Source organism: Tamandua tetradactyla, chromosome 12 (genome assembly GCF_023851605.1).
Source record: "Tamandua tetradactyla isolate mTamTet1 chromosome 12, mTamTet1.pri, whole genome shotgun sequence".
Taxonomy (NCBI): Eukaryota; Metazoa; Chordata; class Mammalia; order Pilosa; family Myrmecophagidae; genus Tamandua; species Tamandua tetradactyla.
In genome coordinates, this window is record NC_135338.1 from 45,215,815 (window position 1) to 45,287,903 (window position 72,089).

The window sequence follows — 72,089 nt, forward strand, 5'->3', positions numbered from 1 at the left end:
AGAGGGGTTATTGAGTGGGCTCGCCTCAGGATGCCTTTGTACCATACAGATGGGTTTATTTGTTTCAGGATCTCCTTTGGGATGCCAAACAGCCTCACTCTAGTAGAGACCTCAAACCAAACAAGGCGGAACCCTAACTGGGTCTACTAGTCTAAAGGTGACCCCCAGGGATTGAAGAAGATCCCTTCCAACAAGGAGAGTGGGGCATTCAGGGATGATGAGAAATTGATGGAACATTAGAATATCCTCACCCTACACAGGATAGGGATAGTGAAAGTCTTAGTTTTGACTTTACTGTCAACTCCCATAACTAGGCAAGTCTGAGTGAAGGTATGTCCAAAGTGGCAGTTCAGAATAGAGTAGTGGCTCTATTATTTAGTTAAGAAATCAATAATTTTACCCGCCACATCAAGTGTCAGTCGAGGCTTCTCTAGGTTGATGGTTAGATGTGAAGTCACCAGAGCCAGGTATGGCCTTGGGCACCTTCAGTCTTCCTCATTTACCACAAGTAGGGTTTAAGGGTCTGTCCTGTACCCACTTCAGGAGATAGTGCAGACCCTGGGCCCAATTGCCTTGTTGGTGGAAATGGGGCCAGGACCCCGGTGGGTCCCAAGGTTGAGGGTTGTCTTGAGGTTCCAGGAACTCTCTCTGCCAGTAGCCCTCTGGTCCACAGTTGAAGCAAGACCTTTGAAGCTTGGAGCTGTGATTCAGGTGACTTTGAGAGTGTAGGGCACTTTTAACTGCAATAAGCTGAGCCTGTTTTCTGGTTATCTGCTTACCTCTCATTGCGTTCTTCTCTTCCTTGGCCATGTCCAATTGTTAAAGACAGAAAAGACAGTTTCTAACTGGTCATTAGTGGGAGTTTAAGGGCCCCATGGATAGCTTTTGCAGCTTTCTCCAAATTCCAGGGACAAACTGGCTGATGAAATCAGTGTCCAACAAAATTTGTTCTTCCTGGAAATCTGGGTTTACATTAGTATATATATATATATATATATATATATATATATAAATGCTTCTAATAACCTACCCTAGAACAGGACTGGGTTTTCCTCTTTCTTCTGAGTGATCTCCCTGAGCTTATGACAATTAACTAGCTTGGTAGTACAGTTTCTCATGCCTTTTATCAAACAAATTCTAAAAGGTTATCGTTCAAAAGGTTTTTTTTCTCTAATGGGAATTGAGACATGGACGTAACACAGATGTCAAGTCCTTCTCAGGTACTTGTGTTGATAGGGAGCCATAAACATCCAGACATGGGGAATTTCTGATTATTTTCACTGTCTTTTAGAGATTGTAAATGAGAGTCCCATTGGAGAGCCATACTTTCCCATCTTTTAGCTTAAATTAAGGCCATGCGACCTTCTGTTTGCATTTCCTATTTTCTCTGGAAAAGAAATAGAGGAGCCTCACTAGTGCCAGTGTGATCACATGGTATACTAATGTGCATCAAAGCTGGGTATTTCCCTCTCTGACAGCCTAATCTCTTTGTAACACAAGGAATAGAGTTTCTGGGTGCCTCCAGGACACCTTTGCTGAGAAATGTCTAGACATACAGTTCCAGGGATTTCCCAGGCCTTGCCCAGAAGAATTCTAGTACAAAGTTCTTGAGGAGTTCTTCTTTTCCACTGGCCCAATCTCTTGGTAACAATTGGAGTAAAGTCACTGAGTGACCCCAGGACATGTTGCAGGGTGCTTCCAGGGTGTTCCTCCCTGGGAGATGTTTGGACCTACTTTTCAAAAGGATGGGGGCCCACCTTACTTGAAATAAGTCTAAGACAATGCTCCTAGGAATAGCTTTGTCCCCTGGTTTCCTGAGGGCTAAAAAGTGAGCAGAATCTGGAAAAAGAGAAGTTTTATATTCAGATGCAATGGGCCTCAATAGTGATAAAATGATCAAGGCCTGTAGGAAGGGCACTCCCATTGGAAAATACCCAATTCCCATGAGCGTAGATCAGAGGTGATTCCCTAGAATGTTAAAGAGGACACCTTATTTGGTAACAAGAATCCCTACAAAAGATGGAAGATTTCAGAAGGCTTTGAAAATCAGACGAGAGGAAACTCTCATGGAGGTAGGGGAGAGGACCTCTGTTAAAGAGGTGAAAAAAGGAACAGATTCAGCAAGAGGAAGAGTTTGAAGGGCAAGGAAATCTTCTTAGGCAGGTGAGGATCAAGAGGTCGTCCCCAGAAGGGAGGAAAGGAGAGTATCTAGGGAAGACTCAGAGAATTGAGGATAGAGAGAGAGAGAGGAAGATGCAGGACTTATTAGGTTCCCATTAGACTCCTGCTCATCATGGAGAGAAGCCCCCAATCAGGTCTCGTGGGAAGTATCACCCACCATTCTGAGTCTCCTTAGAGCTACACTGTGTGGAGATGGGCTCCTGCCACTTCTAAGGAGGGATCCCGAGACTCAGAATAGACTGAGTTTATGTCCTGGGGAAGGCAGATAAAAGCCTCTAGATTCCTAGAAACACAAAATTGCATGAGAACATCGAAGAGGATAACGATGACCCAAGTGAGAAGAAAAAGTGAAAGCATGTGCCCAAGCCTTCCTGTCAATAGCCATGACTTACCAGTCCAGGGGTTCAGAGAGAAGTATCTCCTGGCTGACTCACCAAATTTCTTGCTAGATTTAACTTCTTAGGCACTTGGACATGTCATGAGAAATAATTCAAGGGCCCAGCACACCATAGAGTATGCAGGTAGAAAGTTTACTAAGAACATATGTGAAAGAACATGCAAACGCTCTCACAAGAAAAGATGGGTGAGAGGTGAGAGGGCTCTCAATTATTTTTAAGATGCTCAAACATTGTCTTTCTTTCCTTTACTGTGATTTGGGTAAAAAAAATACTGTTTTGTAACCATTTCATCTAGAAAGACCACTATCTTTATTCCAGATTATCAATGGTCTTTGCTTATAAAAAGGCCAATTCTATTGATATCCAATGTTCCTACGTTGCTCACAGAACACTGAATAAACAGAGTGTCTATCAGACTAGAGGGTTGGTTAGTTTTAAAATTCCAATAAAATGAAACTCTAACCTCTAAAGTGGTCTTTGTGAGGCAAACAACTTCTTCATATGGAATGGTTAGCTTTTTATTTGTTTTGTTTCAACAAGATAGACTACAGAGTCTTTAAAATGCTCCATCAAGTGAAATAAATATATGATGTTCTGTTCATAATATGTTTGTTTCTTTTAGTTTTTCATTTTAGAAAACAGTGTTTTTTGTTTTGTTTTGTTTTGTTTTTAAAGTACATTGGGGGAAACTTGGAAAGAGGAAGATTTAGCTTCCAAGGTTCTTGGCCATGCCATGAGAAAGAATTCAAGGGCCCAGCACAGCAAATTTATTGAGAAACGCAGCCTGCCTTGGTAGAAGGAACAGCAGATCCTCTTCTCACCAGCTTCACTATTCTGGGCCTGAGGAAAGTCACTTGACTCTCTTTTCTTTCCTTCTCCAGGTAGGAAGAACTCTAGCATCAGAACACAAGACTGCACAATAGGGGCATGAAGAATAACTTCTGCCAAGAACACTCGACTTTTGGAATTGTATTTCATTCAACAAGTTATTAGACATGATCTACAACCCAGGCATGGAGATAGGTCTTGGGCATGTGGAGGTGTATACTAGCCAGTCCCTGTCCCTAATGAGATCAGTTAGTAAATATGCACACACACACACACACATACACACACAAACCGAGATCTTTAACAATGAAAGACTAATGAATCAAATATTTCAGAGTGGATGATTTTTAATATCAATTATAACTTGTTTCCTTATTTGACCTGTGTGATTATAAAAATACATTTATTGAAGTACATTTTGTAGGGCTGAAAACAAGTAGGCTGGAGACTTAAAAGACCCTAGAAGGAGATTTTGATCTAGCTGATGATTCGTCTTATTTTAATTAGATTAACCAGATGATTACAAAGCCTGTCATTCCCTAACTGCTATAATTAAGTGTGCACACTCTTGTCTTTCCATGGGTGAATAGTTAAACAAATTGTGGCACAATCATACTATGCAATGCTACTCAGCAATGCAGAGTGATGAACCATTGGTATACTCAACAACTTGGATGAACCCTAAGGAACTTATTCTGAGTGAAAATAGTCAATCTCAAAAGAATGCAAACTGAACGATCCCATTTACATAACAGTCATGAAGTAACATACATATGGGGATGGAGAATGAACTAGTAGTTAGTTGCCAAGGCTTGAGGATGATGAGGGAGATTTGGATATTGCTTTAAAAGGGTAGTGCAAGGGAACCTTGTTTGATAATGTTAAATGTCCTGATTGTGGAGGGGTTACATGAAATAACATGTGTGACAAAATCACATAGAGCCAAGCACACACACACACACATGCACACATGCAGACAAATGTAACTGGAGAAATCTGAATAGGCTTTGTGAATTGTATACAGTGTCAATTTCCTGTTGTTGTTTTTTTATGTTATATTATCAAGATTTGAACATCAGGATGCCAAATGAAGGGTGTTTGAGTTTGCAAAAGCTCCTGGAATGTGATAAACCAGAAACTGAATGGCTTTTGAAAAGGGGAATTTATTAAGTTGCAAGTTTACAGTTCTAAGGCTGTGAAAATGTCCAGATTAAGGCACCAATAAAAAAGTTACCTTCACTCAAAAAAGACTGACAAAGTTTGGGGTTTCTCTCTCAGCTGGGAGGGCATATGGGATGTCTGCAAGCTTTCTCTTCTCACTTTATAAGACTTCCCTGGGGTAATTTTCCTTCTGTTCCAAACGTCTTTGGCTGCCTGGACTTTGTTGGTTCTAACGGCTCTACAGATTTTTCCAAAATGGTTCCCTCTTAAGGGGCTCCAGTAAACAACCCCACTTTGAATGGGTGGAGACACATCTCCATGGAACTCTCTAATCAAAAGTTACTACCCACAATTGGGTGAGTCACATCTCCATGGAAGCAATCAGAAAGCTCCCACCCAGCAATATTGAATGAAGATTAAAGAATTTGGCTTTTCTGGGATAAAAACAAATTCAAATCTACACAAAGGGTATATGGGTCTTCCTTGCACATTTCTTTGCAACTTCCTGTACATCTATACTTATTTCAAAATAAAAGTTAAAAGTAGAAATAATGCTCCTTCTTTGTTAACAAGGCATTGGTCTTCACTCACCACTGACAGAACATGCATTGTCCCTAATGAAGAATCTCCTGTACCACATCAATCAAGATTGTTTGCTTTTGTTTCCTTTGACAACAGTGATATGGATACAAGAGTTGCTGGCAGGGTCCACTCTCATTGTGTTCTTCTGTGGTTCTGAAACTGATAAAACTACTTAACTTAATTAGCATACTTTAGAAATTAGAAACATATATCTCAATTCAAACTCAAACAGTCCTGTGAGATAAACAAGGAAATATATAAAAACCTGAATCCTCCTTTTTGGGAAACTATCTCTATAGAGGAAGATTTATCAAAGTTGACATTTACAGGTAAGACTACTATATAGGTCTTCCAACTCTAAACTGTCTTAGTTAGCCAGGCTGCTATGACAAAGATCCCAAAATGGGTTGGATTAACAATGGAAATGTATTGTTTTACAGTTTCATGGGCTATAGGCCTACTAACTCCTGGGGCCTGTAGCATTCTAGTCCTGGCTTGTGGAAATTCTTGTGGTTCCTGGGTTTTCCAGTAAAATGGTGATGTCCTATCTCTTGAACCTGCATACTTTCACTCTTTTTTTCCCCTCTTCTGATTTTTTCCTAATTTCTGGTTTCTGGCTGTAGTGATCTGAATTAAGGTCCACTCTCATTGAATTGGGCTGCACCTTAACTAAGAATAACATCTTCAAGAGGTGCTATTTTCAGTGGTTTCACACCCGTAGGAATGAGAATTAACAACAATAACAACAACAAAAATATCTAAATTGGGGTGTGTCATTCAATCTACCACAAAACCAATGTTCAGGACCTGAGGTGCTTCTATAGTATGAAGCAATCTTCACCAAGGTGCTATCATATGATCACATTGCACTAAAATAAATAACTTACTTATTTTTAAACTTTTTATCTTATTTCAAAATTATAGGACAGTTGTAGAAATAATACAAAACTGTGCAGAGCATTTATCTACCCCAGCCACTGAAATGCCAGATTCACCAATTTTAACATTTAAACATCTTTGCCCTATCATTCTATCTATTATTTTTGATTTTATGAAAATTTGAGAGCAGGTTACACACATCATATTCCTTGAAAACTATATTTCCATATACATTTCTTATGAAGAAGCATATTAATTTATGTATCCATCTTAAGTGCAGTTATCAAGTTCAAGAAATTTAAAGTTGATATGAAGTATACATTTTATATTCCATATTTTCTCATGTTCCAATAATTTCCTTTTCAGACTTTTATCCTTCATGCTCTGATCTCATCATCATATATTACATTTGTCATTATCTTTTTAGTTTATCATTCTCTCTGTTTTTTAAAACTTGGAAACATATATACAACATAGATCTTCCTATCTTAATGCTTTCCAAGTATAGCATTCAGTGGGATTAATCACATTTACAATGTTGCAGTAGTCCCACCACCATCCATTATTACAAATTTTCTTTCACCCCAAACCCTGCACTCATTCTGCATTAACTCCCCATTGACTTTGTTTCCCATTCCTGGTAAACTGTACTATATTTCTGTGTCTATGAGTTTGTGTATCCTCTGATATTTTCTTTGCAATAATCATTGGCTTAAATTTAGCACCCTAATTCTGTAACAATTCATTTTGCTTTGATACCAATTTAACAAATTCAATAGTATATATACACCATGTTCCTAAACGCTTTGTCCCACACCGTTATGTAGTTCTTGTCACAAAGTACATATTTATACATTATAAGTCCCAAATCATTGATTTATCATTACATGTTATGCATTTGCTTTTCGATCCTATAGAAAGTAAAAAGTGGAGTTACGAATTACAGTACTACTAGTATTTATATTTACCCATGCCACTGTCTCTACTAGAGATACTTATTTTTTCATGTGACTTCAGTCAATATGTAGTGTCCTTTCCTTTCAACCTGAAGAACTCCAACACTTCTTGTAGGGTTGGTCATGGGATGACAATGTTCCTCAACTTTTGTTTATCTGAAAAGTCTTGATTTCTCACATATTTTTGAAAAATAGTTTTAATGGATACAGAATGCTTTATTGGCATATTTTTGTTGTTGCTATCATCATATTAAGTATGTCTTCCCACTATCTTCTTGCTTCCATGGTTTCCAATGAGAAACGAGCATTAATTATATTTAGGCTCCCTAGTGACATGTTTCATCTCTCTTGGAGTTTAGAATTCTCTCTTTTTTTTTAACTTGTTTTATTAATTAAAAAAATATCAAGCAAAACATTAAGATATCACTCCATTCTACATATACAATCAGTAATTCTTAATATCATCACATAGTTGCATATTCATCATTTCTTAGAACATTTGCATCGATTTAGAAAAAGAAATAAAAAGACAACAGAAAAAGAAATAAAACGATAACAGAGAAAAAAAAGATTATACATATCATACCCCTTACCCCTCGCTTTCATTTACCACTAGCATTTCAAACTAAATTTATTTTAACATTTGTTCCCCCTATTATTTATTTTTATTCCATATGTTCTACTCTTCTGTTGATATAGTAGTTAAAAGGAGCATCAGACATAAGGTTTTCACATTCACAGAGTCTCATTGTGAAAGCTATATCATTGTTCAATCATCATCAAGAAACATGGCTACTGGAACACAGCTCTACATTTTCAGGCAGTTCCCTCCAGCCTCTCCACTACATCTTGAACAACAAGGTGATATCTACTCAATGCATAAGAATAACCTCCAGGATAACCTCTCAACTCTGGAATCTCTCAGCCACTGACACTTTGTCTCATTTCACTCTTCCCCCTTTGGTCCAGAAGGTTCTCTCAATCCTTTGATGTTAATTCTCAGCTCATTCTAGGGTTTTTCTCAGTCCCTTGATGCTGAGTCTCAGTTCATTCCAGGATCTCTGTCCCACGTTGCCAGGAAGGTCCACATCCCTGGGAGTCATGTCCCATGCAGCAGGGGGAGGGTGGTGAGACTGCTCGTCATGTTGGCTGGAGTAGAATTCTCTCTTTATCTTTGGCATTTGACAGTTTGATTACACAATTACAATGGTGTAGGTCTGAATTGATCTTCTTTGGAATTAGTTATATCTTGGATGTATGTATTAGTTAAGATGTTCTAGGGAAATAGAAACAACAGGAGATATATCTATATTTGTCTACCTATCATCTATACATATATATATTGTGTGTTTCTAAATAAACATTATGAGAATTTTAATAACAATTTGCTCATGCAATGTGAGAATGGGATAGTTCAAATTCCATGGGGTAGGCCACAAGTTGGGAACTCCAGTGAAGGTTTTTTATGAATTCACCATGAGAAGCTGGCTGGCTAAATTAGAGATGGAAATTCTCCTCTCTAATTGCTGAAATCATTGCTTTTCCTTTTAAAGACTTCAACTCATTGAAGGAGACTTCTCACATTATTGAAGGCAATATATACAGTTGTTTAACAGATATAATCAGTCATAGATACAACCAAATTACTAATGAGTTACTAATGAGTTAAGTCCATGAAATATCCTCACATTAACAATCAGGTCAGTGCTTTCTTGACCAAACAACTTTCTTGACTAACATGACTATTATAGTCCTAATTTCTCTGATTAGTTACATGGTGTCATGGTCAGCTTCATGTGTCAACATGACCAAGTGGTGGTACCTGTTGTCTGATTGGGCAAGTGCTGGCCTATCTGTTGCAATGAGGACATTTCATAGAATTAAATCACGATCATGTCAGCTGCATCCACAGGTGATTCCATTTGTAATTAGCCAAGGGGAGTGTCTTCTGCAATGAGTAATGCTCAATCTAATCATTGGAAGCCTTTTAAAGAGGATTTAGAAGAGACAAGCTCTCTTCCTGCTTCAGCTGGTGAGCCTCTCCTATGGAGTTCATCCAGACCCTCCATCGGAGTTGTCGGCTTCACAGCCTGCCCTAAGGACTTTGAACTCTGTGTTCCTGTGGTCACGTGAGACACTTTTATAAATTTTATATTTGTGAGTGTTCCCTGTTGATTCTGTTTCTATGGAGACCCTAACTACTATAGATGGTCATAGCTTGCATTTCTAAATACCTTCTTCCACTACCCATTCCATATTTCCTTTATCCTCAGCAAGCTTCTCAGTTGGCCATGGTTCTTGGCCTGGTGGGGTGACCCAAACATCCAATATTGAAGGTACCTGGAGAAGGCTGTTGCAGTTTCCATTGACCTTAACCATAGGGTGCTATAGTACTAAGAGATGTCTTAGAGGAATCTCCTGTATTCCAAGCAAACTCTTCTTTATCTCCATTGTTTCATTGCATTCTTACTTCCCATTGGTAGTCAGAATCAGTCACTCCAGCAAGTAGAGTAATTCTTTTCTTTGTCTGTTGATTCAGAGGCATGAGGAGCTCAAAGTGGCCTGGTGGCACTCCTAACTTTCAGTTCAATGGAATCATAGTTGTATCTTCTGGTGGAAGCACTTTTACTTTTGGAACTAAGACTTGTAGATCAGTTGAGCTTAAGGTTGCAGGGACAGAAAGCAAAAATTTTCCTAGTGGTTCACTAGGGGTAACAGTGAGTGGTGCCATTCCCATTTCCATCACTTGATTCTTAAACCCATGAATACTGGCTATGGTAAAAACAGTACCGTATAATGGATGCTGTTTTAAAGCATATACAGTGTCCTGGAGAACACTACACCAGCTCTGCAAGGTTTTGGCACCTAATTGGCACCAGAATTGAGTCTTTAAAAGTCCAATCCACCATTATTTTTATACAGCTTCTTCAAGATGATGGGAAACATGGTAAGACCAGTGAATACAGGAAACATTTATCCACTACCACAGTTCATTTTCTATGAAGCGGGTTCCTTAGCCAGGAGCAATGTTATGTGGAATATCATGATGGTGGATAAGGCAATCTGTAAGTCCATGGGTATAGTGTTGGCAGAAGCACTGTATGTAGGAAAGGCAAACCAATATCCAGAGTATGTGTCTATATCAGTTAAAACAAAATACTGCTCCCTTCATGATGGAAATGATGCAATACAATCAATTTTCCACCAACTAGCAGGATGATCACCTCAGAGAATGGTGCCATATTAGGTTCTGAGTGTTGGTCTCTGCTGCTATAGATTGGACACTCAGCAATGTTATAGCCAGGTCAGCCTTGGAAAGTGAAGTCCGTGTTGCTGAGCCCATGCATAACCTCCATCCTTATCATTATGGCCACATTTTCGTGGACCCTTTGAGCAACTACAGAAATAACTGCATAAAAGTGTCATTTATATACTTGAATATTAAAATCTTCCTCTGCTGAAGTCACCTTCTGGTGAGAATTAACATGGGAAGCAATTATCTTCACATTTTCTTGGCCTCTCAGGAAAGTTTATCTGCATTTATCTTCCCTAGAACTCTTTGTAACCAATTTTCCAATCATGTTCCTTCCAAGTTCCTGGCCATGCAGCCAAACCATTGGTGACAGACCATGGAATCAGATGTACAAATGCACATCTTGCCATTTTTTCACCCAACCAAAATAGCAATCAGGTGCACTGTTTAAGTTCCACCCACTTTTAAGATTTCCCCTCACTACTGTCAGATGCCCTAGAAAAAGGTTGTAGTGCTACATCTGTCTATTTCGGGTGTTACCTGTATATCCTGTAGAAACATCTATAAACCAGGACCAAGTTTCCTCTTTCTTATTCAACTGGTTATAAGGAACACCCCAAAAGGCCATAGCTGGGGGCTAAGAAAGATATGTTAATGTGGCAGCTTTTAGGGCCATGGTATTTGGGACAATTCATGTAACATTCATGCCTTCAGTACCTGCTTGAGCCTTATCTTATATATACTACTTTCATTTTATTATGGAGTTCTGATGCACTTGCACAACTTTATGGCTTGGTGGGTCAGGCAACACATAATAGATATAAGGGCAACTCAGTCTCATGGTAACTGTGTGGCTTGTTGTTGAGCATTTGGTCTCTACTAAGGTCCAGTATCAGGTGAAAAGCTATTTCTAAAAATGAGACTGGTTGTCTGCAGAGGATAATGGCACTTTGCTTCAAAATCCTAAGAGTCTGTGTTGTGCTTCTCCTATAGGGCCCTACCAAAGGCTCCAGACAGCATCTCTATTTGCCACTGACAAATTGAGCATGACTGGAAGACCAGTTTACACATCAGCCTGGACCTGTTTCAGAGTTACCTCTGATTCCAATCCCCACTCAAATCTAGTAACCTTTTGTTACTAGTGACCTTTTGGGTCACTTAGCAAATGGGCCAGAGCAGCACATCCAAGTGAGGAATATGTTGGCTCCAAAATCCAAAAAGGCCAACTAGGGATTGTGCACCTATTTTTGGTTGTAAGAAGGACCACATGCAATGGCTTAACCTTCACCTTAGAAGGCATATAGTGGCATGCCCCAAATCACTGAATACCTAGAAATTTCAATGAGGTGAAAGGACTCCGAATTTTTGTTGGATTTGTTTCCCACCCTCTAACATACAAATAAATGGCTTACCAATATGTCTAGAGTAGTTGCTACTTCTTGCTTACTAGGTCCAATCAACATGGTATCATCAGTATAATGAGCCAGTGTTATATGTGCTGGGAGAAAGAAATAATCAAGTTCCCTGCACACTAGATTATGACATAGGGCAGCAGAGTTGATATATCCCTGAGAGAAGACAATGAAGATATATTGTTTGCCTTGCCAATTGAGAGCAAGCTGCCTCTAATGGTCTTTACTAAAAGAAACTGAGAAAAAAAGCATTTTTCAGATCAAGAGCTGCATACCAGGTACCAGGGGATGTGTTGCTTTGCTCAAGCAATGATACTACATCTGGAACAGCAGCTGCAATTGGAGTCACCACCTGATCGAGTTTATGATAATCCACTGTCATTCACCAAGATCCATCTGTTTTCAGCACAGGCTAAAAAGGATAGTGGAATGGGTTTGCGGTGTGTGAATCATTATGCTTGTATCCTTCAAGTCCTTTATGGTGGCACCAATCTCTGCAATCCCCCAAGAATGGAGTACTGCTTTTGAGATACTATTTTGCTAGGTAGAGGCAGTTCTACTGGCTTCCACTTTGGCCTTTCCTACCATAATACCCATCACTCCACAAATCAGGGAACTAATGAGGGGATTCTGTTAGTTGTTGAGTATGTCTGTTCCAATTATGCATTCTGAAATTTGGGAAATCAGCGCAGAATGCATCTGGGACACACTGTCCCCACCTGGATTCCAATATGAGCCTAAACTCCATTGATCACCTGATCTTCATAAGTCCTACTTCGAAAGGTGGACCATAGTGATGTTTTGAAATTAATGTCACTTCTGAGCTGGAATCTTATAATCCACGGAATACCTCATCATTTCCTTCTCTCCAATGCACTGTTACCCTGTTAAAAGACCATAGGTTCCTTTGAAGAAGGCTGGGAGGAAGATGAACAGTGTAAATTGTTGGCAGTATAACGGGATCCTTCCCAAAGGGGACCAGGCCTTCCCCTTATTCAAAGGGCTCCATTTGAATAAAGGGCTCCATTGAACAAAGGGTCTGTAAATTGTCTCGAATTTGGGAATTGATTAAGGAGTAGTGACTCTCTGATTTTGTAATTCAAGTTAGACTTCTTTTCACTTGACCTAGAACTCATCTGCTTATACAGCTCAAACAAGAATACAGTAAACTGCCCATCTACTGTACCTCATGATCTACTAGGCGATGGCATAAATCTTTGCAAGTCAGATTATTTTGACTGCTGCTTTGAGTCTGCTGTCTATTATGTAGTCACATACACTTTTTCTTTGTCAATAATATCCTGCCACTTGGCTTCTGCCAGCCCAGGATCTGATCATCCCCATTCTATTTAAATACCCAAGTTCAGTGACAACAGTTCCCACAGTAATATCTTACCTATAGAGAAAAGCAAATACAAAGCTCTTCAGGGATGACAGATTCAATCTCACAAATTTATACATTATAGTCCTAGTAAAGGGTGTTACCTCTGGACATTCCTGGGATGTGTGAGCATACCTCATGTGATAAATTCACTCTAACGTTCCAGTCTCTCTGGGCCTTTGAATATCCTCATCTACATTATACCAGAGAAGTTCTGACATTTCAACTTTAGGTGATGTAGGTCAGCTTTTGGTCCATGCTTCAACCAACCATCAGAACAAACTCATAAAGCCCTTTCTAACACTCTGAGTTTCAACCCTGAATCCATAATATCTGCTTAGTGGGCCCATATAAGTAAATTCAACCTGATCCAATTTTTTTGTTTTTTTCAAAATTTACTCTACACTTTTAATATCCATTCCCACACATATGCCCCTGATTTCTGTCTGTATAAATTGAAAAAAATCATGTAATTCTTTTGGAGTATAGCATAACTTCTCATGGGTCATGTTTTATACTTCACCTTTAGGGGCCTTTTGGGGCTCCATTCTAGCTAGAGATCTTGAAGAAAAGAAGGGTGATGGAGGTGGGTCATCAGAAGAGTGATGGACAAACCACTTACCTCAGGGCATTCCATCACAATTTCATTTGGTGAATCAGGATTTATCTCTTTAGACAGAGGTATCAGAGCTGTTTCCTCAGGTGTGATGGTTGCAGGTTTACTAGGAACAGCACAGTTAATCTCTTCAGGTCCAAGTCAGGAGGTCAATTCCTCAAGGCAGGCTGCAGGTGGGGTGGCTGATTCTGCAGAGTAGACTGGAGATTGGGTGGCTGATTTCTCAAGGCATACAATTACAGTTTATCTGACAAAAACTAAGTGGAATCTAGGATTTTGTTGTCCTCATTATTATTTTCAACCCATATGACTCCATTCCAATTTATAGGATCTTATTCCTTTCCAATCATGCCCTCGTTGACAGCAGACACCCTCTATAGGGTTTAAAATTCAATGTATGGTAATTCAGCCTCTCACACAATAAGATCCTGGGTCTGGTTCTCAGAAATCTTCAGTCTGAAATTACATGAAATAAGATTTTCTTTCAAAGAACAGATAGAAACTTTCATGTCCTTCATTCAGTGTTTGCTTTGGGAATTTGTAACTCTGAGCTCATCCCTTTCTTTTAGAGCCGTATAAGCATATTTAGGAGCAAAGAGCCAACATTATACTTTCAACTCCACAAAATTATGTTAAAGAGTCAAAAAACTCCTATCTAGAGCTTTCCTCTTATAAAAATTTGAGTACACATATTCAGCAGTAATATTTTACATATCTCTACTGGCATGCACTATCAGTGTCATCTTGATTGCTGGACATAAAGTTATCAGTGGCTTTAAATCTAATCAGGCCAGAAAACCAATTCCAAAAACCCCAGAACCAGTTCAGAAATTTCACTCATATGATTCTATTCTATTTCTCAGTAACCACTCTCAAAACCAAAATCTGGATTTGTCAGGGTTCTCTAGGGAACCAGAACCAACAAAACATATATAAGTATAAATAGATAGAAGATGATAAATAGATAGATAGATATAGATGATAAATATTATGCAAGTATTTCAACATTTTTAATATATAATGGACTCATGTGATTTGTGAACACGCAAATTCAAATTTGATAGAGTAGGCTGCAAGCTGGAAACTTTGATGAAAGTTTTTGATGAATTCCACAAAAGAAGCTGGCTGGTCCAGATGTAAGTTTAGATGGAAATCCTTCTTTCCCGACTGCTGAAATCATCTTGTTTCTTTTAAAACCTTCCACCAATTGGATGAGGCGTCTCTCATTGTTGAAAGCAATCTCCTCTGTTGAAAATAGATGTAATCAACCATAGATGCAATCAACCTGCTGAAACATCCATGAATATCTTCACAGTAACAATAAGTCCAGTGCTTGCTTGACCAAACAACTGGGCACCATAACTTGGCCAAGTTGACACATGAACTTAACTATCATGGATGTGTATATTTATCTTGTTCATTAAATTTGGGAAAATTTCATCCCTTATTTCTTTGAATATTCCCTCTGCTCCTTTCTCTTTCTCCTCCTGTGGGGCTCCCACAATGCACATATTGGTGTATTTGATGGTATCACACAGTTTACTCAGGCTCTGGTTTATTTTTCTCCATTCTTTCCTCTTTCTTCTCAGTTATATGATTTGAATTGTCTTACCTTCAAGTTCATTGATTCTTTCTTCCTCCAGTTCCAATGTGCTGCATAACCCTTCTAGAGAATTTAAAATTTCTTTTACTGTGATCTTCACATATATTTGTTTCCTTTCACAATTTCCATCTCTGTGTCCAATTGTTTTCAGTATTTTCTTCAGTTTCTTTGCCCATGTTTTCCTTTAGCTCTTTGAACAACATATTTAGGATCATTTTTAAAGTTTTGTCTGAAATGTCCGAGGAAAAATCTTCCTCAAATGATTCTTTTACTGCTTTAATCTTTTCCTTTTTTGGGTCATCACTTCCTGTTTCACTGTACATTTTCTAATTTTTTTTTTTTAAGAAATCTGGACATTTTGAAATGTTAATATATTATCACTGGAATTTAGATTCAAAGTTGTCTGTTCCTTAAACATATATGTAGCTAGTATTATGACAGCTTTCCTTGAGTACCAGGAACTAACAAGCAAACAAACAAACAAACAAAAATATTAAATACCTTTCTCAGGTTTAGCAGATTGACCTGTGAGTGATGTCCTTCAGGGCTTATTCATACAATGTGTTTAGATATTAGCTCTAGGTTAAATGTATGGTCATTGTTAACCCATTCTAAGTATGCTTCTTGTCTTGGGTATGCATATGTGGTCCTAGAATTTCCTCCATTTACCTGGATAAAAATGTCCCTTCTTCCATTGGAAACAGATTCCTAGGAAACTTCTTGCTGCATAAGTGACTTCATCTTTAGAATTTCCATTAACCAGCATTAATGAGGTAGAAAAAGGCTCTGTGTTTCCATTTGGAGAAACTGGGTGAAGATCTGAGGAATGCCACTTAATCAAAATGGGTCCTAGTTTCCTCATCTAAACCAAGTTCTTATACCACAGGGCTATTCTTAAAATTGTAGAAATTAATTTTTGCAAAAACAATCATCAATACATGACATTAGTAGGCATGTACCAAAATTGTTTCCTTCCTATAGCCCTTTTCCTGCTTGCCCATAATATACAAAGCCAGAAATGCAGAGGTAATTTTTTTTTAAATGTACCCAAGTCTATCACCATCGCAAAATGGCAGGCAAAAATATTTATATAAATTATTCAAAGAAAACTCCCAAAGGCCCTTGTTCCCAACTAACTTGCATTTCACTTATTTATTTAACAAATATTAACTGAATACCCATTCTCTGATTGGCAATGGGTATACAATTATAAGTAAGATAATGTCACCAAAACTTTTTGGTGTTCACATTCTAGAAGCAGTATTGTGTGACATGGTGTGCGAGGTACATAAGCCAGGGATGGGAATAGATCTTTGAACAAGACTTGGTTCATGTCCCCATATAACTTTCAATCTAGTAGTGAAAAATGTGTGCCATAAGTTCAAATGCAATTAAGTTCAATGTAGAAGGGTTTAGCATTCAACCCATAGTAGGAGCAACTAACTGTCATGGACAGTGCGGGATGAGTCAAAAAGGCTTTCTGAAAAATGTGATATAAAGCTTGTGATCTGAAGAATATAGAGGAAGAAGAAAGTCAGGAAAAGGGAAAGGAAAGTGGGCGAAGTAGCTAAGGTATGGAGTTAGAGCAATGGAGCATTCCAGCAAAGGGAAGGAATGTCAAAGACCCAGAAGTGGCAAGAGAACAAAGCCGTAGATGAAAGATCTTCAATAAAATGGGATGTGAGAAATGCTGAAAACTAAATCCGGAAATAGAAGCTGGACCCATATCATGAAGGCTTTGTAAGCTATGTGAACAATTATGGATTTGATATTGAGGATAATAGAAAAGTCCTCAACTTGTTGAATAAGAGAATAATATGATTGATTTTGTGTTTTGTGTTTTACTCTTATGTTAGTATCTACTCAGCACTTTTTTTCTGCTATCCAGTTTTAGCATAGAAGAACAAGACCTTAGAATTTAATAGAAACGAAGACTCTAATGCAGGAGACAAAAGACAGAAAAGCTATGAATAAAAGATATGCTATTTCAGAAGCAGAGTAAACCTTTTTTTTTTTCATTTTTGTACTTATCATATCTGTGATTACTAAAACCAATTATTTTTAAATACATTAATCTGCTCCAATATTAGATTATATGATCTATGAGTTCTGAAACCATGTTTTCTTAGATAATTTTTAATAGATAATTTTTGAATGACCTCAGTTGTCCATGAAAACAGCACACAAGGCTTAATAGTCTTTAGGGAAACATTGTGTTATAGCAGTGAACAATGTTAATAAACATAAACCATATGTGGAATTTTAAATTATATCCAGAACTTTCTGTCTGGGAAACAATGGTGTATAATAAATTTTAGAAAATCTTCTCAAAATGTCTGATTTTTTTGTCCGTAAAAGTAGCTAAACTCTAAACTAACTCGAAATGTGGTTTTTCTTTATTTCATATCTAAGAAGTCCAGAGAGCTGAGGTTTTATATATTTTTTATAATTTTCATTATAATTATTTTAAGGTATATTTAATAGGTATATTCCCCTTTAATTATTTTTTGTTTGTTTCCACCTTATAAACTATCTCTATTCTCAATTTTAAGAAATGGTGCAGTATGTTTAAAATATTTTTCACAATTTAAACTTTAAAACAACAGCAATAATTGTACCTTAAACTAAAAAGTCTCAAAATATCTCTGTGTGGTATTATTTCACTTACATTAAACACAGTTATCTCAAAGTGGACATGTTACAGCAGTTCAGAGTACAATGAAGCCAGAAGTCAAAGATTCTATGGTTCTTTCCATGTATCCATTAAACGCAAGAGAAAAACACATTATCAGCTAAAGTACATCCCATTGGGAGTTTAGCCAAGGCCATAAACTCCTGCAGAGAAAATAGTCTACATCAGCCTTATTTCAACACAGAAACCACTTCTTAATAAAGAATGTAGAGCCATTAATCATGATGTAAATTTGGCTTACTGAAAAAAGTATCAAAGTTAAATATCTGGTCTATTTTACATTTAATTGTTTACTTAAGAATATCACATATATATTTTTTCTCCATAAAGAAATTATTCTGGATCTCTAGTGAAGGGTGTGAGATTGCTTGTATTTGAGTGTCTTCCATGCTAACAGGCAGAGTTCTTCTTTGACTTCACATCACTGTGAACTAGCTAAGCACAATCCTTTCATCCTTCCCAGTAGAGATAAAAAACACAGACATCACTTGTTAATGCAATGAAAATTATTCTTCCATTTTAGAGATCGGAGATGGATAGTTTGGTGAAGGATTCTGTTTCTTAGCTTCCTAAATGTTGCAAAGTTAAAGTATCATGCTATCTGCTTTTACACTTCAGGAATGTTGCTTATAAATATTATATGTGGACAGCATTAATTTTATAATTGTATGCACCATTATTATCAGCATAATAATACTTATTTTTACACTGCTATTTACTTTTCAATAAGCTTTAACTCCTAATTTCCTTTGAATGCAAAATCACATGGGAATATCATTGCATTTTGAAGCTGAAACTGAGATGAGTTTAACAAACTTACCCTACTTGACAGTTAGGAGAAAAATAAAATCCATGAATTCTACAAACAAAATAAAATGAACTTAGAAACAGGCAAACAAATTAAAGCAATGAATGAAAGGAAAAACATCTTATGTAGGACAGCTACATAAATGAAAGTCAACATAGTAGGCTAATCTAGCCATTATATATAATATTTAAATTTTCATTTATCCTCAAATAATAGATGATTTTAAAAGGTAATTTCTGAAAATAAGAATTTAAATTCTCTAATATTTTCCAGTTTTCACAGAATCAGGAACTAAAAAACTGTACAACATTCTCTTAGGTATGGCTTTAATAAATAAAGGTATATTTTTATGCCTGAATGGCCCTCAGAAAGTCTGAGATTCTATTTACTCTAATGGAGCAACCCCAACAAATTTAGTGAAGTTTTATGTGTTTCAAAGAAGAAAAGTCCAACAAAAACCAAAGAAGATCTTTCTTTCCTTAAGATATGGAGTTAAACAAGAGCATTTATTCTCAGACCTTTATCACCATTTAAACATCACCATTAATCTGAATCATGTCTACTACCTAATTAGCTTGATGATTTTCATTAACTTGTAGCTAACTGGTACTGTGAAACTTACTCCCTTAATGTTAAACATTGGTTCCGTTTTCTATTTCTGTGCAGTCATAAAATAAACTATGGTATACTTTCCTTTATATCAGTTAAAGAGCCAAGCTGCTATACTATATAGTTATTTAATGTCTAGAGATGGATACGATCTTCTATTCATCATAAAATGTTTCTGAGGACATCACACATGCCCACAAAGAACCGAAAAACAAGAGACCTCATGTCTAGTTCCAGCTCTATAACTCAAGGTGTGTGAGTCTGGAGAACAACTTTGTTCTCTAAAACAGAGATGATGATACCCATATTTCAGAGGTGCTGTATCAAATGTTAGTTTGGGGGACATGAATTTTCAGAATAATTAGAAACCAATTTTCTGCAAAATAACATTGCTCTGAATATAGAGCAATCACTTTTAATGACAAAATTATTGTTATTACTACTATGCTCACTCCCACTTATATCTGCTTATTAAATGCCTAAGCTGGTGAAATAAAAACTTTACATAGTTTATGTTATTTAACCAAGATATCAGCCTAACATTGAAAGCCAAATGAAATTATTTCAAATCTTACCCTATTTCCAGTAGGAGGGATAGCATCTTTCACAATAACTACGGAATTCCTATAGATATTTATTTCTCAAACTCAAATCTATTTAATTTTTTAAAATATATTATCCTCCTTTCCACATACATAAATCCATACTGGACACCCCCTAATCCCTTTATATTCCAAATAGAAAACCTCAATAAAGACAAATGTGTTTATCAGGCTCTCAAGACCAGGATAACAGGAAGGCATTAAATTGCTGGACCATAAACAGTTGAAAATTTAATATTTGACATCCATTTTGGAAATCCTTTAGTCTTACTGCCACCAGGGTATCTCAGGGGCTGCCTTTCTCTGCAGACTCAGAATCTGCCATGCTTCTTACCCTTTATCTTCCTAATCTAAAATCTGCTCCACTTTCTTATCCCTAGCCTTCCCCCCCAATGCCTGCTAAGGTCATTTTCAAAGCCACAGAGCTCTCTTTTGTTTGGCCATCTCATCCCCAATCATTTCCTGAGGACTTCATGAGCTATGGTAAAAGCAGTCTACTAACGACTTCTCTAAAACCAGGTCAGTCTCTCTCTGAGGGGAACTTTTTTAACTGTCAGCAGTTAATATATTTTTATATCACCCTCCTCCCAAGCATACTGACAGCAATCCTAAGAGATGGGCACAACTGTTATCACTGCTATTTTACAAATGAGGAAACTGAGGCTCTGACAGGGTCAGGTAGCTAGTGAGTGCAAGTTAGGGCTGTCTCTTCTTTGAATATGGTTTTGCTTTCAGATCATGCCTCAGATTCTGGTTCTCATGTTAGTCCCTGCTTTGACTGTCTTTCACCTGTAGCTAAGACTGCATGCGTTCCAGAAATTTCCCTGCCAGCTTTTTACATCTCAGTTTCTGAATTCAACGTCGCACCCCATTTTCAGCTTCTCTCTTAAACATAATACCATTTCCACTAAAGGAGCACATTATTGTATAATTAAACTCATGTATATACTATTGTATAATTATAACTCATGTCATTATCAATCCCATGAGTTAATGCACATAAAAATGTCTTATAAGCTGTAAAATTCTCATAAAATATAAGGTATTAGTTGTGTTGAAACATGCTACAATACTTCATTTAATCAATGGACATACACTGAGTTATTTTAAAGTCTAAACTGAATGGCAGTTTATAATACATATCCTTAATAGAAACCCTTATATGATGAAACATCAATCTTAATAAGAATTTATTATCTCAGCCATCTAGAATATCCTGCTAATTATTTTAAATAAATTTTGGGCTGTGTCTAAATGGAGCCAGGAAAATTATCAGAAAGAATAACCGTACGCTTTTTACAATACAAATACAAAGTATATAATGACCACTTATATGAGTAAGGGTGGAACATCCTTAGGAAGTCAAAAAGCTTGGAAGTAAATGCATCACCTTTCTCTGCACCAAACTAGAGAAATGAGATACCACGATTTTTGAGCACCAAACAAAGATCCTTATAAAATAAAGCAAAAGAAAAGAAAAAAAATACAGAGATTTTTTTTATTATTCAGGAAGACTCAATAAAAATATGGAAAAATCTTGTAGCTATTGACTTCTGAGAAGGTGAATAAATTCTTTGTTTGTTCGGTATACAAGAGCATATACATAAGATTTGAAACTTACCTATAGGTGGGCTAGGTCTCTGACCTAGAAATCCATGTCATGCGTGATAGTCAATGCACATGAATATTTCTCAGTATTTATACTGTCCCAAGACAATGTGCCCTCTGTATCCCTTAGACCTTGATCAATCTAATGGGACAGCCAGTAATGGCTAAAAAATCTAGTCCACATTCTGGTTATTGGAATAGAGTAAATTAAATATCTCATTACAGAAATACGAAAATTTGTTTTATCAGACTATTACTCTATAATATGTCAGCATACAAAGTCGGATTATAGTGCAATTAGAAAGTCACAATATTCTGTTTTGTTTTGGTTTAGTTTGAAAGTAGAGGTAGAGTGAGGAGAATAAGCTGTTAATTACAATATAAGGATATGAATGTAAGGCAAAGGTATTTCTAGATTCTTTGAGGATATACATAGATTCAGCTGATTTTATAGTTATATCTCCCCAGAATCCTGAATATCATCCCAATATAAGAACTCAATTTTTGTCACTTCCTAACAAAGAATATTTAGAAATAATAATACAAATTACAATCCTTTAGTTGAGTATATAAGCAAGTGGAGTTATGTGCTTTGGACCAGATAAATATTCGACCATTAGGGCATATGCAGAAATGGGTTGCAGGCATTTAACATTTGAATATAATGAGAATTAGAATATAACAATGAAAAGAGCTGCCCAGAGCAACTGATTCTACTTCATTGTCTGCTACTATCATGTGCTGGTTATTTTACATGCCTTTATGGGACACTAGTAGAACAAAACCCTAAGCAAAGAAATGTATTTGAATGAGTTGCATCTTATAAACCAATGGTCATTTATTTTATTTTTTAATTTTTTTCAGTTCAATGGGCCTAATCTAACAGAAAAAAAAGGACTTTCATCTAAAGTACTGTAAAGTCACTGTTCTGTGACACTTTGTTTCCCAACATATATCTGCACTGAGTTACAAGTACAAGCGGCAGCCAACAGGGATTCCCAGCAGTTCTATGGGCCACAGAAACTATATATAAGGTTTTGTTTTGTGTCCTTCCTCACTCAAAAATGTTCGTTTTGGTAGAATGATGCATACAGTATTAGAGGCACAATGTAGACCTTAGCTTTTTGGGCCTCCCTGATCATTCCTCTTCATTCACATGTAGACAGAATCACAATGGGACTTTTACCCATGTCATGGAGAGGCAGTTAAGAATTTGAGCTCTTAGCAGGAAGGCTTGAAGGCGAAGTCTAATCTCAGGAGGCCTTGACAAGTTACTTACACTCTTGATAGTTTCCTCAACCATAAGAGAGGACATAATGACATCCATAATATATGATTCAAATTAGAACAATGTGTGGCACATAATAATACTCAACTTACTATTCAAAGCAACAAACCTCTTCCTCTGAGACCTACCTTACAAGACTCTCCTTTTAATGATTTGAGGCCACAAACAGAACTCTACCTTTTGTATCTGTCTCACAGTCTGGAAGGATGATTCGATTAGGCAGAAGAAGGGAAGAAGAGGAAAAGTAAAAGACAAAGGAGAAATTTAGTTAAGCTTATTTCCTTCTTTACGTTTTATCCATTCTTCTCTTGATTTTAAACCAAACCAGCATCTCTTTCAAATATCTTATTGACATTGATCTTTCAACTTCACAAGAATTCACAAGAATTCTTTCAGGTCAAAACGTGTTTGTCCACTCAGAACCAATGGGCATTATTTGATGGTTAACCTCTGCTTTCTGAAACTCTTTGGTCATGCCTCTTGTTTTTTTATAATAAAATATTATTCTAATGTTCTTTCCCTCATTTATTGCTTTTTCATTGTTTCCTTCTCCTCCACCTCCTGCTTTCTACCAACAGCCTTGTATTGGTGGTTTCTTAGAACGGGGATGGATAAAGAAATGACTGAATCACACATAAATGAAATAGTATGCAGAGAGAAGATAGAAGGAGAAATATGAAGAAAGGGCAGGCATCTTATAGGTAGTCTATGTGCACTTTCTGGGAATCACCAGATACATTGAGAAAAAAATTCAGCTTACTGAATCTAGTCATGATTGACAGTAATTGGGAGCTTTCTATATTAGTTATTAAGAAAGGATGGTCCTTAAGTCCTGTAACAAGTATATCATTAAGTTCATAATTATTTTAAACTTGTTTTATTTTAGCTTTAATGAAGTTTATTAACACTAATTCAACTTAATAGCTGTTTATAATTATTTCTATAAATTAGAGTGGAGATAAACAATGGGCTCTTACAGGTAATGCTATGTAATCAACAACAAATGAGCAAAAAAATTCCACAAGCCAAATTAAATAGAAGTTTGGCATATTTATGTAAATTCACCATGAGGGAATATATTTATGTGATAACTTGAACCCGTAGCTTTTTTTGATGGGTCAAAAACCCCTACAGCCTACTTATTCTTCCTGTTCTTCCTTATCAGAGGAAATGAAATTCAGCAATGAAAGCGTTGTATCACTGTCTAATTTAAAAAGAGAAAAATGGAGAAACATGCCTCCTATGTACATCTGCTTTGCAATAACTCTGTGTGTGATTCATATTTGAACCACAATGTGCATACATCTTAACATTTGGTTATTGGAAAACTATGGGCACAATATGCATTACAAATATGATTACTGTGTTCTCCAGGGTTAACCAAACTCACAGCAAACTGAATTGATAATAATAAAGGTTAAGTTAGTATTGCATAACTTAAAAAAAGGATCAACAACAATATCATTACAATTACTATTGAAGTTATTAATATATTACTGGTAAATTATAAAAATACCCATTCAATAATACCACTAACTACAACTTTCATCTTGAAGCTCTTCCCTTCTTGGTCTTTTTTGCCTCAAGCAATCTGGTTCTTCTCTTTCTGCCCTTCTATTTTCTCTTTCCATCATCAGATATGTTCCTGTTCTCTGATTGTATTTATGGAATTCTTCTATGCTGGTTTGAAGTTACTATGCTTCTCAGAAAAGCCATGTCCTTTAATCTTAATTTAATATTGCTGAGTGGGGTCTTCCTGAGGTTTCTGTGGAGATGTGACCCACCCAATTGTGGGTGGTAGTTTTTGATTAGATGTTTTCCATGGAGATGTGTCTCCACTCACTTAAGCTTATTGGAGCTTTTAAAGAAGGAACCATTTGGAAATGGTTCAGAGCCAACAGAGCCACCAGAACCAACAGAGCCCACTCAGTCAGAGACCTTTGTAGTAGAAGGAGAATGCCCCAGGGGAAGCCTTATAAAATGAAGAGAGAAAGCTAGCAGATATCACCGTATGCCCTGCTAGCTGAGAGGGAAACTCAGAACTTCATCGACCCTTTCTTTGGAGTTAAGGTATGTTTCTCTGGATGCCTTAATTTGGACATTTTCATGGTCTTAGAACTGTACACTTGCAATTGAATAAATTCCCATTTTAAAAGCCATTCCATTCCTGGTATATCACATTCTGGCAGCTTACAAACTGAAGCACCTACTAAAATTAGTCTTCAACTCTATTCTTTTATCACTTTATAGTCTCTTAGTTTCAAATGTCTCCTTTTAGTGGATGACTACACAATTTGTATATCCAACTTTTTTAACTGTAAGTTTTGACACCACATTTAATTATGGATTTCTATTCAATGTCAAAATCATGACAGCATTGAAAAATCAGCAAATTAGGAAACAAGAAGACACTGGGTGATGTCTTAAATGTCTGAAGGAAAATGACTTTCAATCTAGAATTCTCTATTTAACCAAATGATTAAATATGAATAGACTATGGCACATTCAGAGAGGAATAAAGTAAACATATTTAACTTTCTATGTCTTTCTCACAAGAAGCATTGAGAGTAAATGTTTCAGCAAAATAAGAGGAAAAAAACAATAAAAAAGAAAACATTATCTCTAATATGGATATTTGAGAAAGCAGAAAATGGAAGTGCCAGGAAGATCAATCAGCACGACTTGGAACAGAACAGAGAGTCTAGAGAAAAGGGATCTAATTGATAGAGTATCTGAAATACTGGATTGTAGAAAATATTAGATAAACTTGATATATTTAGTGGGGCATGTGAAAAAAAATAAGAATGGGTACATAGAAAACTAATCAAATGAAAAAAAAAAGATAATTGTTAGCTCTGAAATCCTAAAAGATGGTTGCTAATGAGATAAGCAATGACCTGACTCCTCTGACTAAGGAAATGTCCCCTGTGGACAGGCAGTGAGTATTTATGGGTACTCGTTCACCAAGGAGGCAATGGAACATGTGTCCATTTATTCTTATCCTAATTAGTAAACCCTTTGTCCTGCTTGTATGCTGGTTCATTTAGGTAAGTCTGGTTGACACTATCACTAATTTTCAAATCCTGACCCCACTATAGTTTCATTAATATAATCAATAAGAGAGGAAGTGTAATCATATTTCATTACTTGAACCAGCAATAGTTGGTGTTTATACAACCATAATAATGCACATAATATTCATTGCCTCAACCCCAAATTGTGATATAACTTTGTTGGAATTAGAGAGGTAACTTGGTGTGGGGCAGCTGATTATTCACCTAAACAAATTGGAAGTCAAGAGGTAATGCCCAAATTAATTGAAACAAGAAAGAATAACATAAGTATATTATTTAAACTGCAGAAATAAATATAAAAAGAGACAGTTAAAATATTTGCTATCTCAAGGGAATAAGAGAAGTGAATATTAATTCAAAGGATTAAAACTTATGTTATAATAGCCTTCCATTTGAAATTCAAGCTTCTCCAATTTCCCAAGTTTGCTGTATAAATTTCTTTTTATACCCCAACATATAATGGAAATTTAAATATTTGTTTAAGGAATGCTAAATGGATAGAAGAAGAAATTACCATTTGTTTAATGGCATGCAAAATATCTTTGCTTAAGCTTAAAGTTTTAACACAGAGCAGAGAGAAAATGATCGAGACAAAATTAAAGCAAGAATTCATCCCTGGCAGTTTTAAGACCCATGATTTTAAACTGCATTCAGACTTCTTACATAATTTCTTACTTTTGAATAGTCCTACTTTTCTTCTTTCTCTCAAGGTTTAGCCCACATTTAACAAACTTAGATAAATATTTATATTTACCTTGCTTCTTCCTCAAAAGAGAAGGGTAGAATAAAATGGACTGCTTTAATTGGATTAGTAAAATAAAAATGAAAAATTATTACCACAGAAAAGAGAAGAAAATATATGTTAATGACATACTTTATTAATACGTGACTAAACATTTACTTTGTTTGTTACTTTATACCCATTCTGTCCTAGTTTAAAAAAATGAGGAATTAGAGAAAAGGAAAAGCACAGATAGAAAAAAAGCAAGTTAAGTTAGTAGTGAGATTTTTGTTCAAAATGCATGCGTAACCTCTTAGACACTTGCTTCAAGTGGACCAAAACTTTGCTGAGTTTCAAACAGCTGATAGAGAAAGGGGTGGTTGTAGTAGAATGACTAATGTAATTGTAGTCTGAGCTGCCAGACAGCCAGAGCAAAAACAGAAATATGTTACAGTGATTTTAAATCTCAATTCAGATGCCATTATAATCATTATATGAGGATGAGAGAGGATGCCAGTAAAGAGATCTATTATGAAGATTTTTATATACTTATGGTAATAGGGAATATGGTTGCCAGAAAAAAATACAGATCAACCAGTTAAATTTGAATTTCAGATAATGAATAATTTTAATATAAGGATGTTCAGATATTGCATGGGACATCTTTGTTCTAAAAAAGTATTTTGCATGGGAGTCTTTTCTTTTTATCTAAATCTTACAACCCTAATCTAGAGTCTTGATGGAACTTTGGTAACTGAAACTTTTCAGATAAAATTCAAGATGACCATACCTAATACTCTATTTCCTACGATACTTAGTGTAATATAAATTTCCAAGATAGTGATCGAGTCTTCTTAGAAAATCCAGTTAATTACCTGAGAAGAAGCTACCCAAGCTGTTTTACACGCCTTTTTTTTTTAATTTATCTATTCATTTAATGATTTCTATGGTTCACCTAAGAAATTTAGGCTCTGTCCATGTATGTACCTAATAAATGCTTAATAATGTTTCTGTCTATATTAGGAAAATACCAGAATAAAGAGAAGAAGAATCATTATTTAAATCAATGATTTAACAATTCAAATCATATATACTCCTAATATGAAATCCAAAATGATCTCACAAGGAGATACTTATTGAACTGGCTCTCATTTTCTGGTGGAGAAGTAAATTATTACCTCATTACCTGGTGCAGTAAAAGTAATGTCACTCTGTTTGTGTGGAAGTCCTAGACTAAGTCATACTTTCTGTGTATGCAGGGGAACGAATAAGTCAATGGCAGGTGAACATCAAGTGATGACAATCAGTTAGACTAATTAGTTAGATGGCAATAAGTTCAGTCAAATCAAAAGCACTAAATATTCAAAAACTTTATTTTTACATCATTGAGAGAGAATAGTCAATATTGTTTAAAGGTTTTGTGCTTTGTATTTCCATTCCTAAATTCTTGAAAAGAAAAATAATTAATCTATAGTATTAAATTTCTTTAACTGTCTCATTTTATTCACTTGAGGTAGGATTTCTTTAATAATGTGAAATGAAAAGAGTATGGAATATTTTAAATTCAAAGTCAAAGAAACTTGAAAAGAAGATAATTGTTTAGGGATACCATGCTACCAAATTCTAAATTACAGTATACTACAGGGGATTCTTTCTAGAATTAACAAGGACAAAAGCAATGTTTCATTTTTCCTAAGATATTAAGGACCTAATTTTGACAAATTTTCAAGTACCCTATAATAATTCATAGGGGTGGAATTCAAATCATTAGCCTCCCTCCACTAATAAACTTGAGAATGGGAAATAAAGTAAGAGAAGATAAAGTTTTAAAACTCAATTATTAAGGAAATATCTTGCAATACTATGTTGATGTTTTGGGGGCGATGGGGAAAGCGCACAGGCCAGGAGCTATTATTTTGACTTTTTAACCATTAAAGTCCTAGAGAAAACTGCTCCTACACTTTGGTTTCCAACAGACCAGAGAGTTTATTTAGTATTAATACATTTCTAGTATTTATCTGATTCTTTAACAAGGACAGAAAAATGCGGAAAGAGTAAGAAAACTTGGACAATATACAAAACATTTAAGAGATTAGGTCATATTTTCTCGTTTCTGAGTCACTCAAAAGTAACATAGGCATATCATTGTTTATTAGAATTCTGTAGTAAATCTAGGGAATTCTAGGGAATTGTCAATAGATAACTTCAATAGACTCTTCAGAAACAGTAAATTCTTTCTACTGTATCATAATAAATAAATGATAGACAATAAGGAAGAGATTTGAAGTATTAAATCATGACTTCTTTATTCAAATAAAAAAACATTTATTAAAAACCTATTCTGGGACAGTGCAATGGTGGCCCAGTGGCTGAAGTTTTGCCTGCCATGCCAGAGAATAGTACCAAGTAGTGTTTGGTCTTCTGGGTTTACAGAAATTGACAAATTAAAAGTGGAGAAAGCTCACCTTTCTAAATCATAATTTTTTTCTTTTATGTGATAAGAACAACAACGAAAACATATACTTTGAGCATATCCTTAATATATGTAAAATTAACAGTGTATTATAAATGACACATATATTTATTCCCATACTGAAATAAGTTATAAAACATAAATAAATAAAACATAAACAAATAATGAGATTACAATCATCAAAAAGACAAGTTCAAATGTTTTCTTTCCCTAACCATTTGATTATCTTCTCTTCTCCTGGTGAATATCTTACCCATTCTGGAATGAAGGAAGAAATTATCAAAGAATGGATCTGCTAAGGGAAGATTTCCTGCAGATGGTCACTCATAATCAAAGACTTAAATGTTTAATTTTTTTTTTTTTTAATGACAAGAGTGGAAGTCTATTCCATGCACAGGAATAGTTTGCAAATTGGAATTTCCTGATTTGCTCAGAAAAAGATTAAGCAGTTATATATATAAATAAATAGTTATATGTCGCTAAAGTGTCAAGTTTAAGTATAGGATTGAATGACTCAGGAAGAGATCAGAGAAATGCTAAGTACCCAGTCATGAAAGGACAAGGATCCATGTTAGGGAAGCAGGTCCAGCCACATTAAGGACATAGGTCTTATTTCCAGGACTGTGGTTTGTCAGTAGAGGATTTTCAGCAGGTTAGAAAGATCACTTGGATGGATATAGAGTAGTACTTTTCAAAATAGGGCATGGTCATCAGAGTATGGGGAAAATAATTTAGAACAATTTATATTTGTATTTGGTCCTTTTTAAATGTCTGTTTTTAAATATTTTACATTATATACTTTGAAATATAATTCATTTGTACCTAAAAACATATATAAGGGAGCATTTTTTTTTTTTGAAACTGATGATGTGAAAAAAATTTGAAACTCCTGATGTCAAGCATGGTTCAAAAGAGGTATAAGAGCAGATGAGAGAAAATCATATAAGACACAAATGCATTAATCCAAATGAAGGATGGAGAAGACTTCTGTCAGTGTAGCAGTGGATAAGGAGAAGAGAGGCCTGACTTGGTTGATACTTAGCATGTATACTCCCTCTTTAACAGATATGCATAATCTTATTTCTTACCTCTCCATAGCAGACCTGATTCTCTGAGCTTAGTATAATCTTGAAGGACTATATGATATCCAAGCTCCATTAGACTCTTGGGATTTGGGTTGAGAAATTACACTCCAGCCTGCAAAGTTTTCTAGTCATTATTCTCTTACAGCTCCAAAATGGACTCTAAATTAGAGCACATAAGGAAAAATGTTAGAAGAAGGAAAAAGAGAGGAAGAAGGAGGTTTTGAAGGAGGAGTGGGGAGAGAGAGTGGGCAGGGGGTGAGGGGAAGAAGAAGACTCTCTTCTAAAACAGAATTTCTTTTAGTGAAGTCAAAGTAAAAATTGAAATGTCATTCTCTTCTCCTTACTTATCACCTTCTCCTCTTCATCATTTTTTTTTCTTCAAAAAAAAATGAAGTCCAGAATAGTATTTTGAATTGGGCTAACTTGCTCTTTTTCCAGAGGGGCTCCGTAGTCTAACCTTTCATTACACATGCCTAACAATCTACATTCTGCCATCTTAGAAACTGGATCTGATACAAGAAAACATCAATAACTCACCTGTCTTCAAGAGAAAGGCCATATGCACACGCATACAAATATGTAATAAATGCACAACATGTATATACGTATATAATGCATAATCTTATATGCATGTGTATGTACTAAATATATGTTTGTGCATGGTGTATGATTTTGCACTGTAAGAAGATCGTACTCTAGAGTTAAAAAGCCCTATATTTTAATCTCAATTTCAGTATCTACAAGGTATAAAAAAAATTTGACCTCTTATCTACTTTGAGGTTGCCCTCTTCATCACTAAACTGAACTATCAATGCCAACCTTGTCATATTATTTTGTGGATTAGATGAGATGTAAAGTGCTGGCTTATATAGAAACCCAAGAGACATTAGCCATTATTATATTGCTCAGAAGATATAGTTGCCTCTCTGACTTCAACAATATCCTTACTAAAGCTCAACAATGAAGGAATACAAAGTGGAAATTGAATAGAATTCACATTTATTGAGTTTTAGTTTATACAGCAAATAGAAAGATGAAAAAAAGTGATGAACCCACTGCACTGTGCACACAGACAAAGCAGGCTGTGATGTTTACTGAAATGTGTGTGAAAGTAAAATGAAAGAGAGAAAGAGTGAGAGAAAGGAGTTTGGAAGACAAGTTAAAGAGCTGCAGTACAGGCTCCAGTATAAAACCTCACTTACATAGAAGGCATGTTTGAGAAAACTAAGAAGTAAAGAAGGGAACCTCTGAAAGTATGCAAAAGAATGCAAAACCTTCATGCATTTGTGGCAAAGGAGAAATCCTTTCTCTTGCTTTCACTTGGGATATGCAAATGAACATCACTTGTGATATGCAGTACTAATGCATTTATTTATCAAGTTTCCTACCACATGGAAAATTAGAAGTAGAATTTTCAAGTTGGATAGGTTTTAGCACTAGTTGCCAACATATTGAGAGCAAAGTAAAGTGACAACTAATGATCTGATAGAAAAGGAAAAAAATAGAAAACTCATTACAAACAAGTATTAGAATTCAAAAATGAAAGTGTCTGGGGTGATTTTTTGTGAGAGCAGTTACTCATGAAACTCCCTTTTACCCTGCATGCATCAGCATATCACAAATAATATAACAACTGCTGAAGGAAATGCTGGGCTGAAATGTGTACAATCTCTTAATACAATTTAAGTATATGAGGTATTGTTGAATGATACCATTAAAATAATTAACATCTCTTTCAAAGACATAGTGGTGGATGGCTGTTTAATTGTAGGTTACTTAGCCTTTCTGAGCTAGATTTCCTTTTCTATAACATCTGCATGATAATATCTACCTAAGAGAGTGGGGTGGGTCATAAACAACATAACAATTATAAACATAACTTGTACCTGACCTGATACCTATGATGGTAATCAGTTAATTTCCACTTTCAATTGGTTAATTTATGCTTTAAAGGGATATGCTTTTTGTTATTTCAAAACCCCTTGTCACATGAATATCCTATGGTGAAATCTAAATTAGTAGTTACTTCTTTATTTTCCCCTTGTTAAGCAGACAAATAATTTAAGTGCAAACAGAATAGCCTATGTTTTAGTCTATTACTGAGGTCTGTTATTCTGTCACATGGGTTCTTTCATTACACCCAATTCTTTTAAGAGTTGAAGTATATTAGACGGTGCTAACCTCGAATGAAGGTCATTTGTTTTTCATGAAGATTTATCATCCGTCTGTGGGACCTCAGAAACTCTCCTTGCTGTTTCACTGAGCCTGAATAGAGGGTGTCAACACCCACAAAAAAAAATAATGTGTGTGTGAACACATGTTGGAAAGGAGATAGCTTTGTCTCACTTTCCAGGGTACACCTCAGGAAGTCTAGGATTACTGAAGAGTCGTTGTGTATAATTTTTTGAGGAAGTGTATATTTTATTTCAGATTTAGAGACCTCTAATATGAGTAAAGCTTCATTCATAAACGTTGTCACTCTTTCACTGAGAGCAAATTTTGCTTTTTTGAAAATGAAAAATCCTTCTCACTTTCATAATATCCTTTCAATTCCACTCCGAAGCAATGTTGCTGAAGCACGTCTTTGTTTTGCATATTGCTCTATCAGCATCATATTCCTGCAATATCTTTTGTCCCAAAGGAATGGGAAGTATCTGATGGAGCTTAGCAATGGCACAATTCCCTCGTATCATTCTGGTGAAGATGAGGCAGGAGTATATGTTACTGGTGGTTATAGAAAGTTCAGACTGCAAATTTTCAGTCTCTCTGCCCAGGCACTCAGATGAAGCAGAGGACTGGTTAAAAAATCCATGGCAGCCCCCTATTTCCACACCCTACCAGCAACACACACACAAATGTATATATATATATATATACATACACACACACACACACATGCACATCTACAAACACAATTATGCTACTTTTCCTCAGCATTATGTACCATTATAAAATATTCCTTTCACTTCTATGCTAGCTATCAAATTTTATTTGACTTGTGTCTCATCCTTTTTAATACTCTCAAGATATTATCAAATAACTGTTAAATCTTCTTTCAGATATGGTGATGAAGCGCACATCAGGCACACTAGTTAAACAAGTTAAAGCCAGGCATGTGCTTGGGTGTTTTGTAGAGAGTAGCCTGAAGGAGTCAGAGGAATAGGAAAATAAAGGGCCAAAATTGTTCTGTACTTAACAGGCAACCAAGGATCATTACTAGTAAGACAATGTCTTTGGAATAAAGAGCAAGTGTAAATCCAAGGAAAGGGAAATAAGCCAAGAGGTCAGGAATGAAGGTGAGGTGCAGAAGCAGAAATAGCATGAATGCACAAGGGAGCTGAGACTCCTTTGGTAACCACCTATATGGTTTTGTGGGGTCAGCGGTGGATCCTACGTCAGAATGGCCCCCAGTTTCTCTAGCGAGACGGTGCCCTACAAATGCACGGTTTACTATCAATTTACTGCATGAAGCTCCCTTACTTACAATATTCCCACAGAACTTTGAGTATTTATCTGCTATATTATTTCAATATATATATATTTTTTCATTTTGTTTTCTTTTCATTTGTCTGATACTGTGGTGAAATCCAGGGGAACAAATCTTACATCTCAAGTTCTGGTAGAATATACAGCAGGTTTGCTGAAGTAGCTTATAGTATAACCATCTGGTCACCTGGAACAGACTTACAAAATATTGGCTCTATAATTAGCCAATAATAAAGCTAAGTAACCTGAAGTCACATAGGAATGAAAGGACCAAAATGTACCATTTAAAAATATATATATAGTTGCATTCACTCAACAAATACTTACTGGACACCAAATATTATCTCATATATGAGGAGATGTCATTAGTTGTTGTTTTGTTTTCAGTGGTTGAAAACCTCCTTCCATTTATCCTAAAAGCAGGGATCGAACTAGGCTTAGGAGTTTGAGCATCATTTTGCTGGTTATCATACCTTTTGCATTTCACTCAAATTTTGAAGACAGTGTTATATGGTTTAAAAAAAAGACAGACTTATAGTGAATCATCATCACTATTTTCAGCTACTCTTTTAGAACATATTACATAAGAGAAAAGATTATGGAAGAACCTGAAACACTTGGCATTTTTAAGATGATTGAAATTCAGTAAAACATAAGCTTAAATCATCAAATTAACCAATAGTTAAGGGTAAAATAAGACTTACTTTTCATATGAGTATGAAGTTATTGTAACAATTTCTTTCTTTCTTTCTTTTTATTAACTAGGGGTTGACTAGCTTATAACAGCACAGGTTTGAGAGTTTTGGAACGTGTCGTCAAAACTAGTCGCTCGTTTCTTCATTCATCCTTCTCCAGCCAAAGGCTATTTTTTTGCTTCTTGTCACAGGAAAACTTCTCAAGAGCTGTGTATCATTCTTGTCTCTTTACCTGTTAACACAGAAGCCTTTCCTTGAATGGCAGTTAGGTTATCCAAATGTGCCTGCTTCCCACTCTCTTCAACCCACAGAAAGAAGGCTTTTGTCGGAAAAAGGCCACTGAAAAAGCTTTCATCCAGGTAAGCAGCTGTTTACAACTTGCCAAATACTGATTATATTTTGAGACAGATAACAAAGATCTCAAACCAGACTCTGGCTTTAACATTGAATATCTAAAGATGCATTTTAGAATGTGTTGTTAAGAAAGAAGACTCGTACTCCCTTTTTGATGTGGTTTCTGCAAATATCCAGTGGAAACACTGGTATTACATATTTTGGATTGGATACTGGGGCAAGATGTCCATAACCAAAGCCCAAAGCAGAGTCTAGAGACAAAGGTGGGAGAGCAAATGTGTAAGGTCCCTTCATATTTAAAATGTAAAATATCTACTTGTTGAAACCATACAAAATAAAAACATAAGGACAAAGTAAACTAGATATATAATTGTACCATATAGGCAAAGTGTTAATCTAATAAAAAGAGGTCTTATAAATAGAAAAAAATCAAAGATCAAAATCTCAATAAAAGGTTGACTAAAGCATGCACATAAACAATTTGCAGACAATCAATACAAGTAGTCCTTGGTCAACCTCACTAAAAAAAAAGAAAATAAATAACAATAAGATGGTAAGGCGTACCTATTACAGTGGCAGTGATGTTAAACTTCTAAAACTTTATGTAAAGAAGAGTGGATTGTTAGAGTTCTTTCTTTCACTGCAAGCAGGAGTGGAAAATGGCAGAAACTTTGTGCTTAGAAATGTGTAATATACAGCAAAAATTTAAAGGTGATCGATTTCCTTTATAGCAGTCTTACTGCTAGGGATTTATCCTATGGAAATGTACTCTAAATTCTCATAAGTAAGAATTGGCTGGAGGTTTGTGGTGGTCTATTTTGACATAGTCGTCAGCCTTCTGAAACTTGTGCTAATAAGACCCAGGCCACCAAGTCAAGGCTGAGGTCTGAGCAAAGCCACAGAGGATCATTCACTCTTTGGAACTGAAGTCTTATCCTGCATGAACTTGATTGCTTCCTGTCCACCAGCACCATGGCCATCACATATGATGGAGAACTGCCACCTTCCTCTACAGAACAAGAGGAAAGAAATGCCTAGCCCAAAATACAGCCATCAGAATTCCGTCTCATTCAGGTCACAGCTAAATTCTGTGAAGGCTAAATACTACCCTATATTTCCAGAGATTAATGAGACTAAATTCTTCCTCACAGTCCTTGATAAGACTTTAAACCCATGCCATCATCCAACTTTACCTGACTTGCAGCCCATGATGCACTGAGCTTCCTCTAATCTGACACAGCTTCCCACACCTCCAAATTCTCTTTCTTCCAAATTCTTTCATGGGATCTTTTTGATTCCCACACCTTCTACCAATTCTCCTTCTTCCTAATCCTTTCATGGGAGCTTTTTAAAAGTAATCATAAAAACCCTTGGTCTCTCCAGCTTCCACATGTCAATTGAAATGAACTCTCCCTGATGACTTCTTGTAACAATTTCTCAAAAGGAGGCTGACATTTCTTCCACATCTCTTGCATTACAGATTGAAACATAAGCAGTCACGGTCCTCTTTTTCTAGTCTTACTTCATAGCATTCAGTAGGTCTGTTGGTCTTGCCAGGGATCCCTTGTGTGGCAGTAGTCATTAAGAAGTTTGCATAAGAGATGATTCAAGGTGACTTCACTCCTCTGGTGTCCAGTGTTCATGCTAGATACCATGAGGCCTCTCTCCTCATAGCTTGCCATCCATGAAGAGGCTAGCACAGGCTTCCCCACTTGGCAGGCCCAGGCAGCAAGACAGTAGAAGCAGAATCTGCAAGACTTCACGAGGCAGAGGCTCAGGGGTCAAGTCATATCTGTAGCATTCTATGGTCAAAGGAAGACACAAGGCAAGGTCAGATTTGAGAGGAGGGAAAAAACTCCACCTCCGGTTGGAAAAGTGTTGATGTCACTTTACAAAGAATGTGCCAATACAGATGGAAAGAATTATTGTAGCCAGTCAACTACAGTACCATTTCTTGGAGTATATAAAAGCCTAAAATAAAATGGATAGAATTACAAAAAAAACCAATTCCAGAGAAACACAGGTACCAAAATACTCAAAATAACTAAATTTTTGATATACCAATATATTAATCCTTTATTTTAGCCATTATAGCAGAATATCTAGCAGTGAGTCTATCAAAATTTCAAAGGACTGAGCATTGTGATATAGTGATATATCTGCAACAACCATAATGCATTTTTTTTCTTTAACTGTGATTTATATTGGTGACAAAATTGCAAATCCTGCTAACCCTACTATAGTTTGTTTCCTGCATCCATAAATGAAGGAGATGTAAAATGTCCCATAATTAGGTTTAAGAAAGACATATATTTTCTCCCACTGGAGTTCATAGACACCCTGATGCCTAAGGACTCAGGTAAAGTAGCCTGCATTAGCTGCCTGATTTGCTCATATGTGGTTGTGACTATCTATGTCCCTATACTAGGAAATATAGTCTGAAAATACCCAGCTCTTACATCTGCAAGATCCACACTCAAATCACCATTCCTTCATCCAACAAATACTACTGAGATATATATGATGTGTCATGTTCTATGTGTCTTATAGCCAAAGCTTGAAAGATAGAGTGATGAATGAAATAGACAAAATTCTGCTCTGGCAGAACTTATATTCTAGTGAGTGTTATCTTATAATGAATCAATGAATTTCTCCTGCTGTTACATCTACCATTTAAGGATCAGTTACAGCAGATTTTTTTTTTTTTTTGCTTTATTTTTGGACAGTAACAGATGCCTCACACATTACCTAGCACAAAGCCTGGTACTTGGCAGATGCTAGATATGTGTATTTTGAATGAATGAAGAGCTGCTCTTTATGTCATAGAACTAATATTACCAACATTTAAGAAAGCTTTTTCCCCTCTCTAAATAGAATAATCTGCATTACTTTCTCTAGGATGCCTTGATTAGAAATAAAAACAAATAAGATTAAAAAATTAAATGATACAAAATCTGGGCAGAGATGCTTTCATTAATACTCTGTGATAGAACATAATGTAAGCATAACCTTTAATGGTATTTATGTGTGAATATCCAAAGAGATTATTTGAATGGGTGAGTATAATACTAGCCATGAAGCCAATTTTTAAATCATTCTCTAATAATAAGACTGTACCTTTTAAAATAATTTGCTGTAGGGCACTTTCTGTGTTTACCATAAAACACCACTCGCTTGATCTTTGATAGACAATGAAATTGGATTTTCATCCAAACAGGCCATAAATAGTAGCATGCTCATTCCCAGCAGGTTCTTGCACTTGACCTTATTCCTAAACTATCTTCCTGGAGAGTAATAATAGCAAGACTCTTTTTTTATTAATCTTGCTTCTTTCTCATGAGACAGCAAAGCACATTTACGTGTGTATGTGTGGAGTGTGCGTGTATGTACAGTCTCACATGCAATTTGGTAATGTATTTAAAAGCCTGACAAGTTGGCAGGTAAATGGAGAGAACATGTATGACATTAAATGACTTGTCCTTGTTAATTCTCAATTACCTAGTAAATCCCATTGTTTAGTTCAGCCTTGATTGCCCTTCTTATTGACCCCATCTTTTCATTTCAATCTATTTGTCTTCTCCTGGACTTATTATCTTTTCTTTCTCTTTTGCATCCTGTGGTCTACCATCTTATTTAAACCCCTAATAACACAGGACACTGAATTTTGCCACTATCCTCCCTCCATTCATATTTTAGAAAATTTTCAGTCTTGATTCAATCCAGCATTTGCCTTCTTTGCTGCTATGTTGTCATGACTGGTGATAAAAGTAGATGTGGGTGGTGCAAAGGTGACGCAGTGGAAGCATTCTCACCTGCCATGCCGGAGACCAGGGTTCGATTCTCGTGAGCCTGCCCATTCCAAAAAAAAAAAAAAAAGGAGATGTGACTTCTCTACATATACATATATGGTCCCAGGTTTGCTGAACCCATAGTGTCTCTTGGCAATCACTTTCTTTCCCCATTCTTCAGAGCACATATTCTGGAGTTTCACCATGCTCATCAAACCCACTATGCTAGACTTCGCTACGTTACACTCAGCATTTACACATGCCTGCTAAGCTATGGACAAAATAGGATCTCTCCTTTTTTAACAAACAACAAAACAAAACAAAAGTAAAAAGATAAAGAAAATCCTTCTTCAAACTTTGTACACCCCCCATCTTCAGCCCTTGCTCCAGTCTTTTCTTCACACTGAAGCTTCTATAAGGCCTAATATATCCTCTCTCTGTCAATTTGCTTGCCTCTCCATTCAGTCCTCAACCTATAGTAAACTGGCTCCTATCCCATGTCTCCCACTTTTCCACTCAAACTAGTCTCATAATAATAACCAAAAATTTCTAATTCTTAATCCCAGTCCACAATGTTCAATCTTCATCTTCCTTAACCTGTGTGCCACATGATACTATTACCCACCCCGGTTTATTCTGAGATTCTCTCTGTTTGTCGTCTGATATGTCCATTCCAGCCTCTTCGGCTTGGTAACTTACAATTCTTGCCTCTCTTCAATCTTTTGCCTGAGCTCTTCTCTATCACCCACTTATTATAATTTTTGATACCCATTTGTTCATCTTTTATCTTCTCTTGGGTTTATGATTCCATTAAAGTTCATGGTTTCTACTCTCAGCTGAGGCTGATGCATTCCAAATAATTTTTTCCCACTCACATCTCTCTCTTTATTGGGCTTCCCACTCCTTATCTCAAAGTAAGTATATCATGCATAAATCTCAAAATCAATGTGTCGAATAGGAACACATTATCTTCTCCCTCTTTCCAATACATATACCATGAATTAAATTGTTCCTCTTCTTCTGTTCCCTTCATATGCACAGGTAAGGTACACTACAAGTCAGAAGTCTGGAATATCCTTCAACCCTTTGCCTCTGATCTCATTTTCAATGAGGCTCCTTCCTCCTTGTTTCTGAAATCTATCTTATCTTCTCAACCATTCTTGCCACAGCTTTGGTTCAAAATCCCATCGTCTCTTTCTTGAATTAAACGGACATCAGGCCTCAGTCCCAATAGGTGTAATTTCTGATCTCGCCTTTTGCCATTCTCTCACACAATACCCACGCTCCAGTCATTCCAAATTACTCTAATTTCTCTAAAAAGACCATATTCTCATTTACCTTTCCCCCTATACATTAACACACAGTTCTCTCTCTGTGTATGGAATATCCTTCTTCTTCTTTCCTATTCCTTGTTCCTCTAGGAATAACTTACTTATCCTTATAGGTGCATCTAAATAATTATTTTATTACTGTAGTAAATAACTTTTATGTATGGCTGCTTTGAGCCTCTTCTTGATTTCATATTTATCAATTCCACTAAGCTCTTAATGAAACATCTTATTAACCATCTTCGCTCCAATGCCTAGCATAATGTTTGAGCCATGAAAGACACTCAAATTGTCTTAAATAAATGGATAAACAAATGAATGAATGAGAATATGTAATAATTTTGAGCATATCCATGACATATATGAACATATATATAAGTTCCAACAACAGCAACAAACACGGTCCATAACATATAAAAGAAATAGACAGAGGTATTTTATAAAAGATTTCCTATAGAATATGTTTTTCCATGTTATCACAATTACAAAGCTGTAGATAGAATCTGAGTGGGAAACAATCAACTCTAAAGAGACAAGATGACTGAAAGAGCTGAATGAGTGATCCTCAAATTATTTCCTCATGATATTGGATACTGATGTAGTCACTATCCTTTTTCTAAGGATCTTAGTTTCTATTAAATTAGGGGATAGGAGTATCTGCCTCATTTCATATGGGGTATTGAAACAATTAAGGAGTACAGTTAGATTTTTTAGCAACTTTGAGCTCATGGTTTTTAATGCTCATTCTTTCTCTCACTCCAGATAGCATTTCAAGATGCAAGTGAGGGTACAGAGTTACTATTAGAATAATCGCTCATTCAATTAAATTGAAGACTAGATGAACCATTCACAAACTTCAATACTTTATTATTAGTAGAAGTTTGTTTGTGATACATCATTCTATTGAGTAAAATATACCTGTGTGTCTTGACAGTAAAGTTGAAAACAATTCCATCAGATTTCTGATTGGTTCACTGTTAGGAACTGAATCATGTCCCCCACAAAAGTCTTTATCACATCTTAACCCACATGCCTGTGCCTTCGGACTCATTTTGTAGATGTTATTAGTTAAGGTGTGGACTCATTTGTGAATGGGATCTTTGAAGATCCTATTTAGATGAAAACAAATTGAATCAGGGTTGGGCCTTCATACATATTACTGGAGTCCTAATAAGGAAGGGAAAGTCAGACATTTAGTCTGCAGAAGCCAGAAACCAGAACTTAGCAGAAATCGGAAGAGTAGACATAGAGAGAGAGATCACCATGTGACAGAGGCAATGATGCAAGCCAAGGAACCCTAGGATGGGATGAACCAATACCAGAATGCCATAGATTCTGGGAGAAACCATGGCCTGCCAAGACCTTGATTTTGGACTTCTAGTCTTTAAAAGCATTAGACAACAAATTCCTCTGTTCAAGCAAATCCAATCAGTGGTATTTGTCATAGCAGCCTTTGAAAACTAAGATACTTGCAACACAGTTTTCCTTTATTGGAAATCTTCAAAAATGTAAATAATCAAAAAAACTCTATGATTTAGTGTTCAGTTACATGACATTCTTGCCATTACCGAGTATGTATTTCTCAAAATACATTTTCTAAACGTAAAGTAATATCTTGGATTGGATCCTAGAACAGAAAAAGGGTATTAGTGGAAAAACTGGGGAAATCTGAACAAAGTCTATAGTTTAAGCAATAGCATTATACCAATGCTAATTTCTTGGTTTTGATACATGCACCATGGTTTTTTATGATATTAACATTAAGGGAAGCTGGATAAAGGGTATATGGGAATACGTTGTTACGTCTCTATAAATCTAAAATTACTTCATACTGGGCGGGCCGCGGTGGCTCAGCGGGCAAAGTGCTTGCCTGCCATGCCGGAGGACCTCGGTTCGATTCCCGGCCCCAGCCCATGTAAAAAACAAACAAACAAACAAAATACAATAAAACAAGAAAATGTTTAAAGATGTTTCCCTTTCTTCCTCCCATCCTTCCTTCCTTCTCTCTGTCTTTCCTTCCCTTCCCCCCCAAAAAAAAAAAAAAAAAAAAAAAAAAAAAAAAAAATTACTTCATACTAAAAAAGTTTTAAGAATTTATTCCCCATCCTCACAGAGAAGATTTTTTGAAATTATTGCTGTGAAAAAGCAAGATAATGGGTTCCTATACTCTTTACATATGTATCACGTGAAAAACATGCACCAGATACCATAAGGAACCTGGACCAATGTAATCCCAGCATCACACCCTTTAATAAGTAAACATGAGTTGCACTTGTTCCAGTGTTATTGCTTGGCCATTCCAGGGAAAGCAAATAAAGTGCCCTAGGAGAAAAAATTGATTTTTTTCCACCTTCTGCAGATAATAATGCCTAACATCTATCTTACTTTTAAGATCAAGGCCAGGAGCTAAGACACAGCCTAGAGGGGAAAAATAGTCAAAATCCATATTATGTGTTATATCCTAGCCACATATGATTCATATTGAAGTTAGTACTGTAGATAAGGGAGAGCTAGTAATATCAATTTAGAATTATTTTTCAAGATCAGAGTTTGTGATAATTTTCATGGGCTATGATTCCATTTCTCACTTCCTAGGAGAGCACTACCACATTACAATTTTCATGTACATATGAGTGTGTGTGTGTGCGGAGGTGGAGAACTTCTAGTGATTTGACCAGAGTTAAAAATAGAGCATAGACATGAAAAATGGTTTTATTTCACTACCAACTTTATATAACTGAATGGCACAAATACTCATGGGCAATGCATGTCAGTATCTAAAGGACACATAAGCATGTTAGGAATTCACATATCCATTTAATGAGCATGTATTCAACACCTACTGTGTACTTAGAGAGGAATATTAAAAGGAAAGAAACTTAATATCAGAGGGTTCAAAAACATATGGAGCAGTAAACTAAAATGATGATCCATTTTTCTCTCTTTTATATAATACATAATTCTCACGGTCATTAGTACAATTTAGACATGAATAGGGGATGAAAAATGTACTTTTTTCCATTTGTGCCCTATCCTTAACAGAGTTTGCCTGGTTAAAATGCAGTTACTTGATTAGATGCTTCATGGCAGCTTCAAAAAATATTAGGAATACTTACGTAGAAACATGTACCTAAAACTGATGTGATTCTTCTCATCGTGATTGCTTTTTAGATGGAAAATTATACAACTATAATGTTCAGAGTGAGGTCTAGAATTTTTGAACACTAAATGTGCTTTTTTGCATTCAAAGAAAACAAGTGAAACCCATTCTCATTTTCAAAGTTTATAAATTTTTCAGAACTGTGGTTTTAAGTTCTTATTTTGAAGGAATTCTATTGTATACCTAAAGTTCTTAATAATCACTGTGGTAGTTAGGTTCAAGTGTGAACTTGGCCAGCTGATGATGCCCTGTTGTTTCCTTTCTGTGGACTTATATCATCATTATGTGAAAGTCATCTGTGGCTGATTACATTTGCAGTTGGCTAAGGGAAGTACCTTCCACAATGAGTGAGGTTTAATTTAATCAGCTGGAGGCTTGAAGGAGAGAGGTCAACACAGCACAGCCCAAACTGTTCAGCCTACATCATCTCAGCATTTGCAGGTCAGCCCAGACATTTGGAGATGCAGAAAGGAATTACCCCAGGGAAAGCCACTGAAACCCAGAAACCAGGAGAGAGGGCAAGCAAACATCACCATGTACCTTCCCATGGGGCAGAGAAACTTAGATGAAAGCTAGCTGCCTTTCCTCTGAAGAACTATACATTTTTAGCTAAATAAATCCACTTATGAAGAGCCAATCCATCTCATGTGTTGCATTCTGGCAGCTTTAGCAAATTAGAACAACCACTAATACTCATTGAGTAGTGCTATAGATAGAGAGGTACTGGGTTAAGGACTCATGTAATTCTCACCAGCTATTTCTCATTTTACATATGGAAGCACTAGGTCTAAAAGAGGTAAATTAAATGACCCAAAGTTAAATAGCTGGTAAGTGATGGTCCCGTGGTTCAAATTCAGCCAGACTCCAGAGTTCCATTTATAATCAACCATCTAAGCAATGATGCCTTCTTGGTTAAATAATTTATGACCCTAGAATTTCTTCATCTCTAAAATAATAAGCAAATTATTCTTACTTCTTGAAGAGAGCATTTGTTTTTCTCTAAGAAAGACACATTATTACATTACCTTTCTCATAATTTTCTGACCTCTTTTAGTAAAGAACATTTGGATTTTCCAACATAATTTTTTTAAAGTAACTGTTTATGTCATAAAAGAAGAAAGGGGCAGAAAAAAGTTGAACATTTCATTAGGAAGAAGAGACAGTGAGCAAACATATACGGGTAATGTTTGCTGGTCTGCATCATTTGTACAGACTTGAAAATGCTGTGTCTGTATTGCAAATCTTAACTATAGAGAAGAAAGACAAATTGGCCCTTGGGGCAGCATAGATCAACAGGCATCTTCCAAGGTCAGTTACACAAGATCTGGAAGACCAGAGAAAAGAGAAAGCCCTGTCACAAAGGGAGGAAGTCTGAGCCAGATGTTCACCATCAACACCTGGCAACAAGAGGCGGCAACAAGAGGTCAGTGTTCTTTGGTTAGGCATGGGGAAGTTCCCCTAGGGCTTGAAGTACAAAATCACAAAATTAGGATCATTGTGTCATCAGTATTGTATCCAGTGGGATTGCAACCCACGATGATAGTGAGATGAGTCTTGCTTGGCATTGCCCCTAGACACAAAGGGGGGATCAGTTTGCCTCCCAAGAAAGAATATTAAACATAAAGCAATCAAATAAATTTCGTAAGAAGTATGATGGAAGGAAAAAAAGGCCCAGATCAGCAGCCTTCTGGAGAAGGGGTCCAGCAGGGCAATTATCCTTCAAACTTCCCTTCTAGGACTCACCAGTGTGGTCCAGCCAATGACTACAGGTGACAGAAGGCAAAGTAGAGTTCTACCTAAGGAAAATCAGAATTGGGAAAGCAAAAAATTCCTCCCTCCCTATCAGCTCATCTTATAAGGGATTTATTATTCAATAAATATTAACTAAAATCATTAGAACACTGAGGACCACTGATAAATGGATACTGAAGTTGAAGCATTTCATTCCTTAATTTCTGAAATGTCTCTTAATTTCTGAAATCCTCCTTTTCTTCTTCCACTAACTAAGCATATGATCTGCTAGAAACCGGAATTATCTATGCCGACCTCTCCAAAGTGGCCATATTTTTCATTTTAAAAGCTAATAACCCTTGGTATGCTTACAGAGAATAAGGAAAAACAGACTTTTCCCCCTTTAGGATAGAAGTGCTTCTTTACACTTAAAAAAAATTATTTTATGTGATTTGTGACATTTTCACAAGTACCATGAAAGGGGGCTAAAGAAAGGGTAAAACTACCTTCCACAGACAAGCAATCATTTGAGAATTATTCCAGTGCAGTGTCAAGCCCCTCTGTCTCAATGCTGTGATTTATAGCAGCAGTTGGTTGAAATCCCCCAGCTGCCTCTCTTTCTGTAAAAATTGATAGTGAGAAATGCTTGTGGGAGAGGCCCCCCAGGCACCTCGGTGCTGGCTGGGAGATCTGCACAAACAGCTCCAATTGGTGTCACAGCCCCCATCTGTGTACACAGTGTGGGCATACCAGCTGCTTATCTGCCCGGTCCGGATAAGAATGGATGAAATTTGGTACACATACATCAGCTTTTCCTCTCTGAGAGGAAGAAGAGTCTGTGGGAAGGGAATGAATACATGTGCACATGGGTGGGTGAGTCTGTGTGTGTGTGTGTGTGTATATTTGTGTGTGTCTGTGTTTGAGAGCCTAGGAAAAAAAATCCTAGTCAACTTTTCTGATGTTTTTCATTTGTACCCAAATGGCATTGCTCTTCTTTATTACAGTATCTTGGTGATGGATACCTGTCTCCTTTTAAATATGGTTCTTTCCTGTTGTTGTTCTTGCAATCTCAACTAATTAAGTGGAATACACATTGCCACTTAGACTCCATCCATAATTATGGAAAGTCAGTGGGCTTTGGAACCAGACACCAGTGTTCAAGTCTTGAGACTGCTGCATTCTCAACCATCCAACCTAAACTTATTGAGCACCTACTATGTGTCAGGCCTTAAAGGCACATGATTGCACAAGTCTCCCTCTCATGATACTTCTGTTGTCATGGGGACAACAGATGACATTTAACAGCATACCCAATATATGAGAGGATTCACTATGAAGAAAAGTAAACTGAGATGAAAGGTATCCAGGGAAGGGTGGCTGATAAAATGACACTTGAGCAGAGACCTGAAGAGACTGTGAGTGACACCAAACTCTGCAGGAAGAATGTGTGATGCAGAGGAAATGCTAAGTGCAGAGGCCAGGAATGGGCATGGTCTCCTAAGAAAGGGCACTGAGGACAATATGGATGAGTAAACAGAGAGAGAATGAGCACTGCTTGATTCTAGCTTTAGCTTTCAGCTAAATATGGGTAGGTTATTTTAAGGGCTAGAGCAAAAATTTCTGAGGAGCTTATTATGCCTAGTTCAAGATAGAGAAGTTAGTACCCACCTTCACCCCCTCTTTCCATTCTTCTCTGTCAAGCTGTGTGCCCTGGAAGTCTGATCAGTATGAACTAAATGGCCCAGACACCCATGTGGGCTGCTGGCTGGTATCCAATAGAACTTGGCCAAATGTTGTCACCAGTAGGTCAGAGACCTGAAGGAGAAAGATTGATGTATTTCCTTTCCACTTCCTGCCTGCTTGGTGTTGCATTTCTGACATAATTGCATTTCCTCAAGGCTGGAGCTTCTTAACAGGAAGTGCTTCCCCATTATTCCAGGGCTCTTTCTGTACACTTTCTCCCCTTGTCCCATCAGCCTTGTGGATGGTCATCTCCTTCCACAGTTGGCTATCTCTGAGGGCAGCACCGGACTGAGTGTGCTTCTTTTTTATCCCTTTGACTGTGCCCACACTTCTGTAAGTAGAAATGCCATTAATCAATGTTACTTAATTTGAACCATCTGTCAGGAATGTTACTTCCTGCCTGGACATGATGGATACAATAAGTGTTCAATAAATACTATCATCACTATTATTATTACTTATACTTTTGTCACAAATTCACACAATCCACATGCCAAACTATAACCACACTGGATTGTAGCTATTTCCAGAAGGCATGAATCACCAGAAACAGTCACACCTATAATACTCAGGGATTCAATATTTTTAGAAGGAAATGTATTAAAGTTTACTGCCTTATTATGGTTTTCTCCATGAACATGCCATCATCTAATAGTCCCAAAGCCACACACACCCTAAAGAGATACAGACCCTTTCTTGTTCAGTCTTTGTTTTCCTATTTTTAGCTGCTCTGATATGACATAACTCTTCTCACATTTGTAGTCCCACTGTTTGTGCTTTCACTTACATTTCATCCCTTTTTCTCAATTGCAGCTAGGCCTTAGAATGTCTTTTTCTATTTCTTCTTCAATTTCTACAGCACCGAGTAGCCCTGGTCCACTTAAGTCAAGGAAGATGTCCATCTATTTCTTTCATACAAAATAGTTTTGACTAGCAATAGAAAGGTTCTCAGAAAATTTCCAAAATTTTCGATATAGAAAAATAAGCCTTGAGGAAAATCGGTACCTTATGTTACCTGGGGAATTAAACACATGGAGAGTCAGGAGCTCTACCACATTAATTTATACCATTCCTTAGAGAAGAAAGATGTTTATTTATCTTGACAGTATTTAACCCTGGGATCTTTGGTATGAGGCACATTTAATGTAAAATTCTGGATATTTATCGATTAGAATACAAATGGTAATTAACATATTTCATCATAATCAAATAAAAAGAAGTTCCCTGAATATCTGTTCTTCTATTTAAAAGTACCTATATGATAGCCCTCATTTATTTCCATCAGGAGAAATACAAGTACTGTGGTGTGGTGAAAAGAGATGGAGCTGGATTTTTGTTCTGTTCGGCCTCTACTAAAGTAAAAGAATCGGTTTAGTTATGAACCTTTCTGGACCTGAATCTTCTGTTCATTTGAATAAAAGCGAGTAGAAGTTTTCATTCTTCTTTCAACCAGAAAGATTTATTCCATTCTGACCTCAATTTGGATGTGTTTCTCAGATCCACAAATGATGCTCTCTTTGATAAAAATGTTTTGTAAAAGTTCAAAATATATAATTGAACAAATACTGATATATTAAACAACCAAAAATACACTACTATCTTTAGGCCAGCACCGGTAAATGACTTCAGCTCTTCTTTAAGTATTCAAAGGAGACCAAGATTGTTTGTTTTCTCTCATTTGGCTTCATTTGGATTCCCCACTGTGCACAGTAGGGGTAAAGAGGCACCATAAAAAAAAGAACAGAAAATAAAACAGATGATCAATCAGATGACTGAATTTTTGTTTTCTGTTTTTGTTTTAACCCTGAAACCCAGGTGCTAATTATTCTGCCAACTTTCCTACAGGTTGGTTACACAGGGATAATGGGTGAGCAAAACCTAGTGCTTTGAGGTCTAAAAATATTATCTATTTGAAACTCTCTTCATAATGTCAATCTCAGCTATGCATTGCAATTTTAAATGTTTCCAATAAAGCCTTTTTCTTTACAATTCTTTGTGAATATGCTCTCAACTTTCTCATTTCGGTTTTATCTCTTCATCTGTTACCAGTGCCACCTGTTGCGAGAACTGTTACTTCTCCAGAATCCAGAAAATTTTGTTTCTTGTTCAGATTTTTAAAATAGCATCTCTGCTAATTCTAAACCTTTACCCAGATGGCTTGTAGCCTTCTGGATTTAAGGCACTGCCACGTAATTTCTCTACAGAAAACAGGTTTAAAACTGAGAAATTTTGAGGTTAATCTTGAGTTGGCTTTTGCTGCAGAAATGGCAGCCATATGGAGGTTATTTCATTCCTGTATCCCTATTTAAAAATGGCAATTACTATAGCTACCTTTTTCACACATAAACATATTAGATAAATCGATTCAGTCATGGGCCTACTGTAAATTTGCCAGGGAAAATTTTCTATTTGAGGGGGTAGCGTTTCATTTCAAATTGCTACTTACCTGGCCTATGAAAACTGGCAGACTCTCTCCTTGTGTTGTCAAAGTTGCTACAGGCAGGGCTAGCTGAGCTCTTAACCGTAGTTCCAACACCCACCAGAGCCCAGCTCCTCTTTCAGGATAGGTAGTTGTAGCTTTCAAGCCCTAGAATGCTGGCTTAAGCTAAGTCACAATTCATTCTGACATGGCTGACATAATATTTCCAGAGTCAAGGAAGATATTTACTTTCCCAAGCCAAGTTTGTAGAATATTTAAGGTTAATATAAGGTGTGGTTTTTGCCTCAAACTTCAAGTGACTTAAATTTTTGATGGCAAATTATTAACTTTCCTTACATCTATTTCTTGCCAGAGTGGTCTCTTGTTGCCTGTCACATGTCTACTTCCAAGGAGAGTGTCTGAACCAAACTAAGCCATCACAACCATTTATTTTTTTCATCCATCACATATTTATTGAATATCTATTATGTGAAAAATAATTTCCTAGGCACTGGGATATAGCAATAAAAAAAAAAAAAAAAAAAAAAAGACCAATCCCTGTCCACGTGGAGTTTTACATTCTGGTTAGCAACAGTATAAGGGAAGATTGCAAAATCCACTTTTGCTGACCTGGGCACACTCTTCCTGACACCAAGACTTGATTCTTCCTGACACAAGACTTGCTGTGTGGCCTTAGGCAAACTCACTGCTTCACCTATAAACTAAGGATAATATTTGTTCTTATCTTACAGGCTATGATGAGGATTAAATATATCATTGCAGCACTTGGGTTACTGTATGGCATATAGTCAGTGTTCAACAAATGTTAACTATTTGTTAACATTATTTAACCATATTGTTATTTTACTTTAAATTCCTTATATAGCTGAGTTCCTCATGCTGTCTACAAAATGCCTTCTATCTTCCTTCCCACTAGCCGTATGTACATATTGTACCAAATAGCATAAATTTTTATCTGGAAACCAATGCAAGACGTAAAGCTGCAAAGATATATATTACATCTTCTCTCACAAAGTTTATATACAAATGAAGGTAAACCAGCCATAAACAATAGGTACAGGATAAGGGATAGTGCTAGGAAGAAAATAAATTACATTAAGTGGTTAAGAAGATGCTACTACAAATTGGATGGTCAAGGACACCCATTAAGATAACATTTAGGAAGAAGGCATATGTACATTTGGGAGCAGAACAGTCCAGAAAGAGGGACTGTAGTCAGGAAAGAATTGGATTGTTAGATAACAGCAATTCTTCCTAGGGGAGGAAGTATATTTAGGGAAATTTCAGTTTGAAACTAGAGTCTAAAAAGCATTTGCATACTGGGATTTTAGCTCATGCTGTACAAGTGACTGTACTATAAATTCATTTTTACTAATTCTGAATGTATACTTGTTTTAAAAAGTAAAATTGTAGCTCCTATGAAAGTATAAAATAAACCCTTGTCAAAGATGTTATTCAACTCTTTAATCAATGAGAGAACCAGTAAGATATTAAGATCAGTTTAAAGCATATTTTAGGTGTTTGTTGTCAACTTAATAAAGGAAAGTTAGAATTAGTCCTGGATTAGATCCAAACCTGGTTATTGTCCTACAGGGTAATAAGCCATAACTTTTGGGGAATCTTTTCCTACCATATAGAATTTTTTTTTGCATCACTACTGGGTAAAAGTCTGCATGTAAGCAGGTAAGCTCACTAAGCTAAGATGTTTACTCAATAGTAAACAGGTTTTGGGTTTGGTCCATTGACCTATGTAACATTGAACGGATATGCTACCAATGTTTAACCTTATTTCCAAGTTTTGGATACTTTCTTAACAATTTAATTTTCAGAGCAGTGCCTTCAAAGTCAAATGAAATGTATGTGCGGTTGCTCAGTCTATGTTAGTTTATCATCTTGAAAGGTACAAGAAGTTGAAGAGCCTTAGTTATGAAGCGCAGGCAAGTCATAAGCAAGCAAACAAGCTTATTTATGAAGGTTTCTCTCTCTTTCAATCATTCCTTTCACTCTGTTTAAACAAGTTTGCGTTGGGATTTGTGTCCTTTGATCTCAGTACACTCCTCTGGTAGAAAATCAGACCTCATGGGAAAAGCTATTTGAGTTAATCAAATTCTAGTATTTGACAATGGCTTGTTCTTATTAGAAATCATTCACTTGTTATGCCAAAGACACTATTTTGGCCAGGAATTCCACATAGACAAAAATCACACCTCAGAAATCAAGATCCACTGTAGAGAATGTGTATAGAAACTCTGTGCTGCTTATTGATTCTCAAGGCTCCAATTCCTTCCAACTATGCAGGACGGGTAGGAAAATGTGCAGGTAAGCAAAGCTTTTGTCTATAGGTCTTTATTTTCAATTATGGAACCATTTCCCTGTCCAGATGGCAGCATCCATATTTCCGTGGCTCTTTTGGACTTTAATCCAAACACAATTTATGAAAAGTATTTCCCAACTTTTGCTTGTGAGGCTTTGGATGGGGGTCACAGGTTTTCAGAGTCTTTTATCACGGCACTGAGAACACTTCCTTTCGCCCTGTCTTCTCCAACTTCATCAGATGCCTGTTTCTCAGCTCACTGTCCGGATATCAAAGCGATGAGACTCATAAGGAAACAATTACACTCTCATGACAGGGTGGGGAAGGGGAGCTTTACACTCTTAGAAATGAAGGTAAGCATTAACAGTTACTCACAATGAATTGGTGTCCAAGTTTATTCATCTTTATCTTCTGCGAAGCCTGTGAGCTTCTGCAAACTACCCAAATAGAGGGTAATAATTAGCTTCAGAGGCACAGTAAATTACGTCACCAGAGTAACTGAAACTCTTCTCTTTAGCCATAGCTAGTTCACTCCATTGAAGGCTAGATTTGCGCCCTGAAGCAAAATAACTGCTCCTGAGGCAACATTATAGGTTAGGCCTTATTGCTTTGACCAGGCTGCTCTGTGAAGTCATTTGCAATCCATTTTCTTTTAATTGGAAACAAATTAGTACTGTCTGGAGAGAACAATGTGAACATTGAACCACAGTCTTTTGGTGGAGCACACTATGGAGTGTGTGCATAGTTTTTAACACTTCCTTTTCAGCTACAACTTTTTAGCCTCCTATTATTTTATGTTGCCCCTAGGGTTCCACTATAAGCAAGCCATTAATGCTAATGTGAAAAGCTTGCAATGTTTGGAATAAATTAAGCACATGCTGTACTTTAATTATTTTACAGGTACCGCTTTGCTGGCTAGGTTGTGAGAAGGAAGCTAACTGGAAACTTTTATAATCATCTGGTCGACATTAAAGCTGAAAGGATCTCTGTCTATGCCCATTGCTTAAACTCTGTTTAGTAAACAGACTGTAGACAGCTAAATGCACGGACTTTTCTTTGAAATGAGTATATAAATAAAAGGCCACCACTGCTGTGTGTATTTCCATTCATGAAGCTTCTAACCACAGGGCTGTACCATCATTAAATGTGTGGGCTGTGGAAGCCACTGTGCTAAGGATAGATGCCAATTAGTGCCCATGGGACTGAAAATGAGTCAACTATCTACTATCTTCAAGAAGATGATGATTACTCTAGAACCTCTCTAACTCAAAGATTATTTTGAAAGGGAAGTTGGGGTTAGGTGAGGGACCAAAACCTTCTTAACTTATTTCCAGGGGGTGGCCTCCAAACCTCTGGCATTAGAACTCTCAGAGCCCTTGATTAAATTATTCAGATTCTTAACCTTAATCCCCTGACCGTCTGATTCAGAATTTCTAGGTGTTAGATCCAGGATTCTGCATTCTTAAGCACCCCTGGATGATTCTCAAGTTTACAACCCCCTAGCCATTTTAAGAAGATGCCTGGGAGGCATCTTTTGCTCACCCACTGTCCTCATTTCTCTGTGTCTCATTTCATTTCCCAGACTTGCTCCTGAGAGTCCAAAGAGGTAAAAGCTGTATGGCCACGTTCAAGGCACATGCTCAAAGGTGCTCTAGTAGAGGTGACAATTAAGTCGGTCCTGGCCATTAAACTAGAATTATGAAAGCCAGGTTGCTGAATTGTTTGGAAAGAATTGAAAGATTCATCAGTTATTGGAGAATAATTGAATTGCTCTACCCAGTAGTCTGAGTAGATCAACACTTTTTAGAGGAAACAATGTGTAGAAGTAGTAATATTTGTGTTATTCTCATAAATGCTAATCAACAGTTTACTTTGACAGAATATATCAGAATTCTAGCAGCATTATTAGAGTCAAACTGTAACACAGCTTGATTTTTAGCTCAGGACTTGGAGCTGTGTGCTTTAACCAGGCAAAAGAATGCCATGAGCCATGAGTAGCATGCCACATGATCTATTTATTGGTTTCCATTTCCAAAAGTTATACACTAGGAAATAGCTATCTCTACTCTTAGGATTAGAAAACTCCAGAAAACTCCATTTCTTTTCCTTTTGACCCCGATTTAAATTTGCTTTGCATCCTTATTATCAGATGTATAATATTTACTCATTTAAACTTACTTCTTTTGTGTGTTAAATTTCCCAAAGACTCATTTTTGGGACGTGTTCTTGAAACAGTGATGTTTTTGTTTTCTTTTAAAGTCAAAGTCTGTAAAAGAAGTATAATTTGTTTTTCAATTACTGCAGTAGAATTGAATATTTTCTCAAGTATTAATGAGGATGTTCTCAATACTTCCTAAAAATTACACCCAGTATGCACTAAACTGCATTATATTTATACATAAGTTGGACACTGTTTAAGAAGGTTTTGTGATTTGAAACAACCCTCATTTTTTATTTTGTCATATTTTCACATACAGAAGTGGTTATTTATTCTACCATATTAGCTCATAGGAATGGTAGAATTGCTGATATCAGTCTAGATTTAGATTTTAAATTCTCAGAAAATTAATTAGAATACTCATAAAATATCACAAATCCATGCCCATGAGCTGACAAAACACCTATTTAAGTCAGCCTAAATTCTAACAAAGCAAATGACCAGCAAACAGGATGAGCTTCTTTTAAAAGGTGAGGCAAGAAGATTGATGTAATATTTCCTTAACTAATTTTGTAGAAGAATAAGCGAAAGAAAATCTTTTATGAATGATAAGAATGTTGTCATTTCTGCTTTCAACAAACAGGAGTGTGTCGACTTTTGTTTGCTGAACTTCACTTTCGAACTCCTCCTTGGAGATAATAGGAAGGTCTCTAATCTTCACCATACTGTTTCATATAAAGCATGACAATGATTTCTAAATAAGCAGCATCAGTCCTTGCAGAGATCATGAAAAATGTAACACTGAAATCTCTTGTCTCTGCATGAGCCTAATCTCTGAATTAATGAATGAAATGTGGATAAAGAAGAAAGGCTTGAACTAGTCATATTGTGTTCTTACTGCTCACTGAGAGGTTATGGTTTGGATTCAAAAGGTGTTCTTTCTCTTTTTTGAGAACACAAAAATGAGACGTATATGAGATCTTGTATTCATTTATGTAAATAAGATAATCCTTAAAAGATTTTTTTTCATACAAATCATCTTCTTTTTGACAGAAATATCCAATCAAGTAAAACCTACTATTTGAGAAGGAGATTTTTGTCATTAATATGTTTTGAAGATATGAAGTAAAGGAAAGACCGAATGTAAAGTGAGAGTGGTAGATAATGTCTTTTTCCTTATTAACATTAAATTGGCTTCACATTGCAGAAAGATTTTGGTGCCACGTAAAAGTGACTCACAAAAGAAATTATGCACTGAATTCACATGAATCATCTTGGTATAGCAGCTATAAGAATAGAGAAAACTTTCTTTTTCATAGAGGTTCCTTTAGGCATTGTTACCAGTTAAAAAAGGGAAGGGACAGCATGGCATAAAGCAGTAAAGCACCTTAACTATTGCCCTGAAATTTAGTTGTGTTCTTCCTGTGTCACGATTTCTTTTTACTTAAGGGCTCCAAATTTCTTAATCCCTGCTTCCTCAGCCTCCGGAAAGGAGCCGACTCTCATAAAGTAAGGTGCAACATTTTCAAATAGTCTCTGTCTTCTGTCTACAAGTGCAGAGAGTGGTATCTCATTGAGTCATATAACCTCCAGGCTGCACAGAACTGAGGCTCCACAAAAGAGCCTCTGTTTTCCTTAGCAGTGGGGAACATCCCACTTTCTTGAACTAAGTCAGGTCCAGTTCACGGGCATAAATTCCTCATTTCACGCTCATAGTCCCCCACACACGTCTAACTCACAGACGTCTTTTCCTCCTGAACTTTTCTTTCTCAACTCTCAGTTTATTGTTGCTGTCAAAAGGAGATAAGCAGATGCTTGTCAAAATTACTTCCTGAAAAGTTCCCATAATAAATCGTGACTTTGAAAAAATATGAAGCACAGATTATTTTTGTTTTTCCCATTCTTCCCAAAGTGGTTTGCATTAGTAGAGCAGTTAATAAAATTGCTTTGGTCAAGGTTGTTTGTGACTATTTTTTTTTTAATTTATTTTGTGTGATTTATATGATAAAGTCACTTCTGTATTACACTTCCTCCTGGTCTCCAGACATCTCACTATCATTGAATCAAGGCCCAACCTCTTAAAAAGTCTAGAATTTAATTAGAAACACGATTGCTTCCTTATGATCTCTGAGGCCCAGCTCTTTTCTTTTATATCTGATAGCAACTTCTATTAGACTTGAGCTTATTTTACTTATTTTCCAACATTTCAACCGTGGTCTCACAGGTCTGAATTCATCAACAATAATTTCCTAAAAATCTGCTAAGAGCCCAATATTTAGGGGATGGAGTATGAGGTTTTCCTCTGAATGCATAGAATTTTGGAGATCTTAGAAATCATTGACTAAAACAGTAAAAGAATGATTCATCAAGTCTGTGTGATTAAAAAGAAGGATATTAGGATTTAAATGTATGGAATCCATTGAATGCATGGGATGAGAGAGGATGGAAAATTATTTAGCCAAAGCCTAAATAAATGCACTATATGCTTAAGGTAAGATCACCATCCTATGTAGGAATCCACCTGCCTGCTAAGGAAGGCTGTGTGGGAAACAATTGTGGAATTAGACTGAATAGGCCATGTGGGTCTAGTTTATGGTGACTTTAAGAATTGGGCAAAGCACCTTAGATCATACCCTTAAGACAGGGTCCTGCAAAAAGGAGATGCTTAGATAGAAGAGCAAGTAATTTATTGAGGGCAGTGACTCTAAAAGATATAGGAGAGGAAGTAAGAGCAGGTAGGAAATCTCTTTGATCATTGTGTGTTGAACACCTGTGAAAAAAGAGGGAGAAGAAAGGAAGGTGGGTAAGAAGAGCCTTCGACAGGAGGGCAGTGCTGAGAAAGACTCAGCCAGTCCAATGAGAGAGAGCTGTGGCATAAAAATAGTTGGTGTGTGGAAGAGGCAGACCTAGCAGAACTGGCCAGGACGTGTGCTCTCTCTATGCTCAGTCATTGTCCGGGAGCCACCCAGGAAGAACACAGCCTCTACTCAAAACCTGAAGATGCCCACAATTGCAGTCCTTCCACTTGCTGCACTTCCTGGAAAGGGAGATCTATGTGGCACACTCTTGTAGCTGTAACAATCTTTAACTGCCTTGACAAGCAAGTCTTGTCAAAGCAAAATGGCATAACATGTCTCTGCACATTGGCTCCTAACTTTCACATATTTGTGACCCTAATATCTCCCTACATAAGTGGCTTTAACAAAGCTCCTTGGGTTTTATGGCACTGGAAAAACACCTTTTGTGTATAGCTTCCAAAAGTCAACCCAAAAAACGTGAAAAGGAAATTGGCTCTGAAACCCAAAAAACTAAGAGATTGGCTTGGCATTAGTAAATGTTTCATTAAATATCCTTTACACAACAGATTTTTAACTTTATCAAATGTTGAATTTAGTATCTATAAACATATTACTATAATTGAATATGGTCTGTAGGTTAGATTTCTTTATTTTTAAAGTTTTTTTTCAAAATAGCAATGACTGATGAGAAATTGGAGTCAACTTTAAGCAGTTACTCTTAGTCATATAATTTTAAGTCAAAATTTTACAGCAAAAACTTACATTTAATGTGGGATATGTCTACATTTTTATATATTTTATATAATAAGTGGTGGGACTTCCAACATGCCTGGGGATTAGCAGAGCCTAAAATAAAACTGATTCTGCAGAGATGCTTTTGGGACAAGTGGGCGGGTAGGTGGCATTGTTTTCAGAAATTTGCATTCTCTTTAACTAGAGCTGATTCCTCTTTAATTAATCTTATATGTTGTGATCTGAGATAAATATTCATGTATACTGCACCAAATAAAATAATTAATTGCTTAATTACATAAAAAAACCAAAATCTGTCCTTGTAAATTACCTACGTCACAGAGGGTTACTGACTACAAATAAAAACTTGTAAAATAGATAATACATCGCATAGTGTTAAATAGATAAGTACCACTGAGAAAAATAAAGCAAGGGAGAAGAAGGAAAGGGAGTATGTTATTTTAAGCAGGATTGTAAGGGAATGACTCACTGAAAGAGATGAGGAAGTGAGATGGGTCGTGTCAGGGAGAAGAGCATGAATTCAGCTTTTAACACATTATATTGAGATTTCATAGAAATTCTAGGGGGTGATACCTGTAAGGTAGTTGTTTGTACTTGCTTGCAATTTAGGCTAAAGTTTTAAATTTGAAAGTCATATTGATATTATACATTCAACCATTAAATATATATTGACAGCAGTGAACAAAACAAACAAAATTCCTTTCACATGTAACTTGCATGTAATTTGGGAATGATCAGAAGAAAATTTAAAAAACGAGTGTATTAGGTAATGATAAGGAAATAAAAATAAAACTGAGAAGAGCTACAGTGGATGTGTGAGTTGTATGCATGTGGTAGAAGCAGAAAGGTCTTCACTATAAATGTTCCCTTTGAGTAAAACCTGAAGGTGATACTATTGTCTTTCTGGAGATAGGATCAGTTCTCCAATGGTAGGAGTAGGTGAAACTTTTGCTAGGAAGGGTCTGTTATGGGTTGAATTGTGTCCTGCTAAAATATATGTTCAAGTCCTAACCTCAGTTCCCCATGAATGTGACCCTATTTGGAAATAGGATCTTTGAAGATGTCATTAGTTAAGATACTGCTAAACTAAATTGGGGTGGATCCTAATCCAATAAGCCTTATGTTCTTATAAAAAGAGGAGAAGTAGACACAGAGAGACAGATGAGAGGAGTACACTATGTGGCAGATGAGGCAGAGAATGCCATGGATTGCTAGCAAACCTTCAGAAGCTAAGGAAGCAAAGCAGTATTCTACCCTACTGTTTACAAGGAAGCAGAACCCTTCTAATACCTTGATTTCAAACTTGTAGTCTCAAGAACGAAGAGATAATAAATGTCTGTTGTTCTAAGCCAGACAGTTTGTAGTACTTTGTTATCGTAGCTTTAGGAAATTAAGATGACCGAGATAAGAAATATTTTCAGCTGTGGGGACCATAATGACTTTTTGTCACAACTACTCTATTTTGTCATTGTAGCACAAACACAGCCATAGATGATATAACTGGGTATGGCTGTTCACCTATAAAACTTTCTTTACAAAAAAAAGGGGGTCAGGGGCATGATTTGAGCAGAGTGAGTAGTTTATTGACTCTGATCCAGAGATTTAGAATAGTGAAAATAAGGAGACATGCAAAAAGAAGACAGAGGGAAAGAAACCAGTGAAAGAATAAGTAAACCAGGAGAAAGTGATATCTGGAAGATAAGAACAAGGAAGACGAACTAATCAACTCCATGAAAGCCTAAGTAAGACAAGAACTGAGAATTGATCATTGGTAAGATGGCAGTACAACCCAGTGGATAATGTCATGCTCCTCCTGAATTGAATCTTCAGGGTCAACTTAGGCATTCCCCAGCCACTGGGAATTTTGGCTGCTCGTGGCTTACAGCTGTATCCCCCACTGGAAATTGCTCTCATCCATAGGGATTTTCCTTTCCCATAATTATGCTACCCATCCACCAATAGGCAACAGCCCATGGCCAGTAACTGGTTGATTTGGAGACACAAAAGCTAGTCTCCTCACTTCAATTAGGAATGCCTGTGAAATGTCACCTTCATTGCAGAGCTTCCCCGTAGGATGAACTGCTTCATTTGTAACTGCCTTGTGAGTCAGCGTCTTCCTCGCCGAGGCCTACCTTCCTCACTTTCCGACAGGTGTGTCTCCTCTATGAACCTTCTGCGTGGAAATCCCCATCTCAGTGGCTGCTTCTCCAGAACTCAATCTAAGATAAGAGTTTGCCAGAGACCATCCTAGATTTTGCCCATTGTCCTGACAATTGTTAATAACACTCACATACAGTTCCAAAGTGTTGCAGTTCTGGGAATGAAGCATTTGTTCACCAAATCATGGGTCACCTTTGCAAGAGCAATTTGGTGACATAGTAGGGAGACCAGTCTGGTTTGGGTGACAGGTAGGATTTGAGAGAGAAGAAACAGAGGAAAGGGAATTGGAAATAGTAAATGTAGACAATTATTTTAAGGAGCTTTTTCTCCATGTGGAACAGAGTAAGCTGGAGAGGGAGGAGGAATCAAAGTATATATATACATATTAAGATGGGAGAACGTGAAGTATAATTTTTGCTAATAGGAATGGCCCAGTAAAGAGGGAAGAAAGCCTGGAATTTATTTTCCCTATGCCTCACTAAAATTTCTCATCCTGCCCTAAAGCTAACTCTTAAATGAAGCCTTTTCTGACATTCTCTGTCCTCATACTCACTCTTAACATATAAGTATCCACTTTCATAGCAAACAGCCATTAATACAATAATCACTCACTAAATAAGTGTTGAATGAATGAAGTTGCTTGAAAAAGTTTGGAAGGTCTTTTCCCTACGTCTTTCAAAGTGGATGGATAAAACTTTAAGGATTTCTGATGTATTTCAACAACCATCACAATGATTACTCGTGTATTTTCCCAGCTTCTTCAGCATCATCTGGTCTATAAATTTTTGGATTTAGTTTTGATTCAATGCCTGTGTTCAAAGGCTTAAATTGTTGTTCATTATAATTGAGTCACAAGTATAGGTTAATATAGCAAAGAGAAATCCAATGTAATAATATACTTGAAATAAAACTCAAAATTCAAATCTAGAACCACTGGAGACATAGTAGTGGGGATTAGGAGTGGTTGACAAAATCAGCTAAACAAGAAAAGTAGGAAAAACACTGGAATTAATCTCTGTGGAGGTCTGGGCTTTCTCGACAGCATCTAAAATGACTTTCTTTCCATCCTTGTTAGTAAAACTATACCTCCCAGTATGATTAATAGAAATTGAATTATCATAATTGAGTTTGAATTTCCTTTTGCTGCTGCTAATAAACTGAGATGTTAATTTGTGCACTTCAATATATTTAGCTTAAGTGTGAGATGATGTAGAATTTCCTGGATTTGGACATCTGAGAGAGGACATAATTAAGTAAATCTAATCACAGGACAGTTTAAGAGACTGGCTGAGTTCACTGTACTGAGAGTTGAGGATAAGCTGCTGATAGCAGATGCCATGCTGTGTTATTCGTCACACCCTTTTGCTTAGGACACTGGCCCACCTACCTTGTTGTACTACTGGAAAGAAACAGTGGTTATCCATCATTTCCTTAATTAGTTCATAATTAGAGAAGCCATAGGACAAACATATTGTCTCATCCCATGAGCAGATAGCAGACATTCAGATTAAACAGAGTGAGTACTGGCTACTCCCTTTCATCCTCATCAGGGCCAGTCTGCTGGAACTCCCTTTCATTTGATCCTTCTAGGTTTTTAATACATATCTCAACAGTGCTAATGAGTAAGTGAGCACTAGAGTTCAGTCTTTTCTTAGTCAACCCTTTCCCTAATAAATAGCCAATTTGTTCTTCAAGTCATCGTTATTATAAACACCGCCTCAACATCACTGCCATTCTGATGATTTACAGAGTACTTACTATGTGTCAGGAACTGCTCTTAAAGTAAGTTAAGGTCTGAATGATTTATTCTGACAAGAAATATGTATTGAACTTCGAGAGGACTTCCTGGCAGGAGAGTAGGTGTTAGTCGCTAAGAAATGCTGCTTAGGTTTAGATTCTGACTTTACCACTTACAACATATTCAAATTGGGAACATTATTTAATTTCTCTGTGGCTCAGTTTCATCATCTGTATAATGGAATAAATAACAGAATCCACTTCATAAGTTTATTGTGAGCTTTAAAGAAGTATTAAATATCCAGAGCGTCTAGCATATATCAAGAGCTCAATCAGTATTAGATAATTTTATTATTGTTATGAGCAGGTACAAAACCATATTCACTTTTGCACCACAAAAGGAAGGAAGGAGTGATTTGTCAATACTCAATAGATATTGGATGATTAGTGTGGTAGGCTGAATGTCAGTCCCTCAGTGATGTTCATGTCCTAATTTCATGCCCAAAAGACTTTCTAGATTTGATTTGGTGAATCATCCTAAAATGAGATTACCTGCATTACCCATTTTGCTCCAATGTAAGCACAAGGAACCTTATAAAAAGATCAAGGGAAGAGGTGTATAGTTAAAGAGAGCATGTGAAGTTAGAACAGAAATTGGAGGACGTGGTTTGAAGATGGAGGAAGAGGCTACAAAATGAAGACTGCAGGCAACCTTTCACAACAGGAAAAGGCAAGGAAACCGATTGTCCCCGACAGCCCTCTTAAAGAACACAGCCTTGCAGACCCCTGAATTTTAGGATTTCTGACCTCCAGAACTATAATATAATAAATGTGTGTTTTTTAAGCCATGAAATATACAGTACTCTGAAACAGCTGCAAAAGGAAAATAATACAGTTAGGTTTGAGGCATCATGTGAAGATGACGTAATTAAGAACCATTCATCTCAGCTACTTACGGATAATAGAGCATTCTCCCCTCAATTTTCTGGCCCAGCTTATTCAAATCAAAGCCTCTCATGAAACTCTTTGGATTTAATTACAATGTTTGTCCTGGAAAATAGTATGCATTGTTTCATCTTGCCTTTTAGATAGCTGTTCATATTCAGAGGGACTTACTTCCTTTAGCAACTTGTGATGATATTTGACTTTGAGTCTTTATATTCCTCAAAGAGAGTGTTCATTTTGAGAACAAAGGTGCTAGGATACATAGGAGTGTTTGTTGGGCAGTTTGCCAGAGGTTGGCTTGACAGGTGGAGCCTCGGGGAAGGAGATATGATAGGAATGACAAGAGTGAATTTACAGGATAACTTATCTGGTAACAGGGTCTGCTTTTGAGGAAGTCATGATTTGCAGGTGTTTGATAACTGAACTCTACCCTTCCATTCGTGTAAAAGGGAACTAGCATGTGCCTAATTGGCATGGTACATAACTGAATTAAAAGCATTGGCTCCAAAGCATCTCTCAAGAAAGCTCTTTCTCTGTAGGAATGAATCTTATCTTATATGTGCATCTTTAGAATACATTGCAGAAGAGCCCTATGCAATCTGTTTCAGTCTTCCTACCTGCATTTTGCTCTGGCCATCTGGCATTGCTGATAAAGCCTCCATGTCCCCTTGCCCAAAGAAATCTCTCCAGCACCAAGGACAGTGAGATAAAGGTTACCTCTGTTTCCTGTGATCTCAACTCCGAGCACCTATTTTATTTTCCACCACTTAAGACACCATCCCAGGGTTCAAAATATCCCAGACTTGTCCCATTATTTGAAGTCTAGGTGCCCACTGACTACCCACCCTTTCCTTACCTAAGAGGACTGGAGAAACAGCAACATCATGTAGGTATATTTGCAAAGGAAGGATAGTGGGATCTATTGCAATTGGCAGCACCCACAGTTCTCCTGCAACAAGAAAACTGAGAACCCAGAGGAAACAGTTGGACATGATAATATAATTATGATTCCTGTATTAGAGACAAGGAAACTGAGGCTTAAAGAGGTTAAGTTAATTGTTCACAGACCCAGAACTATGAATTTTAAGTCAGGATTCAAATGCAGGATGGCCTAATACCTGAACCTGAGAGGGTTGCCACTGGCCCAGTCCTTGTAATTACTCTGATGGCACTTCAAGGAGAAGGAACTAGACCTGGATGACAGCGTAATTTGTCCCAGAGCTCTCTTAAATCTTAATTTTCTTTTTAGTAACAAGGAATTCTGACTTTTATTTTTGGCATTCATAAAATGTAAAATTCAAATTCCATTGTCCATGATGAAAGATCAAAGTCATTTAAACTTGATATGGGACCTGCTTGCCTATATCCATGTAAAAATAAAAATATGGGAACTGATCTATGAGAAGAAACCTTTCAAACCGTCTCAGCCCAAGGCTACATTGTCCAACTGATCTATCTAACAGAGAAATAAAACTGCTTGAAATCCCAGAGAAACAGGTTCAATAAAGTGCTGCATTTGTGCAATGGTGAATCTAGCATTTAGTAAATGAAAGCCCTAACTTCAGAGTCAGATGTAGATTTGAATGCCACAGTTGCTCCTTGGAAACTGCGGCATAAAACAAGTTAATTATCTTATTCATCCTTCAGTGTCCTCACCTATAACATGGGAATCATAATATCTACTTTTCAGGTTTCTTGTGAAGAAAGAAGGAATGAATGCAAGGCAATTGATCACAGAGGCTGGCACAGAATAAGAACTAAGGAAACAGTAGCTAACATTGTCCTCTGCAAACAGATGTGTTCATCATTCTGGTAGAATCTGCAAACAGCTATGCTCAGACCTAGGGGTTGACCTTGCCTCTTTGCTACCACAGCTCCACCTCCTTTCGGGCCCCAGGCTCCTTTTCATGGTTAGCAGTTGGTTTAGAGCCCGGAGCACCAGCCTCCTATGTTTCAGCTGGGCTTCCTCATTGGTCTCCCGTGTGATGATTTCATCACAGTATTTAGAATTGTGTGTGGAAGCTCCAGGTCCCACTTCCTTTGCCACGCAAAAGCCTAGAGGACCTCAGAGAGTGTCAGCTTTTCAGTTTTGAATCTCTAGTTTCACTTAAAACAACGGAAAACCAAGAGTGGTCACATAAGTGTGTAGAAACAGCAAAGCCCCAGTCTCTCTGTCCTCCGTGCAATGACAGAAGCTGATCAATAAAGCTTTAATTGTGTTGCTAAGTTCCCTGGGCTCTAAGGACACCGTCCACAAATGGAAAGCTGAAAATGTTACATCTGGTCCTTTCCCCCAATATCTCACCTTACTTCTCTGAAAAGATTACATCTAATTTTAAGACATAAATAACTTGGACAGGAACTATAATGCATTTTACAGTGCAGTGGTGAAAAAATAATGAAGTTAGCTCAGTCCCAATTCACCTAAGGCTTACTGTATGCATTATGTCAAACTCATAAAGTATCATATTCATGGCATAACTCTAACAGTCAGCTCCCAGAATCTGAGTGAGGGGCAACAGTACTTAAGAAAAACACATAGCGATATGAGATGAAGACATCAAAATTCAATAGTATTTGCTTTATCAACCACAGTTTTGATATGTATATTTAAAACAAGAGGTTTTAGCTTCTTAGCAGACAATTACTTTTAGCAATATTATCGTGAATCACAACTTGCTATTGATTCTCTATTTATATGTTCACAGAAGACGTGCTCTTTCTGTTCTAGGTTCCTAAGGACTCATCAATTAATAATTTATAACATTCAGTTGGCTGAGCTCTATCAACATGGATGTGAATGTATTTTAAAGCCCAGGCATATTATACTAATGTATTTCATTTTTTTCATGTTTTTACTGTCTACTGTGTCAGCACAGGTTTATATGCTACTTCCAGCAGCTAAAGAGAGAAATGCTATGAAAAATATAATTAAGCAAAATTGAGGAAGAGTAGGTTGCGTAACAAGCAATTTAGCATATCCATAAATTTCTTTATATGCCCATCTAATTCAGATTAGACTGCCTTTTGGAAGAGGCCTTGAATGATTTTGGAAGCTCAACATTGATATTATTTCAATCTCTTCTTTCACATAAATAGTATAATTGATGATGACTAGCATTTAAATAACAAATCTTGAGTTATTTTGAGAAACAAATGACATCATAGCTTATAATATAGTGAAGATCAGACCAGCTTCTACCAGGTGAATAAGTTATTACCTATATTTAAACTAAAGAATACATGGAGCTACTGTTGGGCAGACCCAACAGCATAAAAATGGTGTATGGTTCAAATCTGTTATGTACCCCAGAAAATGTCATGTTCTTTGGTGCAGACCTATCATGGGTGGGGTTTTTTTTATTAAGTTGTTTCAATTGAGATATGACACACTCAATTCAAGATAGGTCTTAATGCTTTACTGGAATCTTTATTAGGATAAAAGACAGAAAAAACCCAGAGAGAAACACCCAGAGAAAGCTTAGAGAGAAAAACTCCAGAGATGATAAGAGAGTACCCATAGGAGCTCAGAGAGGAGGTGACAGGAACCAGAAGCTGAAAGCAATGAAACATAGAAGAGAAGGACAAACAGATGCCAACCATGTGCCTTACTAACTGACAGAGAAACCCTGGACACTAGCAATCTTTCTTCAGAGAAGGTATCATTCTGCGATGCCTGAATTGGAACATTTTCATGACCTTAGGACTGTAAATTTGCAAACTAAGAAATCTTCCTTGTAAAAAACAACTCATTTCTGGTCTATTGAATTCTGGCAGCATTAGCAAACTGAAACACAAGGTCAAAATATAATTCAATAAACAAAAATTGACCACTAATTATGTCACACTGATCAATCAACATACTCTGCACAATAAAGAAGACAGTAAGGTAGCAGAGAGAGACTCAGATAAAACTGTGTGGTCCAATGTGGAAATTGTCATGATATACTGTATTTAGTTTCAGGTATTTGGGGCCCCACTGATATTCCAAGTGTTATGGAAATATGTGATAAATAAGAAAGCACCTCTTGTGGTTTTCTAATCTAGTAGACAAAACAAGACACATCGCTTTAACAAATCAGATAAGAAAGGTTAGTATATGCAAAACGAGTGTCAGTTAGTAAGTTTTGAGGGAGTTTTAGGTTAGGTACAGAAAATGGAATCAAAACTTTCTCAACACTCAGAAAAAATAGACCTATCCTTCGGATTCTGATAAAGCCACATACCTAATGTTTCACTAAAACTTTTGGGGAATATAATTTCAGAATGCTAAATGATTGTGTTAAACTGGAGGCCATATCCAGTGGGAAAATTCCTTGCTTACACATAATCACCTCCTTTTCCCCAAGTGGACAGCAGCTAATTTACAGAGTAATATCTTAAGCTCCCTCAATAACATTATGAAAGCAAATGAATTATGTTTCCTTGATGTTTGCTATTGAACAGATTGTTCAGCTATAGGATTTCTATCTCCTTTTTCACCAGACACAGAAAGCATCATTGCAAACAGGATTAAAAATCCAGATAAAATAATAATACTGACAACATCTTCTGTGTTGCATTACTTTCCATGCTGTTGTGTTTGTTATCTAGCCTGTATGACAGTAACCACAGATAAAATGCACTAAAATAAATAACATGCGCGTGTTGTTCATTCTGTGCAAAGTGTACCAGAAGCAAAATTTGATGCAATGTATTGCTATGACTTTAATACGGTATTTTTAACATAATATTACATGAAGTGGCGGAGCTAGACTATACAGTAATTGAAAGAAGGATACATGGAAAAACAGACTGTCCAGATGGTTTATATTAAATTCCAAAGTAGTCTCAGGGCATGCCTGATGATCTTAACCCATTTTTTGTGCTAAAGTGATCCTTCTCTTAATCTCACATCTTCTCATTGTACATAAAGTGGCACTACTGATTCAGACATTAGAAAGGAGCCTTGTAAATAGTTTCTTATGAAAATAAATAACTCGAGTATCCAGATATAAAGAGTTTAATTGTCAAAATCAGACTTGTACGAGATTCACATTCTTTGGGCTTTGAGTCTGAACAAGAGAAGAAAACAGTCTTTTAAGTTTGAGATTGCAGAATAAGAAACAAATGAGCAGTGTGCAAAGGACTCCTTTTGCCTGCTGACCATGTCCTCTGGGATGAGTGGAAAGCAACAAGAGCACCAGGGACATCAGCCATTCGAATTGAACATTATCTTCAGATATTTGAAATGGCATGTTTATCAGACTATGGTTCATATTTTCAATCTATAATTTTTCCTGCTGCTTTCTCCAATTTCAGTTTGATAGTGGCCTTACTAAGGACATCCAAAAAGTACCAGAGAACACAAACAAATCATTTCAAATAAGTAAGATTTTGCTTGGGTATCTTGAGATTTGTTCACTGCAAATTTTAATTGTCCTGAGTAGATCAAAGTAAAGCTGCAAATAAATCAGTGTAGATAGCAATCTGCATTAAAAAAAAAAAAACAGATTTAGATTTCTTTATCAGGGTTGAAATGTTTTTTCCTTATATTTATGTTTATAGAGCAAGCCTTCTACTCCATGAATAAATAAACCATTTTGTATGTTTCTTTTAGGGTGACAGACAAAAGGGAAGACAAAAATGAGAATGCATTTATTTAGTATTTATTCCTTTATCTGACTCTAGGCAAAACTAAGAAGCAGACAAAATCTGTTCTCCACACATCAGTCCATCTTCTTTCTTTACCATGTCTTCCAAAGTGAAACATACTTTCTCACTTGTATCCTCTCTCTCTCTCTTTTTCTCAATTCTGTATCAAGGCAATAAAAACGTGATCCAGTCATTCAAGAGATATTTTAAAGACTGGGAATTTATTTTAAGCTCATAACTCTTGCAATTATGCTATGTAAACTACCATCAACTTGTGAAATTAACTATATTAAAATAGTGGATTGGACCCCAATTACAGAATATTTTATTCTATACAGATAAACTGCATGTCAGATTTATTTTGGAGTTAAGAATAAAACAGGAAAAGAAAACCTGAATGATGAAAATTTGGTGTAACATTGAGAACATGAGTTGATTGTCAATATTATTGTAAAGAAGGAGACCAATATATTTTCAGCACTACCATTTTTAAACATCAGTGACTTAATCAAAATGTGGAATAAATCTAGCAGTTTATCTGGATAAAAGTGGTCAGCCTGATAAGTTCACAAAGGTCATTCGTTGTGTTTTTATATCTGTCATACATATGTAGAGCATGTTCTCAGGTTTACACTTGCCCTTTAACTCCCAGTACAGGAAGTCGGCTGCTAGGAAAGACCTGTAAAATTTTTATGACATTTAAATCATGCACAAGATGTCTTACCCAGGAAGAGTGAGCTATAAAATTTGTATGTGGTATCCAACTTTTAGCCCCAACTTTCTGCTTTTGCTCTTGGACAATCTTGGTTACAGAGTTGCTTCATCCTCTAACCCTTTGACTATATCTACAACTAACTTACTCTTTGTTACCAAATGTCTCAAAGGATGGATCATCGCTGCACTTCATTTCTAAGTAAATCACAAATTATATTAGCACCTCATCAGTGAACATGTCATTGAGATACGGAAAGGATCTGTACAATGTGAACATTTTCAACTTGCATTGCTTGGAACTCCATACTTTGCTTCAAGAATAACCTATACATAAATATCAAGTGAACAAGGCCACACTCAGTGGATAAGCACAGCATATCAAATACATAATTTACAGATTCAGCCTCTGTTCCTTTTTGTCATTCATGAAATCACATTTATTTTTATTTGTAATCAAACACCTATTTAATAGAGTATCAACAAACACACATGAACTCATACCTAGCAAACATGTTCTGTATTCTGCTTAGAGATTTTTTTAGAGTGTTTTGAAATTTTAACAACTATATTAATTATGTTTGAAATATACTCAGTGGTAAACATAAACCATCTTCAGAAACATGGAACCAGGGAAAGAACATCAGTGACTCATTTTGGACCACAATATGTGACAAAGATAAAGAAGTAGCAGCAAATGCTAAAGGAGCAAGGATGTGACATAGAAGAGGTAATGAAGGGATACTGACTTCTGCTTCCCCAGAAAAAAAATTCTGCTGAATTTTCCTCTTTCAATGCTGGTTATAAATATGATAACCTCCCCTCCCTGCCACACACACATTTCAGAAGAAACAGGGTGAAAGGCGAAAAGTCAGTGATCAGAATCAGACACCTAGAAGACTAGTCTACACCTAGTACACTAGTGGATCATAGCCCCTTCTTCAGGCCATCTGGGCTGGCTGGGCTCACTGCTTTTGAAGGCTGAATCTCAGTGACCTCTCTGGGTAGTGTGCTGGGTCTTCAAAGTTAGATGGAGCACCAAAAAAAAAATCACCTCATTTTGAATAGAGTTGAGTTTTTACGTCTTCTGCATTCCATCTGATTACATGTAAATGTGAATATTTGCAAGTAGATAATGAGTCCCTGCTAGTGGTCAGGATAATGGAGCAATGGCTGAGAAGATAAAGAAAGAAGACATGGCCATAAGAAGAAGGCTCTCCCCTCAGAAATTGCACTCTCCAATAACCATGGTCAAATTCAAGTGGTCAAGACAACCACCCAAAAGAGTTATTAAGAATTACAAAATAGAATTAGAAGGAAGTATGTGAAATAATGCTATGAAATTGCACATCCCTGAGGCCTAAAGCTGAGTGGATTCATGAGGGAAAATCAAAATAGTACTGAAAAATGTTGGAAAAGTTGACATGGTGGGGTAGCTCAGGATCTGAGTGCAGACTGCCAGGATCTTCTTAGGCACCTTGAATATCATATAAGATTTCCTCCCTGCTATACTTGCAAAACTTAAAAGCCTGGATGCAAACAGGAATCCTCATGCCCAGTTAAGAGCGTACAGATCAAATCCTTTATCATCCTTGGTTAGTTTATCAAACTTAGGGAGCCAGGGATTTATGTCCCAGGGATGTTCTCCTCAATTTCATAGCATTATTTCATACATTTCCTTAAAGATCTAGATCTTCAAAATTTTACTGATCCTTTGTGCCTCTGTTGGTACATTGTATTATGAGGAATAGACTAGTAGCTGGCCCATAGAGTTTAGAGAATTACTAGCTACACAAGAACTTAAACAGTGCTTGATACCTTCTATGCTCTCAAAAATGTTGACCATCATTTTGTTTTTATAATTCTGGCTTTAGGAAATCCTATAAGCAAAGCATGCACTAAGTTGAGGCAGAAACAAAGCTTAAGATGCTTTGTTATCCAAGAATGGCTTCACTAGAATCGAAAGGTTGGTATGAAGTATAAAGCAGTTGTTTTCACTGGGGTCAGGAGAATCAGATACACTTGGGGGAATTTGTTAACTTACTACATCTCTTTCTTCTTACCCAACACATATTTGAATCAAATCCATTTCATATCTACTTAAAAATATCCACTTTGCTATTATCGATGGAGTGTGAAAGCGTTCATGTATTGGGGAAGAATAGAGGTGAGAAAAATTCCCTTGTTTAGGAAATTTAGTGAACACCAAAGCTAGACTTGGCATTGCACAACCATTGGCACAAGGAAAGATTACATTTATAGGGAAAGACAAATTTTATTTGGGAGATATGATTAACTAATCAATAAAGGGTACATTTTTTCAATTTTACAATTCACTCCACGCCAGGACGGGGCATAAAGCAAATGCCAAGAAAAAGTGTTAGATCCTTTCCAGAGCTATGAATTTGAAGATGAAGTTGAGTAAGTCTACTTAAATTTGATAAAATAGCCAAGGATGATTAAGGGTTTGATCTGTAAGCTCCTAACTGAACATGAGGACTCCTATTTGCATTCAGGCTTTTAAGCTTTTGTGAGTACAATAGGGAGGAATGTAAGGGAGACTAAGAACTGGGTATGCTGCTTTGCATGCTAACTTTCAAGAAAATAAGGGAAAGGAAGATGACTTTCCCAGTTCCACAAGAGTTTGTGCATTTATGAGCTGGAATGTCACATACTGGCAAGGAATTTAAACAGGATTATAGATGCTTGGGATGACCAATCCTGTGAGAACAGATGTTCACAGTAGGGATATTCTTCAAATGAAAAGACTTGCTCTAATTCCGACACTGTCTTGTTAAAATTCAGCCTGTATATGTGTTCTCCTGGGGTATAAGTCTCAGAAGGCCTCTAATGGAAGGTTTCTCAACTTGGCACTATTGACATTTGGATTGGAAAAACTATTTGTTGTAGGGACTCTCCTGTGTACTGTAGGATATTTAGCAGTACCCCTGGCCTCTAACCACTAGATATCAATAGCACTCACTGAGTTGTGACAACCAAAAATGTCTTAAGACATTCCTGAGTGTCCCCCAGGGCAAGGGGTGGGTGACAAAATTGTCCCACTGAGAACCACTGCTCTTAGGCTGATGAACTGTAAACATCTACATTTCAGGGATGTAGTGATAGGGCAAGCCAAAACCAGTTACCTCAGGAAGGTATACAGGAGAGAAAATGACAACGACAGCAAAGAGTCAAAGTAAGTGTGCATCAAAATGGCCATGAGAAGGGCGTGGGCTCTGTTGGCATACTGCTTCTCAATGAAGTTAGAATCAAGCTCTTTGGATACTGGTGTGAAATGAATGTTTGGCTGGCTCGAGCCTACTAGATGGTCAGTTCAGGAAATTGGGTGTTCTAGGTGCATTAATCTCTGCTCCCACAATTCTCTACTTCCTCTCCTACCTAAAACTGCACTTAAAGCTCTACTTTGTGCAACATAATATGCTTAATTATTATGGGCCATGCATGGGTACTTGCCATCAGGATGAGATGGCTGGTTTTGAAGATATGAGCTGAGTCAATCAGATTTCCTTTGTAGAGTTTATAAACTGGAAGGTCAAACTGAACTGAACAACTGAAAACCAAAAGTGTGAAACATGTAAGTAGCTGAGTCAAGTTAATAGCAAAATTCCAAAATGAAAACTCTAGGACCTGATCTTACAAACACCCTGCCATTCCTGGTTTTCTGAAGCCAGGTTGTTCAGCTTCTCCTGTAATATAAATGAATGTTACTTTACAACAATTCCTGTTGCTTGTGCTAAATTCAGTGCATCTCTGCTCTTTGTAGACAAACATGACAGGTTTAACACTGGAGTTTTATCAACTCCATAGAAAATTCAAGTAAGGTTTTGGGAAGCAAAGCTCACAAACATAAAACATTTTTTCTTTTATACTTTCACCAATGTCAGTATGAGTGTGAAGGTGTCACTCATTGTTATATTACCTTC